We start from the raw sequence: 72,089 nt of genomic DNA, 5'->3' as shown, positions 1-72,089 counted from the left end.
TTCAATGAGAAGTGCACTGTCTATTATGCTAGCAAATGTAAATTTGCCCATGAACATTCCACTACGGAACAGGGGCAAACATCTCATATATCAATGACGGCTGTCCGATTCAAGCTTTAAGCTCAATGATAAGGGACCTCCTTTTTATTGCCGAGTCCGAACGGTGTGCCGCAGTACGACACCTCTTTGGACAGAAGTTTTTACATGGCATAGTATCCCACAAATGTTGCCAGCATTAGGTGGGGGAAAACCACCGCTGAAAAATGTTTTTTCTGATGGTCTCGCCAGGATTCGAACCCGGGTATTCAGCGTCATAGGCGGACATGCTAACCCCTGCGTTACGGTGGCCTCCAATTGTGACTTCTATTACTTATGACAAGAACTGTACCTCCTATATATTTGAAAAAGCAATTAAAGGAACATGTGAAATGGGATGCATGGTGGAGTGTATATAAGATTCCACCTGACCGAACTTAACGCACTTTTACTTGTTTTAAAAAATGTCTGTCATATAAGCATTACCAATGGACAAAAAATGCCATTTTTTTAGAGTCCTCTTTAATTTTCTCAATTAATTAGTATGTTTGAGTCATATGTTGCTAAAGTTAACGGCTGCAACAAAATAACAAGTAAAATCGTGCTAAATTCGGCCGGGCCGAATCTTATCAAAAAAAGATTTCTTGCATTTTTCTGAATTTTATGTGCTTTTTTTTAACATTAAAAACTCTGTACCCTGAAGAAATAGAATAGAAAGATCAGTCTATATGGGAAGAAAAGGTGGCATACGATTTGTGAACGCTTTTAGCCTCCGCTTTTTTTTGAGTCGGTCAAAAAACGATCTGCAAGGTGCACGAATATAATTAGCCGATATTTTAACCCATTCTCATACAATAGTTTTGTTCAGCATTTTTTTATACCCACCACCGAAGGATGTGAGTATATTCATTTTGTCATTCCATTTGCAACACATTGAAATATCCATTTCCGATCCTATAAAGTATATATATTCTTTATCAGCGTAAAAATCTAAGACGATCTAGACATGTCCGTCCGTCTGTCTGTTGAAATCACGCTACAGTCTTTAAAAATTGAGATATTGAGCTAAAATTTTGCACAGATTTTTTTTTTGTTCATAAGCAGGTTAAGTTCGAAGATGAGCTATATCGGACTATATCTTGATATAGCCCCAATATATACCGATCTGCCGATTTAGGGTCTTAGGCCCATAAAAGATACATTTATTATCCGATTTTGCTGAAATTTTGGGACAGTGAGTTGTGTTAGGCAATTCCACATCTTTTGTCAATTTGGCTCTGATCGGTCCAGATTTGGATATAGCTGCCATATAGACCGATCCTCCGATTTAGGGTTTTGGGCCCATAAAAGCCACATTTATTATCCGATTTGCTCTGAAATTTGGGACAGTGAGTTGTGGTTGGCACTTCGACTTCCTTCGTTAATTTGGTCCAGATCGGTTCAGATTTGGATATAGCTGCCATACAGACCGATCCTCCGATTTAGGGTTTTAGGCCCACAAAAGCCATATTTATTATCCGATTTTGATGAAATTCGGGACAGTAAATTGTGTTAGGCCCATCGACATCTTTCGTCAATTTGGCCCAGATCGGTACAGATTTGGATATAGCTGCCATATAGACCGATCCTCCGATTTAGGGTCTTAGGCCCATAAAAGCCTCATTTATTATCCGACTTTGGTGAAGTTTGGGACAGTTTTTTAAGGTTTTGGGCCCATAAAATGCTTATTTATTGTCCGATGTCGCCGAAATTTTGGACAGTGAGTTAAGTTAAGCTCCTTGACATTCTTGTGCAATATCGCACAGATCGGTTCAGATTTGGATATAGATGCCATATAGACTGATATCTAGGTTTTAGGTTTTTGGGCCATAAAAGACGCATTTATTGTCCGATGCCGCTGAAATTTGAGAGAGTAAGTTTAGTTAGGCTCTTCGATGTCCTTCTTAAATTTTGCCCAGATCGGTCCAGATTTGAATATAGCTGACATATAGACCGATCTCTCGATTTAAGGTTTTGGGCCAATAAAAGAGGCATTTATTGTCCGATTTCGCCGAAATTTGGGACAGCGCTTTGTGTTAGCTACTGTACTTATTGGTATTTGGTCCAAATCGGAACATATATTGATATAACTGACATGGGACATAAGGTATAAAATTTTCACCGATATTTGATGAAAGGTGGTTTACATATATACCCGAGGTGGCGGGTATCCAAAGATCGGCCCGGCCGAACTTAACGCCTCTTTACTTGTTTAGTCCTTACCTTGTTCTTTAAAGTGGCCCAAATAGAAATTATGTACATTGATTTGGCAACCGGCGAAGTGGACAGCCACTCTGCAACGAAATGAACATGCTTTTCAAGCCATTCTTGCCTAGAAAAGTATGTCTTGTTTGCGTGCCCTGGCATCCATAACAGTTTCCAAAATGTGTTCCCTATAAGTATATAGTCGCTATGGGACTTTTTTTCTCATAGGAGAACCCGACTTTCGGAAATTCACCACATTCGTGTAAGCGCAGCAACTACATTGCATTTTCGAATCTAACTTTTTTGCTTTGGTGTAAGATCGTGTAATATTTTTACTTGGTGTAAAGTAAAGTCTTGCAAGACTTTACATTGAGCTCGTTTTTCGTTATATATCATGGGAGCTTTTTAGAATTTTAGCCAATTGATTGTCACTACGGCGTGGATTTCGCTCAATTCGAGCCTTCACTCACCGAACCATTTCAGCTGTTGTTGCATTTTTTTGGACCACCACAATGGTGTTTGGTCTGATACACAAACATTTTGTATACTTTGGAGTATTTGAATTCGTCAACAATGTCCGGTTGTAATTTTGCAGTCAGACTGTTACGCTATTATAAATACAGAAGTAAATTCGTCATTCGAAACCACTATCACTTAAAAGTATCTGTGAAGTTACTATTTTTGTTTGAGGTAAATAAAAACATATGTTTTCTTGTGTTAATTATTTTCCCATTTCCCCTATTCCAAAGATATTAAATAATTCATATATAACAAAAGATATTTTTATTAATTAATATTAATCTAAAGCTATGTATGTGTATGTTGAAATCTATGAACTTAACAACAAAATAAGGGCTACGTAATGTCGATGATTTCTTCTAAAATGAAGAATAATCCAAGGTACGAATGAGTCGAAATGAAAGTTTCCGTAGATTTACCAACCATGGCCACCGGCCACCTTTATCACTTTGATGACTTTAACATTGCCGCCGGAATGGCCACCATAGCCATCAGCAAAGCCGCCGCCATAGCCACCAGAATAACCACCTCCATAGCCTCCGGAGAAGCCAATATCATTGTTGATGACTTTGACCACCTTCACATGTCCATCCGAGTGGGAACCTGAGAAACCTCCATAACCACCGGAGAAACCTCCATAGCCGCCAGCGAGAGCACCGTTACCACCAGCGAAGCCGCCATAGCCACCATCAGAAACCTGAGAGATGACTTTGACAACTTTAACAGCCGGAGCAGCACCAAAGCCGCCAGCATAACCACCGCCATAGCCCCCATCAAAGCCATTTCCAAAACCGCCGTTATAGCCATCGTAATGATCGTGAATACCACCTTCATTGATAACTTTCACAATGCTACCACTTCCACTGCCATAACCATCGCTGTAGCCACCACCGTACCCAGAACCGTATCCACCGGCATGGCCACCGACACTAGCACCGCCGATAAATCCAGCTTGAGCTACGGCTAAGGCAGAGATCAGACTAACGAAAACCTACAAGCAAACCAGAAAACAAAATAAAAAACGACAAAGACGAATAAATTAATATTTACGTCTCAACACAATTGTATCAACAGTATTCATATTCAAGGTTAGGTCAATGTCAGCGCTTACCTTCATAATGCTGTTAGTTTGGCTTGAATTTCAATCACAAAAAATGTTTGTGGAGAGTTTGTTGAACTGCTGTGCAGAACTGAGTTCCGTTGATTAGTGATTGATTCCCCAGCATCCCAAACTTTTATATATAGGTGCCCGAAGAACAGATGCCCAATGCACACTTGTCATAAATGATCAATTCCCAGAGTGGGCCATTATTATGCAAATGCTCCAAAATAGATTGATACGCCCATTGGGATAAATGAATGCACTAAACTGTTTTATTATCAAAACCATTCACAAATAAAACTTTATTTCCAGCATAGCATAAATTATCAAAATAATCTTTCGAAAACCATATCAACTTAACAAAAGATTTCGTTTGCTAAACTAAGCATGTTTGCGTATTAAAATATAAATATCTTCTCAAATTCGAGCAGCAGATACAGATTACCGTAGTTTTGATTTACCTTCCTATCGTTTAAGGTCGAATTTGTTATTTCTGCCAAAAATTAAAAAACAAGTGCATTTCTCTCCAATATTCTAAAAAAAATACTCCTTTAACGGCCAATCGTTTAAATGCGAATTTCATTTTTCGACCAAAAATATTTCAAAGATATGGCCATTTCCACAATTTTACTAGCCAAAAGCCAATAAGAACCAAAAAAGTCTTGCTTCAGCTGTCCAACACACATATACGTTGAACTTTTTATGCGGAATAAATGTAAACTGGTTTTTTAACTCATATTTTCTCATAAAAAGTAAGGTCATAGTTCCGTGAAAAATGCATCATTTATGAACACATAGCAGCTATATCGAAATATAGTCCGATTTGGACCAAACTGTTCAAGGCAACAGAATATTGGTCTATATGTCAGCTCTAATCAATATAGTCCGATCTCCATCATAATCAGGTGTAAGGGTCTTATGTAAAATGAGTTGTACCAAATTTCAGCGAAATCTGTTAATAAATGCGGGTCTCATGGACCCATAAACTTAAATTAGGAGATAAGTAAATATGACAGCTATACCAAATATATTTATTGGCCGTACTCTGTACGACTGCCGAGAGCCTAATACAACTCATTGTGCCAAATTTCAGCGAAATCAGATATTAATTCGTCGTTCATGCGCCCAAGAATTTACATCGGGAGATCGGTCTATATGACAGCTCAGGGATTCAGCAAGGATTTCGAATTGTTTGTGTTATAAACATTGAATTTTACTCGTCAAATTTCATTAACCTGTTTCGTATAAAGTATTTAAGGAAATCAATATGCGCAAAATCTTTACACAGTAAAATGATTTTCTTGAAAGAATATCAAAAATTCAAAAGTAAAATTTTTAAAAAAATATTTCACTGTGCCCATATCTATGACCAAAGCATACAGAACTTACAAATTTTTACGACAATCATTGCTATTTGCTATTCACTGATAGATTTCGACCTATAATCACTATGAGCTCCGCATCAATTGCCTTAAATACTGTGTGAATTATGTAATTCCAAACGTACACACTGGCGGTATGCATTTACACCGAGGGGGCTTTTAACAATATGCGGACCGATACACTGATCCAATCCTTAGACCAGTACCGGGTAGACCCGGTCCTTAGAGACTGGATAAACCATATGCTAAGGAACAGGTGGATAAATTGTGTGTCCCATGGCATAAATATAAGGGAGAAAGTGGCACAGTGCACGCCACAGGGGGCATTTTATCGCCACTTCTATGGGTGACCATAAATGACCTATTACGGATACTGACTGAGGAGGGATTTGAATTCGTGTGCTACGCAGACGATGTTATAATACTTCTAAGGGGTAAGGATCCGAACGAGCTATGCAGAAGGCCCGAAAGGGTCTAGCATATGGCATATGACTGGGCTAGACCCAGAGGTCTCAATGTTAACCCAGAGAAGACTGAAATATGTCTGTTCACGAGGAAGACGAAGGTGGGCGAATTTAATGCACCACGTTTCCTCAACAAGACGATTTCGATATCTGACAAGGTCAAATACTTAGGTGTGATCTTGGACAGGAAACTGAATTTGAAGTGTCACATTCAGGAGCGTACTGAGAAGGCACTATGTAGACGGGCCTGGATAGTCCATTGGCTATACAGGAGCGTGATTAGACCAATACTTACTTACGCTTCAGTAGTTTTGTGGAATGCTATGGAGAAAAAGTGCAACATAAGGACCATACAACAGGTTCAGAGAACATGTTGTCTTGGCATAGGCGGAGCGATGAGGACCACGCCCACTAGGGCACTGGAGACTATTCCAGATATCCGATCCATTAACATACAGATTAAGTGTGGGGCATCCACTGCGGCTATGAGACTTAAGGCGATGGGAGAATGAATTGAGGAATGGAGCAGCTCATACCATCGCGGTATAATCGAGGCGACGATAGGAAACCTTGAAGGAAGGGAAGAGGTTTCCGACCGGATACTTGAGATGAAAATTGAAATCGAGTGCGAGGCACTGCTGCCATCGGCACAGTTTTGGATTTACGGAACCATAGTATTGTCATCTGGAAGATCATGTTACACAATACCAGGCATGAACCAACTTAGGGGAGTGGTATTGAAAACAATTAAGGATTTTGTAAGTAGCAAGGAATTCCAAACTTAAAATTTTGTTTTTATAGGCTACTTTATAGTTTTTAGAGCGCAAAACAAGCCGATTACTGGCTTAGGTGTATGTTCATAGTGGCATGGGGCGGATTAATATCTGCACCCTCTTTTCAACCTAACCTATGAAATTCGAAACAAAAAGGAAAGGTTTCATGTAATATAATTATTTTAATGTGTAAACTAATCATGATGACTGATCACCCTCACTTCGGGGTTTTAAAATTGTGTTTCCGAGTTCTTAAAATTGTTCGTCATTGCTGATGTAATTTAAATAATGTATAGTTACATCCCTACGAGAAATGTGTGGTCAATTGCACCAAATATACCGGTCCTATACTGGAGAATTAGTTACCGGTCAGAGGACATATCCTATAGGGAATAACAAGTTTCAATTGTCATAACTTAATTATTTTTCAAAAATACGATTAATTATTGTTAAAAATTGCTTATCCGTTAAATATATTTGCTAACTAATGTTATCTTCCTTAAAAACACTAGCAAAGTATACTCATTCTTTTCGAACTGTCCCAGGACCTATCCTACGCTATTAGAATGATGGCAATTCGTCACCTCGAGCTACAAACCATTATAAAAGTGATAGGCTTTTTCCATGTATGGGGACGAGAACTGGGACCGGTCCCTATCGCCAGAGGATCTATCCCGTGACAGGTTTGAGACCTGTCCCATTTCACGTGGGGATATTACTTACTGTTATTTAAAACTAAAGTTTTTCAGACTAACAAGCTAAATGTTTTATTTAAAGACAATTATTGAATACTATTTTTTTTGCAGAAAAAATTAAATTAAACTAATAAAACTAAAATTTAGATACAATTCATAATCATGTTAAATGATTATATTTCAGAAAAATTTGTATTAAAATTGTTTTTTGGAAAAATTTCATAAAGTTTTCTACTTAAATAAAATTTTTATTAATTTTTTGTTAAACAATCTTAAAAGTTTTATCTTTTGAAAAAATTACATTGCATCGGTCCTGAAAGGAAATGTCATTAAAATGTCTTGAAATAGTTATTGAAAATTGTCTTTAGAAAAATGTAGTCGTTTGAAAAAATTTTTGCTGCAATTTACTGAAATCTTTCTATTAGAAGAAATAGTTTCGAGAATAGACAAGACTTTAAAAAGTTTCAGGCAAAATGTAGTGTCATTTATCAGGCTCATAAGCATTTATCGAAATTTTGGCTTTAAGAAATAATTCTAAAGGCGAGCCCAAAACTGGGCAAAAGATTGTCTTTAGAGAATTTTTCACCAAATATAGTCTATAGAAAAAAATATTCATTACAGTTAAGTCGTTACAATAAGTTCCATTAAAATTGTGTCTTTAGAAAAAAATTGTAAAAATATTGTCTTTATCTTAATTCTAATAAAATTTTGTCTTTGAAAAAGTAGTTTTGAGGTGAGTAAAGTTTTGCAGTTAGAGAAAAAAATTTAATTTAATTAATAAATTGGTTAAAAAAATTAATTAAAATTTGTTCAGAAAAAATTTCTTAAAACTTTGTTTTTGGTAGGAATTAGTAAATGTACGTTCAGATTAGTCAAGTATTTGACCCAGCTTGCTTTATAATTTTCCCAAAATATGTCAAATTTGTACATTCGTATTCACTTTGGACACATTTATTTGACACATTTTGTTTGTCCCACAACAAATCAATAATCAAATAAATGTATCTAATGTGAATAAGAATGTACGAAAGTGACATATTTTGGTAAAAATGATAAAACAAGCTGGGTCAAATATTTAGCAAATCTGAACGTACCTTAAGGTCTTCGAAAGGGGAACGTACCTTAAGGTCTTCGAAAGAAGGAAGGAACACTCCTTGTCATGGGAATCGATCAAGTCTCCGTGACAAGTTTGGGTAGGACTATAGGCATGTTGCACTACGGGATCAAGGATGTCTTTTTCAAAATTGGGAAGACTAGGATAGGCAAAGATTCACAAAATTGAGACATCTGGCAGTGCAGTGGCATATAACTCAATACCGCCTAAAAAACAGGGGACTGACGACGACTAGGTAAGCAAAGATCCTAATATTAAAACAACAGGCAGTTCAGGGGCGAGAGACTCAACACCGAAAAACGGACAGGGAACCATCACGACATTCTCATGATTCGGAAGACCAGGATATAAAAAGATCCAATATTGAAACATCAGGCAGTGCAGCGACGGTTAACTCAATGCCGCCAAGAGAACAGGGAGCGGACAATGACACCATCACCCACTCAAATTCCTTCTATTATTAGGAGGAATTTGAACTCATCTGCTACTTACCACTTCTTAGTGGTAAGGATTCGAACCAACTTCGCAGAAGGGCCGAAAGGGTCTTGCAGATGGCATACGACAAGGCTTATGCTAAGTGTCTCAATATTAACCCAGAAAAGACTGAATCTGCCTCAGTAGTTTGGTGGAATGCGATGGAAAAATGATGTTGCACATAATACCACGGGTTCGGAGAACATGTTGTCTTGATATAGGCGGAGCGATAAGGACCACGCCCTCTATGGCATTAGAGACTATTTTAGATATTCGATCTATAGACATACTGGGAAGGAAGGAATAGAAGAGCTTTCCGATCGGATATCCGAGACGAAACTTGAGGTCGAATGCGAGACAGAGGCACATTCTTGGATTAAATGCTATACAGATGGATCAAAGGTAGAGGACAGAATGGGCCTGGGGTCCACATTGAGAATCTAGGGACTGAGATCTGTTTTAGACTGCTTGACCCTAATGCGGAGCTACAGGTGGAGGAATGCGTGAGGTGGTTTGGTGGTAACGCGGGGATGTCGAGTGCGAACATCTTTACGGACAGTAAACTGGCCATCAGGGCAATAACAACCAATGCGGTAAAGCAAGGAACAGTCTTGGAGTGCAAGAAGGAGATAAACGCCTTCTTTGAGTATAACACGATCCGCATTGTTTGGGTGCCGGGGCACAGCGGAGAAAATGAAAAAGCAGACGATTTGGCAGTGAAGGCCAGAGCCGTCAATAAACTTAGTCAATTTGAAACCTTTCCGGTCGACAAAGTCCAAGTAAAGGGTGGGCTTCGAACGCGCATTTAACACTGTGGAACGGCGATACGGTCGGAATGACGATAATAATCCTATGGTGAAATTCAGACTGTGTGGAGATGCTATTACTGTAAGGAAGTAAGCAGGAGGTCAGTATAGCTTTCGATACCATAGCAGGCATTAGCGAAGCCTTTTGAATGGAATACAATCAGCAAGTTTGCAAGTTTGCATTGCTGTGAAATTTTTTCTTAGAGAATATTTTATCGAAATATTGTTTTAATTTTTTTAAAAAAACTTTTATTGAAGTTTCGTCTCTAGAAAAATTACAGAAAATTTCCTTGAAATTTTGTCTTTATACAAAAATTTAATTAAAATTTTTCTTGAGAAAAATGTCATTGACATTTTGTATGTGTTTTAAGAAAAATCTTTTATGAAATTTTCGTTGAAATTTAGTCTTTAGAAAAAATTTGGCTGAAATTTAGTTTTTAAAGAAAATTTCATTATATTGTGTGTTAAGTATGAATTCCATTGCAATTTTGTTTTTTTAAAAAATTTCATTGATTTTTTTAGATAAAATTTCCTCGAAATTTTTGATTTTAGAAAAATGTCATTGAAATTTTGTATTTAGAGAAAATTTGATTGAAATTTTGTCTTTAGATAAAGTTTGACTAAAATTGTGTCTTTCTTCAGTTTAGGAGAAAGTTGGTCCATTTATAACCTAAGACATGTAGTATGAAACAATTTTTAAGTGCATAGTTTAAATTTTCTTAGTACACGGTTACGTTGGCTAGCTTATGTTGTCAGAATATGTAAGGAAGCTCCAGCAAAGAATTCTTTTGAAGACGAATATAAAAGAAGCCTGCGTACATAATTTTTAAAAATCACGCGATTAGTTTGAAACATTTTTCCTTTTAATTTGAATCTTTTTTTGGGTATTCATAATCTACTCTTGCACAACTTTTATATGATACCCATACTGCCTAAGGTGAGGATAGGTTACAATTCTCAAGACCTCGTAGGTCCTTCCCGGGTCTAATTTTTAAGACATGCTTGTATATTTCATATCTACTCTACAGTACCTTTCATTTGACCGCTTCCATAGATTTGGACCACGAGTCGGAGACGGAGGCGAGTCAAAATTGCTCGACTCCACAGTTCTGGATAGACCTCAATTCATTCACCATCTTTGGCTGAAATTAAACACAAAGACTTCTGTTCTCACTTTCACCTGTGGCAAGTACGACCCGAATTGGTCTATATAAGGGTATAGCCCCAATACAACCGATTCCAAAATTTTAGTTCTTGAGCACCTAGACGCTTCAAGTTTCACCTAATTTGGCTGAAAGTTGGCACAACGAACTTTTTCAAGTATGATTCGAATCGGTTTATATTGTGGTATAGCACCCATACCCATGTGGTATAGCAACACTGTTCATATTCATGGACGCATTTGTAGTTGTAATTAAGTATTTCATTGAAATGAATTATCAGCATACTATAAGCAAAATAATTCGTAAACAAATGTTCTGCTTGCCAGAACTCGAAATGTGAATAGCGTACAAAGACACACCCCTCATACAAAGACACAGCAAAATCTTGTCCAGCCTGATATTAACATAATCAGCTAAGCGAGTTGTTTTCCATTACTTTCACAAAGGATGATGGTAGCACAATACCTTTTCATTTGATTTGAAAACAAAAATTTACATATTTTTTTGACCTTGGTTTTTTTGATCTTTTGTCATGGGAATCGTCTCAATTCAATCATTCAATTGAACAAAAACCAATTCATATATCATTTACTAACTGATTTCATAGTTACGAGTATGTCCGGCTGTGAGCATTAAAATGCTAATTTACAAATTATGGACAACGCCCCACGGTGCAATACTCTGTGTGAATGAAGACTTTGCAGATGACTCGATGCTGACATATTCCAGCCATGCTCCCGCCAATTTCAATGCTGGCAAAGACTTTCGTTTTCTTTGCAGTCACCTTCACTTTGAGAGTAGGCAGCAGCTCTGGCAATGTTTGCCTTATCTGTTTCGCAGTCGGTGCGGTGATGAGATCTTTACCTACATTTTGGCTTGATTTGTGGTCTGTTGCTGATGGTAACGTTTTACAATGTGTGGCTGACTGGTCATCTATCCATCTCTCCTGTTAGCCCCCTTTTTACAAGCATTGATTGTGGTTGCCCCATTTTTTTGGGAGTATAAAAGTTGAGCTTATTTAGCTTGGGGTAGTTAGTTACCTCGACACAGTTCATAGTTACAGAGGTTAGTTGGTTGACTTCGTCTGCATTTTGCCCGTTTTGGAATTTACGTTGGACTTGCAACAAAATGAAGGTTAGTAGTGTGTTGTGTAAAATATCGAAAAATGCAGTGCTGGATTGGATTTCATACTCCTTCATTCTAGGTTTTCATTTGCGTCTTGGCAATGGTGTCTGCAGCCAAAGCTGGAATCTTGGGCATCGCTGCTGGATCCGGTGGCTACGGTGGTGGTCATAGTAGTGGAGGAGGCGGCTATATTTATAACAATGGGGGCTACAGTTCCGGTGGCAGTGGCTATTCTTCCGGTAGCAGTGCCGCTAGTGTTGTAAAAGTGATCCATGAAGGTGGCGGTGATCATGGTGGATTCTCCTCTGGCAGTCTGAGTGGTGGCTATGGAAGCAGCCATGGTGCCAGTTTCCACGATAGTGGTTTTAGTGGTGGTTTTGATGCTGGACACACTGGAGCCTTTGGTGGAAGTGGTGGCCATGCCATCTCTGGTGATGTGAAAATCATAAAAGTGATATCCCATGCATCAGGTTCGGGCTCGGGATACGGAGGCGGCAGTTATGGCGGAATTTCTGGTGGTCATGGCGGTTTCTCCGGCGGCCATGGAGGCATTGTGAAAATCCTAAAAGTTATCCACGAAGATGGTGGTTTCTCCGGCGGCCATTCAGGAGGATTTTCCGATTATCATTCCGGCGGTTTCTCATCTGGTGGTCATTTGGATAGCTACTCCTCTGGCCATGCCGGTGGTTATTCAGGAGGCCATTCTGGTGGCGATGTAAAGATTTTAAAGATTATAAGCCAAGGTGGAAGTGGAGGTACTAGTCATGGTGTTGTGTCAGCTGGTTATGGAGGTGGTGCAAGCGGTTGGTCCTCTGTAGGCAGTGGTGGTTGGTAAATGTTGTACTTGCAAGTAGATATTTTTTAGTATTACTTCTCTCATCTCAGCTATTTATCTTCATTCTTTTGTAAATTATTTTCTTCCCAACTAATCACCTCTTCCACTTGTCACCTCTCCATTTGCCAATCACAAGAAGTGATAAACCATTTTGTTGTTTAGTTTTAAGAATTCGAATGTAGACGATAGTAATGTTTCGAATTGTTGACCAAAAATAAAAAAAAAATATTAAAATCAATCTTAAAGTTAAAGTTCGGCTGAGCTGAATCTTATATACCAACCACCATGGAATGCAATGGTCATGCTATTTGCAAGATTTCTCTTTATAAGCAGAAATAATAAAATCGGTATATACTTGGTTTAGATATTGGAGGTCAAATCATCAAGCAAAATTTCAACCAAATCATACAATAATTGTACTCTCTATAGGCACAAGAATTAAGATAGGCAGATAGTTCTATATATGAAAACTGATACAGATAATGTTTTGAGGATATGAAAAAAACATTTTACCCAGCTGCTAGTGTCCGATGATAGCGCCGAAGATTACAATGACCCAAGTGGCAATAACCCGACTGAAGAACAACAAGGCAGCAGGTGCCGATGGGTTTCCCATTGAATTATTTAAGACCGTAGGCGACACGCTGATACGACGTAAGCATCAGTTTGTCTGCCCGATCTGGCTAGAAGATTGCATACAAGATACTTTCGAGCGTACTGTGTGAAAGATTACAATCTAAAATAAATGACATAATTGGTTCCTATTAATGCGACTTTAGGCCTTGTAAATCCAAGATAAAATAGATATTCACACTGCGCCAAATCCTGGAATAGACCCAAGAAGGATAAGGCAACTCTTACAATCTCTTTTTTGATTACAAAGCCGCTTTCGACATCCCTGTACGTTCAAAGGTATTTCATGCCATGTCTGAGTTTGGTATCCCTGCAAAATTAACAAGACTCTGCATGATGCCACTTGCTGATGCACGTCCCTCAGTAAGAATAGGAAAGAATCTCTCCAAAACATTCAATACCAAACGAGGTATTGACACGAGACATGGAGACATCATACCATGTAATCTCTGTAATAACTAACGGGAGAAGATTACACGAAACGCAGACGTGAATAGATATGGCATACTACTCACAAGAGAACACATGTAGTTCGCCTATGTTTGCGACATCGACATCATGCACTCAAAGGAAAAATTCTGCTGAAGATAGCAAACACTGTCCGCTGACTGCTAGTAGTTAAATTTGCTGCTATTACAGCAGTAGTTTTGTTATTACAGCAGTAATTCTGAAATTTCAGAACAGCAGGCATAAAAATCTGTTTGCTGAAAATTACTGCTGCTTAACGAATGATGGCTTTGTTAGAAGAAATAAAGGGTGATTTTTTTGAGGTTAGGATTTTCATGCATTAGTATTTGACAGATCACGTGGGATTTCAGACATGGTGTCAAAGAGAAAGATGCTCAGTATGCTTTGACATTTCATCATGAATAGACTTACTAACGAGCAACGCTTGCAAATCATTGAATTTTATTACCAAAATCAGTGTTCGGTTCGAAATGTGTTCATTCACCGTAACGTTGCGTCCAACAGCATCTTTGAAAAAATACGGTCCAATGATTCCACCAGCGTACAAACCACACCAAACAGTGCATTTTTCGGGATGCATGGGCAGTTCTTGAACGGCTTCTGGTTGCTCTTCACTCCAAATGCGGCAATTTTGCTTATTTACGTAGCCATTCAACCAGAAATGAGCCTCATCGCTGAACAAAATTTGTCGATAAAAAAGAGGATTTTCTGCCAACTTTTCTAGGGCCCATTCACTGAAAATGATTTGCAAGCGTTGCTCGTTAGTAAGTCTATTCATGATGAAATGTCAAAGCATACTGAGCATCTTTCTCTTTGACACCATGTCTGAAATCCCACGTGATCTGTCAAACACTAATGCATGAAAATCCTAACCTCAAAAAAATCACCCTTTATAATTAAAGAGAATATGTTTTGAAATAAAAAGAGAACAAGTAAAAAGGCGTTAAGTTCGGCCGGGCCGAACTTTGGATACCCACCACCTCGGGTATATATGTAAACCACTTTCATGTGCATACCTTATGTCCCATAGCAGTTGTATAGAAATATGTTCCGATTTGGACCAAATACTAATAATTACAAGTCATTGTTCAATTATGTATAACAAAATATTGGTATTTTTAGTAACTATATCTAAAAATAAACCGATCTAAACCATATAAATCGAAAAGCCTAACATAAGTCTCTTGGTTAAATTTAAGTTAAATCGGATTATAAATGCGCATTTTTTGGGGCCAAGACTTTAAATCGAGACAAATGCAAATCTAAATCGATCAAGACCAAATTGCAGAAATATGTGGAGGCGCTCAACTTAACTCTCTGTCCCAAATTTCGGCAACATCGGAAAATAAATGCGCCTTTTATGGGCCTATGACCCTAAATCTAAGGATCGGTCTATATGGCAGCCATATCCCAATCTGGACCGATCTGAGCCAAATTGACGGAGGATGTTGGAAGGCTTAACACAACTCACTGCCCCAAATTTCAGCAAAATCGGATAATAAATGTGGTTTTTATGGGCCCAAGACCCTAAATCGGCGGATCGGTCTATATGGGGGCTATATCAAGATATGGTCCGATTTAGCCCATCTTCGAACTTAACCTGCTTATAGACAAAAAAAGAATCTGTGCAAAGTTTCAGCTCAATATCTCTATTTTGAAAGACTGTAGCGTGATTTCAACAGACAGACGGACGGACATGTCTAGATCGTCTTAGATTTTTACGCTGATCAAGAATATATACATATACTTTATAGGGTCGGAAATGGATATTTCGATGTGTTGCAAACGGAACGACAAAATGAATGTATATACCCCCATCCTTCGGTGGTGGGTATAAAAAAAACAGGTTCTGGTCACACACCCACACTGCTGTTTATTGCACACGCTTCTTGTAAAATATTATATATAACAAGTAAAAGCGTGCTAAGTTCGGTCGGGCCGAATCTTATATACCCTCCACCATGGATCGCATTTGTCGAGTTCTTTTCCCGGCATCTCTTCTGAGGAAAAACAATTAAAAGCGTGCTAAGTTCGGCCGGGCCGAATCTTATATACCCTCCACCATGGATCGCATTTGTCGAGTTCTTTTCCCGGCATCTCTTCTTAGGCAAAACAGGATATAAGAAAAAATTTGCTCTGCTGTTAGAGCGATATCAAGATATGCTCCGGTTTGGACCACAATTAAATTATATGTTGGAGACCTGTGTAAAATGTCAGCCAATTCGAATAAGAATTGCGCTCTTTGTGAGCTCAAAAAGCAAAATAGAGAGATCGATTTATATGGGAGCTGTATCGGGCTATGGACCGATTCAGACCATAATAAACACATATGTTGATGGTCATGAAAGAATCCGTCGTACAAAATTTCAGGCAAATCGGATAATAATTGCGACCTCTAGAGGCTCAAGGAGTCAAGATCCCAGATTGATTTATAGGGCAGCTATATCAAATCGGATAGGAATTGCGCCCTCTAGAAGCTCAAGAAGTCAAGTCCCCAGATCTGTTTATATGACAGCTATATCAGGTTATGAACCGATTTGAACCATAATTTGCACAGTTGTTGGATATCATAACAAAATACTACGTGTCAAAATTCATTCATATCGGATAGGAATTGCGACCTCTAGAGGCTCAAGAAGTCAAGACACAAGATCGGTTTATATGACAGCTATATAAAGTTATGCGCCGATTTGAACCATACTTAGCACAGTTGTTGGATATAATAACGAAACACGTCGTGCAAAATTTCATTCTGATCGCATAAGAATTGCGCACTCTAGAGGCGCAAGAAGTAAAGACCCCAGATCGGTTTATATGGCAGCTATATCAGGTTATGAAACGATTTGAACCATACTTGGCACAGTAGTTGGATATCATAACAAAACACGTCGTGCAAAATTTCATCCTAATCGGATAAGAAATGCGCACTCTAGAGGCTCAAGAAGTCAAGATCCCAGATCGGTTTATATGGCAGCTATATCAGGTTATGAACCGATTTGAACCATACTTAGCACAGTTGTTGGATATAATAACAAAACACGTCGTGCAAAATTTCATTACAATCGGATAAGAATTGCGCACTCTAGAGGCTCAAGAAGTCAAGACCCAAGATCGGTTTATATGGCAGCTATATCAAAACATGGAGCGATATGGCCCATTTACAATAAAATTTCACGACGATCAAGAATATATATACTTTATGGGGTCTCAGACGAATATTTCAAGTAGTTACAATCAGAATGACGAAATTAGTATACCCCCCATCTTATGGTGGAGGGTATAAAAAGGATATGAGAAAAGATTTGCTCTGCTATTAGAGTGATAATAATATATGGTCCGGTTTGGACCACAATTAAATTACATGTTGGAGACCTGTGTGAAATGTCAGTCATTTCGAATAAGAATTGCGCCCTTGGGGCTCAAGAAATAAAATAGAGCGATCGATTTATATGGGAGCTGTATCGGGCTATAGACCGATTCAGACCATAATAAACACGTATGTTTATGGTCATGAGAGAATCCGTCGTACAAAATTTCAGGCAAATGGGATAATAATTGCGACCTCTACAGGCTCAAGAAGTCAAGATCCCAGATCGGTTTATATGGCAGCTATATCAGGTTATGAACCGATTTGAACCTTATTTGATACAGTTGTTGAAAGTAAGAATAAAATACGTCTTGCAAAATTGCGCACTCTAGAGGCTCAAGAAATCAAGACCCAAGATCGGTTGATATGGCAGCTATAGCAAAACATGGACCGTTATGGCCCATTTACTATACTAACCGACCTGCACTAATAAGAAGTATTTGTGCAAAATTTCAAGCGCGTAGCTTTACTCCTTCGTAAGTTAGCGTGCTTTCGACAGACAGACGGACGGACGGACATGGCTAGATCGACATAAAATGTCGCGACGATCAAAAATATATATATTTATGGGGTCTCAGACGAATATTTCGAGTAGTTACAAACAGAATGACGAAATTAGTATACCCCCATCCTATGGTGGAGGGTATAAAAATCAATTTGTTTGTTGTAGGTTTGTTTGTTTGTTTGTATGTTTGTGTGCCTTATAGACTCATAAACGGCTGAACCGATTTTCTTGAAATTTTCACAGATGGTGCATAATGATCCCGTGGTGGATAGGATACTAAATTTTTTGATATCTGAAGGGGGGGCGGACCCTCCCCTTACCCTAATTTTCAGAAACGCCAGATCTCGGAGATGGTGCGAAATTTTGTGTGCTCTTTATAATACCCTAAAAATAAAATTTTGGTATCCAAATTTCGGATGGGGTACCTAGGGGGGCTGCCCCACCCTAAAATCCACCAAACATATATTTAGAACAATCGCGACAATATGGGACTCAAATGAAAGGTATTTAGGATAAGAAAACGTATCTGATATTCAATTGTCGGACCAAGTACTAGGGGGACCACCCCAAGACTCAAAATACCCCTAAATCGGAGACATTTACCGACCACGGCAATATGGAACTCAAATGAAAGGTATTTGCCAATATAATACGAATCTGATATCTAAATGTGAGACCACGTTGCTGGGGGTCCACCCCTTCCCCAAAACAGCCCCCAAACAGGACTTATTTACTGACCATGGGAATATGGGGCTTAAATAAAAGGTATTCGAATGTGGAATACGATTCCGATATCAAAATATGGGACCAAGTGCTCAAATGAGTGGTCTTTGGGAGTAAAGCACGGATTTGATATGAATATTCGGGAAAAGTGTCTATGGGGCCACTCCACCCCCACAACACCACCCAAATAGTAAGTATTTTCTGACTATTGCAATATGAGGCTCAAATAAGAGAATTTTTAAAGTGGAACATGAATCCGATATATGTTTCCAAGGCCAACTCACTGAGTGGCCGCCCATCCCCCAAAACACCCCCCAAGCCAGTCACGTTTGCCGACTATGGAAGTATGGGGCTCAAATTAAAGGTATGTGGGAGTAGACCATGTATCTGATATCAACATTAGGGGCCAATTGTCTACCGGACGTCCCATCACCATAATAACCCCCAAATAGGACGTATTTGCTCACCAAGACAATTTGGGTCTTAAAGAAAGTGGAACTAAATATTCATAGGTTTCAGGGCCAATACCCCAAACCGGACATATTTGCTGACTTTTGCAATAAGGAGTTTAAATGAGATTTGAAAACGAATTTGATATCCAATTTTGAGGGCACTGGCAATAAGGGGTTCAAATAAATGATATATAGATATATGTGGAGGTTAAATAAAAGGTATTTGGGGGTAGAGCAAGAATTGATACCCATTTTCGGGACCAATTTTCTGGGGGTCTACCCCTTTCCCAAAATACCCCACAAACAGCAATTTTTTAGTGACCATTGCAATATGGGACTCAAATAAAGGTATTTGGGAGTAGAATACGAATTTGATATCCAAATGTAGGGCCATGTATTTAGGGCATCACCCCTTTGCCAAAACACCCCCAAAGGGAAATATTTTTTCGACCATGCCAATTTGTGGCTCAAATGAATGGTATTTGAGATGAGAAAACGAATATGGTAACCTATTTTGGGGCCATGTGGTTGGGGGACGCCTCATCCTGTAAACTCCTCTTAAGCCAATGGCAATATGGGGTTTAACATATGTAATTTGAGAGAAGAGCACGATGCTGATATTTTTTTAGGGCCAAGTATCTGGAGGACCACCTCTCCTTCGCAAAGACCACTTAATCAGGCATCATAAGAATATCGGGATGAAATGAAGAATTTTAAGAATGGAGTACACCTTACATCCAAACTTAAATTCGTAGACCAATAAAGATTATATGGGATTCAGATAAAGGCACTTATATTGTTAAACTGTTAGTCTAGCGATATACTATTTTCGTAGCATGGTATTTAACTAAAAGATCTTTAATTGTCGAAAATAAATATTTCAAGGAAACTTTTGTTCTATATAAAGTGAAACAAGTAAAAAGGCGTTAAGTTCGGCCGGGCCGAACTTTGGATACCCACCACCTCGGGTATATATGTAAACCACCTTTCATCAAAATTCGGTGAAAATGTCATACCTTATACTCATATACCTCATAACGATCTGAACTATATACGACACGGATGTCGAAAAGCCGAACATAAGTCACTGTGTCAAATTTCAGTGAAATCGGATTATAAATGCGCCTTTTATGGGGTCAAGACTTTAAATCGAGATATCGGTCTACATGGCAGCTATATCCAAATCTGGACCGATTTGGGCCAAGTTGCATAAACATGTCGAATAGCCTAACACAAAGCACTGTCCCAAATTTCGGCGAAATCAGACAATAAATGCCTCTTTTATGGGCCCAAAACCTTAAATCCAGAGATCGGTCTATATGGGAGCTATATTCAAATCTGTACCGATCTGGGCAAAATTTAAGAAGGACGTCGAAGAGCCTAACCAAACTCACTGTTCCAAATTTCGGGGACATCGGACAATAAATGAGCATTTTATGGGCCCAAAACCATAAATCAAGAATTCGGTCTATATGGCAGCTATATCCAAATCTGAACCGATCGTGACCAAATTGAAGAAATATGTCAAAGGGCCTAACACAACTCAATGTCCCAAATTTCAGCAAAATCGGATAATGAATGTGGCTTTTATGGGCCTTACACCATAAATCGAAGGATCGATCTATATGGCAGCTATATACAAATCTGAACTGATCTGCGCCAAATTAACGAACGATGTCGATGGGTTTTACACAATTCACTGTCCCGAATTTCATCAAAATCGGATAATAAATGTGGCTTTTGTGGGCGTAAGACCCTAAATCGGAGGATCGGTCTATATGGCAGCTATATCCAAATCTGAACCGATCTGGGCCAAATTAACGAAGGAAGTCGAAGTGCCAACCACAACTCACTGTCCCAAATTTCAGCGAAATCGGATAATAAATGTGGCTTTTATGGGCCTTAGACCCTAAATCGGAGGATCGGTCTATATGGCAGCTATATCCAAATCCGGACCGATCTGAGCCAAATTGACGAAGGATGTCGAAAGGCCTAACACAACTTACTGCCCCAAATTTCAACAAAATCGGATAATAAATGTGGCTTTTATGGGCCTAAGACCCTAAATCGGCGGATTGGTCTATATGTTGGCTATATCAATATATGATCCGATATAGCCCATCTTCGAACTTAACCTGCTTATGAACAAAGAAAGAATCTGTGCAAAATTTCAGCTCAATATCTCTATTTTTAAAGACTGTAGCGTGATTTCAACAGACAGACGGACAGACGGACGGACATGTCTAGATCGTCTTAGATTTTTACGCTGATCAAGAATATATATACTTTATAGGGTCGCAAATGGATATTTCGATGTGTTGCAAACGGAATGACAAAATGAATGAATATACCCCCATCCTTCGGTGGTGGGTATAAAAAGGCGCAGCGAAGCGAGTCAGCTAGTAGAAAATAGTTGTGAGTACAGGCGCATGTGAGCTGCGTTTTATGATATAGTAACAAGTAAAAAGGCCTTAAGTAATTGGATTTTTTGAGAGAATGATATTGGGTTGCCCAAAAAGTAATTGCGGATTTTTTAAAAGAAAGTAAATGCATTTTTAATAAAACTTAGAATGAACTTTAATCAAATATACTTTTTTTACACTTTTTTTCTAAAGCAAGCTAAAAGTAACAGCTGATAACTGACAGAAGAAAGAATGCAATTAAGAGTCACAAGCTGTGAAAAAATTTGTCAACGCCGTCTATATGAAAAACCCAATAGATAAATGGGTTAATAAAGGCCTTAAAAATAACAAGTAAGAGCGTGCTAAGTTCGGCCGGGCCGAATCTTATAAACCTTTCACAGTGGATCGCATTTGTCAGGTTCTTTGAATGACTTTTTCCAATAGTAAAACACCAGTCATAGAAAAACGCCACCTCCAAAATTTCAGGCAAATCGAGTAATAATAACGCCCTCCAGAGGCGCAAAAAGTCAAACTGAAAGATCTGTTTCAATGGCACCTATATCAGGTTATATACCGATTTAGACCATGCATAGAACAGTTGTTGGAAGTCATATCAAAACGTCATATGCAAATTTTCAACCATATTGATTAAAAATTTCAAATCGGATAAGAACTGCGCCCTCTAGAAGCTAAGAAATAAAGACCCAAGATCGGCTTATATGGCAGTTAAATCAGATTATAGACCGATTTGAACCATTGTTGCAAGTCATAACGAAACACATCCTGCAAAATTTTAGCCAAATCGGATAAGATTTCTCTAGACCTCTAGAAGCTCTAGAAGTCAAGACCCAAGGTAGGTTTATATAGCGGCTATATCAGGTTATGAACCGATTTAGACCACACTATCTAGCACAGATATCGGCTGTGATACCAAAACACCACGTGTCAAATCGGATAAGAATTGAGCCCTCTAGAAGCTCAAGAAGTCAAGATCGGTTTATATGGCAGCTATATCAAAACATGGACCGATATGGCCCATTTACGATCCGAGCCGACCTACACTAATAAGAAGTACTTGTGCAAGATTACAAGCGCCTAGCTTTACTCCTTCAAAAGTTAGCGTGCTTTCGACAGATGGTCGGACGGACATGGCTAGAACGACTTAAAATGTCATGACGATCAAGAATTAATATACTTTATGGAGTCTGCAGCATTTCATGAGAATCGGTTTACAAATGACGATATAATTGCAATTTCAGTCCAAATCGGACGAACATATATATGGGGCTTTATCCAAATCTGAACCGATTTTTTCCCATTTCAATAAGCTTCGTCTCTGGGCCCAAGAAAATGCTTGTGCCAAATTTGAAGATGATAGGATGTGTATTGCAACCTGCACTTTGTACACAAATTCACATGGACAGACAGACAGACGGATGTAGATAAATCGAATCAGAATATGATTCTGAGTCAATCGGTATACTTAATGGGCCTATCTCTATTCCTTCTGTGTGTGACACACAAATTCACTAAGTTATAATATTCTGTACCACAGTAGTTATGCAGGGTATAACACAACTAGGCATTTAGCTACTTTGAGATGTATATTTCTTAATGTATGTGCCTTAGGTATGCTTATTGTGTTTTCTTGTACCCAGCTGTCAATTGCTCGTTGTTCTAATGACTTTTGCCATTGGACGTACCAGCATTTTTGTTCCTGAGGCCTAACATTAAAATTTTTCGTTTCTCGAGTTTACCATCCGCACTTGATCGAGCTGCCAAACATACTGCTCTTTGGTCTGCCAAAAAAAGGAAAAAATGTTTTGAGTGGGAAGTCGTCAATACCAGGCACCAGCACCCAATTACAATTACTTGCAAGAGCATGGGCTTGCTTGGGATGATTTTTTTTTTGTGTACGTACACAGTAATGTGCAATAGTGTGAGTAAATGTGTTCACCACTGATCTATACGCACAAATATTCACCCTTTGTCCCTAGTAGGAGAGATACAAGAGAATAATTATTGGTCCAGTACAGGATAATCGTTTTCGGTTATCGAAGCAATTTTGCAATAAAAGAGTTTTTGATTTTACAACAAATGGAAGGTCCTTTTACAGTAGACGAAGCTGCTAAATAAATAAAGTTAGGTTACAATAAACAAAGTTAGTTACGTTCAATAATACTACGTTTATGGCTAACGTTTGATATGTTAAAGCGAAATGTTACACGGCTACAATTAAAGTAAAACTTCCGGATAAAAGTATTTCGTTTGTTGTTAACATTTTCCAAACATTTTTTTTTTAATCGTGTATGCATATGCGTATTCTTTTTATACCCTCCACCATAGGATGGGGGGTATACTAATTTCGTCATTCTGTTTGTAACTACTCGATATATTCGTCTGATACCCCATAAAGTATATATATTCTTGATCGTCGCGACATTTTATGTCGATCTAGCCATGTCCGTCCGTCTGTCTGTCGAAAGCACGCTAACTTCCGAAGGAGTAAAGCTAGCCGCTTGAAATTTTGCACAAATACTTCTTATTAGTGAAGGTCGGTTGGAATTGTAAATGGGCCACATCGGTCCATGTTTTGATATAGCTGCCATATAAACCGATCTTTGGTCTTGACTTCTTGAGCCTCTAGTGGGCGCAATTCTTATCCGATTTGGCTGAAATTTTGCAACTGCGCCAAGTATGGTTCAAATCGGTTCAAAACCTGATATAGTATGGTTCAAATCGGTTCAAAACCTGATATAGCTGTCATATAAACAGATCTGGGGACTTGACCTTTTGAGCTTCTAGAGGGCGCAATTCCTATCCGATTTGGCTGAAATATATAGCCCCATACAGCTCCCATATAAATCGATCTCTCTATTTTACTTCTTGAGCTCCCAAAGGGCACAATCCTTATTCGAATTGGCTGACATTTTACACAGGTCTCCAACATATAATTTAATTTTGGTCCAAACCGGACCATATCTTGATATCGCTCTAATAGTAGAGTAAATCTTTTTTTATATCCTTTTCTGACTAAGAAGAGATGCCGGGAAAAGAACTCGACAAATGCGATCCATTGTGGAGGGTATATAAGATTCGGCCCGGCCGAACTTAGCACGCTTTTACTTGTTAGTTTTAAAATTGATTGTGCCTATTGAAAAGGATGCCAAGTTAAATTTAATGTTGTAACAAAATGAAACTAAAATTTTATCAAATTTAAATGGATTTCGGTTGACAATTCAAACTTTTTCAGAGTTTATTTCGGCTTATTTCGATGTTATGGTACGCAATTATATTACAAGTCTTCCATTTTCGCACAACTCCTTTCTGGTGTTGTTCTATCATCTACTGTTTTCGTTATGCTATAAATAAAAAATAATATTACTAATATTACTGCTGTCGCACAGTTAGTATCTGGGGCCTAAATCTCGCATCCGTTATCGAGCAAGTTTTTGCTCAAAATTTTATTCAATTCCATATTTGGATGATGGCTTGCTTACGAACGTAATTTGTCAAAAAGTTTTCGATTTCGGTGAAGAAAAAAATAACAAAATAAATCAAAACACGTTTCAAACAATATGCCACTGTTTTTAACGATATTTTACTGTTTTTACACAATTATGTTGCATTATGTGAAAGACGACTAACAAATATGTGACTTACGTCGCACAGTGGGAGAAAATCAAAAAAAAAAAAACTGTTAAAAAAATATGCCATGTGGGCATTGAGATATCTCTTTGGTCACCTCGGTATTTCCAAAATTTGTTGGGGCTGCCAAATATTCGTCTGTCGAAATCTCGATAGAGGACGAACGCGTAAAGCTACCCGATTGAAATTTTGCACAGATACTTAGTATTGATGTAGGGCCAAATGGCCCATATCCCTCCCATATAAACCGATCTCCCGATTTGACTTCTTAAGCCCTTGGAAGCCACCATTTTTGTCCGATTTGGCTGATATAGCTTCCATGTAAACTGGTCTCTCGATCATCCTTGTTTGGTTTTTAGAAGCTTTAATTTTTGCTGGTTTGACAGAAGTTTGGTATGTAGAGTAACATTGAAAATAAATAAAAGAGCTTGCATATTATATCTTACTTTTTATACCCACCACCGAAAGATGGGGGTATATTCATTTTGTCATTCCGTTTGCAATACATCGAAATATCCATTTCCGACCCTATAAAGTATATATATTCTTGATCAGCGTAAAAATCTAAGACGATCTAGCCATGTCCGTCCGTTTGTCCGTCTATCTGTTGAAATCACGCTACAGTCATTAAAAATAGAGATATTTAGCTGAAATTTTGCACAGATTCTTTTTTTTGTCCATAAGCAGGTTAAGTTCGAAGATGGGCTATATCGGACTATATCTTGATATAGCCCCCATATAGACCGATCCGCCGATTTAGGGTCTTAGGCCCATAAAAGCCACATTTATTATCCGATTTTGTTGAAATTTGGGACAGTGAGTTGTCTTAGGCCCTTTGGCATGTTTCTTTAATTTGGTTCAGATCGGTTCAGATTTGGATATAGCTGCCATATAGACCGATCCTCCGGTTTAGGATCTTAGGCCCACAAAAGCCACATTTATTATCCGATTTTGATGAAATTCGGGGCAGTGAATTGTGTAAAACCCATCGACATCCTTCGTTAATTTGGCTCAGATCGGTCCAGATTTGGATATAGCTGCCATATAGATCGATCCTCCGATTTAGGGTCTTAGGCCCATAAAAGCCACATTTATGGTCCGATTTCGCTGAAATTTGGGACAGTGAGTTGTCTTAGGCCCTTTGGCATGTTTCTTTAATTTGGTTCAGATCGGTTCAGATTTGGATATAGCTGCCATATAGACCGATCCTCCGGTTTAGGATCTTAGGCCCACAAAAGCCACATTTATTATCCGATTTTGATGAAATTCGGGGCAGTGAATTGTGTAAAACCCATCGACATCCTTCGTTAATTTGGCTCAGATCGGTACAGATTTGGATATAGCTGCCATATAGATCGATCCTCCGATTTATGGTGTAAGGCCCATAATAGCCACATTCATTATCCGATTTTGCTGAAATTTGGGACAGTGAGATGTGTTAGGCCCTTTGACATATTTCTTCAATTTGATCCAGATCGGTTCGAATTTGGATATAGCTGCCATATAGACCGATTTCTTGATTTATGGTTTTGGGCCCATAAAATGCTCATTTATTGCCCGATGTCCCCGAAATTTGGAACAGTGAGTTAAGTTAAGCCCCTTGACATACTTCTGCAATATCGCAGAGATCGGTCCAGATTTGGATATAGCTGCCATATAGACCGATATCTAGGTTTTAGGTTTTGGGGCCATAAAAGACGCATTTATTGTCCGATGTCGCTGAAATTTGAGACAGTGAGTTTGGTTAGGCTCTTCGAAATGTTTATGCAACTTGGCCCAAATCGGCAACTTGGCTCTTCGACGTCCTTCTTCAATTTTGCCCAGATCGGTCCAGATTTGAATATAGCTGTCATATAGACCGATCTCTGGATTTAAGGTTTAGGGCCCATAAAAGAGGCATTTATTGTCCGATTTCGCCGAAATTTGGGACAGTGCTTAGTGTTAGGCTCTTCCACATGTTTATGCAACTTGGCCCAAATCGGTCCAGATTTGGATATAGCTGCCATGTAGACCGATGTCTCGATTTAAAGTCTTGGCCCCATAAAAGGCGCATTTATAATCCGATTTCACTGAAACTTGACACAGTGACCTATGTTCGGCTTTTCGACATTCGTGTCGTATATAGTTCAGATCGGTATGAGGTATATGAGTATAAGGTATGAAATTTTCACCGAATTTTGATGAAAGGTGGTTTACATATATACTTGAGGTGGTGGGTATCTAAAGTTCGGCCCGGCCGAACTTAACGCCTTTTTACTTGTTTATTTTAAAGGCTTTCAGAGTACAATTTTATAAAATTTAATCATTTTTTATGATTTCAAAGAACAGCAGTCAGAATATCTACTGAAATCAAACAATCATAGAGAAAAGACTGCTAAAAATAGGATACATTGTCTGCTGACTGTTAGTAGTTAATTTTGCTGCTATTACAGCAGTAGTTCTGCTATTACAGCAGTAGCTCTGTAATTTCAGAACAATAGGCCTACTGCTGAAAATCTGTTGTTTGCTGAAAATGACTGCTGCTTAATTTATGGTGGGTTTCTTCGAAGAAATAAAACAAATAAGTAAAAGCTTGCTTAGTTCGGCCGGGCCGAATCTTATATACCCTCCACCATGGATCACATTTGTCGAGCTCTTGCCACGGTATATCTTGTTAGGCAAACAAAGGATAAAAGAAAAGAATTGCTATGTTATTGGAACAATTGCAAGTACTTGTTCATTTCGGGCCATAATTGAATTGAATATTGGAGACCATAGTAGAAGTCATTGTGTAAAATTTCAGCCAAATCTAGTAAGAATTACGCACTTTAGGAGCTGAAGAAGTAAAATAGGGAAATCGGTTTATATGGGAGCTGTATTATGCTATAAACGGATTCTTACCATACGACATTCGACACGCATGTTAAAGGTTATGGGAAAAGCTGTTGTACATTTCAGTCAAATCGGATAATACTTGCGTTCTTTAGAGGCTCAAGAAGTCAAGATGCTATATCGGTTTACATGGCAGCCTTATTAGGTTATGGACCGATTTGAACTATTCTTAACATAGTTGTTGGAAGTCATAACAAAACACCTCATGCAAAATTTCAGCTACATCGGATAATAATTGCGCGCTCTAATGGCTCTAGAAGTCAAGACCCCAGATCGGTTTATATGGCATCTATATCAGGTTATGGACCGATTTTGAACCATTTTTATACCCACCACCGAAGGATGGGGGTATATTCATTTTGTCATTCCGTTTGCAACACATCGAAATATCCATTTCCGACCCTATAAAGTAAAGGGTGATTAGTATTTGACAGATCACGTGGGATTTCAGACATGGAGTCAAAGAGAAAGATGCTCAGTATGCTTTGACATTTCATTATGAATAGACTTACTAACGAGCAAGGCTTGCAAATCATTGAATTTTATTACCAAAATCAGTGTTCGGTTCGAAATGTGTTCATTCACCGTAACGTTGCGTCCAACAGCATCTTTGAAAAAATACGGTCCAATGATTCCACCAGCGTACAAACCACACCAAACAGTGCATTTTTCGGGATGCATGGGCAGTTCTTGAACGGCTTCTGGTTGCTCTTCACTCCAAATGCGGCAATTTTGCTTATTTACGTAGCCATTCAACCAGAAATGAGCCTCATCGCTGAACAAAATTTGTCAAAATTTGAACACATTTCGAACCGAACACTGATTTTGGTAATAAAATTCAATGATTTGCAAGCGTTGCTCGTTAGTAAGTCTATTCATGATGAAATGTCAAAGCATACTGAGCATCTTTCTCTTTGACACCATGTCTGAAATCCCACGTGATCTGTCAAATACTAATGCATGAAAATCCTAACCTCAAAAAAATCACCCTTTATATATATTATTGATCAGCGTAAAAATCTAAGACGATCTAGCCATGTCCGTCTGTCTGTTGAAATCACGCTACAGTCTTTAAAAATAGAGATATTGAGCTGAAATTTTGCACAGATTCTTTTTTTTGTCCATAAGCAGGTTAAGTTCGAAGATGGGCTATATCGGACTATATCTTGATATAGCCCCCATATAGACCGATCCGCCGATTTAGGTTCTTAGGCCCATAAAAGCCACATTTATAAACCGATTTTGTTGAAATTTGGGACAGTGAGTTGTGTTAGGCCCTTCGACATCCTTTGTCAATTTGGCTCAGATCGGTCCAGATTTGGATATAGCTGTCATATAGATCGATCCTCCGATTTATGGTGTAAGGCCCATAATAGGCACATACATTATCCGATTTTGCTGAAATTTGGGACAGTGAGATGTGTTAGGCCCTTTAACATATTTCTTCAATTTGTCCAGATCGGTTCGAATTTGGATATAGCTGCCATATAGACCGATTTCTTGATTTATGGTTTTGGGCCCATAAAATGCTCATTTATTATCCGATTTTGATGAAATTCGGGGCAGTGAATTGTGTAAGGCCCATCGACATCCTTCGTTAATTTGGCTCAGATCGGTCCAGATTTGGATATAGCTGTCATATAGATCGATCCTCCGATTTATGGTGTAAGGCCCATAATAGGCACATTCATTATCCGATTTTGCTGAAATTTGGGACAGTGAGATGTGTTAGGCCCTTTGACATATTTCTTCAATTTGGTCCAAATCGGTTCAGATTTGGATATAGCTGCCATATAGACCGATTTCTTGATTTATGGTTTTGGGCCCATAAAATGCTCATTTATTGTCCGATGTCCCCGAAATTTAGAACAGTGAGTTAAGTTAAGCCCCTTGACATACTTCTGCAATATCGCAGAGATCGGTCCAGATTTGGATATAGCTGCCATATAGACCGATATCTAGGTTTTAGGTTTTGGGGCCATAAAAGACGCATTTATTGTCCGATGTCGCTGAAATTAGAGACAGTGAGTTTGGTTAGGCTCTTCGACGTCCTTCTTCAATTTTGCCCAGATCGGTCCAGATTTGAATATAGCTGCCATATAGACCGATCTCTGGATTTAAGGTTTAGGGCCCATAAAAGAGGCATTTATTGTCCGATTTCGCCGAAATTTGGGACAGTGCTTAGTGTTAGGCTCTTCCACATGTTTATGCAACTTGGCCCAAATCGGTCCAGATTTGGATATAGCTGCCATGTAGACCGATAACTCGATTTAAAGTCTTGGCCCCATAAAAGGCGCATTTATAATACGATTTCACTGAAATTTGACACAGTGACCTATGTTCGGCTTTTCGACATCCGTGTCGTATATAGTTCAGATCGGTATGAGGTATATGAGTATAAGGTATGAAATGTTCACCGAATTTTGATGAAAGGTGGTTTACATATTTACCCGAGGTGGTATCCAAAGTTCGGCCCGGCCGAACTTAACGCCTTTTTACTTGTTAATATAGTTGTTGGAAGTCATGCAAAATTTCAGCAAAATCGAATAAGAATTGCTCCCTGAAGAGGCTCAAGAAATCAAGGCCCAGAACGGTTTATATGGCAGCTATACCAGGATATGGACCGATTTGAACCATACTTCGCACATCTGTTGAAAACATTACAAAACACCTCGAGCCAAATATCACCTAAATCGGATAATAATTGTGCCCTCTAGTGGCTCAAGAAGTCAAGACGCCAGATCGGTTTATATGGCAGCTATATCAAGTTATGAATCGATTTGAACTATTCTTAGCACAGTTGATGGAAGTCATAACAAAAAACGTCGTGCAAAATTTCAGCCAAATCGGATAGGTATTGCGCACCCTAAACGCTTAAGAAGTCAAGATATATCTGGTTATGGACCGATTTCAACCAATCTCAGCACAGTCATGCAAAATTTCAACCAAATCGGATAAGAATTGTGCCCTCTAGCGACTCAAGAAGTCAAACTTTTTTCAATATTTAGTCAATATATTAGCAGATTTTTTTATTTGTACAGACGGACATAGCTAAACCGAATCAGAAAGTGATTCTCAGTCGATCGGTCTGTCTCTCTTCCTTTTAGGTGTTACAAACAAATGCACTAAATTATAATACCCTGTACCACAGTGTTGGTGTAGGGTATAATCAGCAGACAGTATTTGCTGATATCAGCAATTTTATTTTCTGGGTGTTAATATAACCAAACAATGTATGCGCCTAAGTAGTTCTTGTTGTATTTTCTTATAAATATTTGGTAGCCACTTGTCGGGTGCTCCAATGAAATACCAGAATTTTTGTAACTTGGGCTAATATCCGTCCTCGACGGAGCTGCCCGACATACGTTCAAAAAGATAAAAAAAAAATTTAAAGTGTCTAAACCAGTGACGGGCACATAATTGCAATTATGTGCAAGTCCTTGGGCTTACTTGGGATTATTTTTTTGTGTACGTACACAGTAATGTGCAATGGTGTGAGTGTTTATATACTGGGCTTTACCCTTAAATATTCATCCTTTCTCTCTAGTTGGAGAGACACAAGAGAATATTTATTGATGCTGTAAATGAATAATAAGAGTTCACAATAAACAATGTTAGTTACGTACAAAAATTCTACTTTTATAGGTAACGTCACAACAAAAGAAATACTTCGTAATAAAAGCATTTTTCGTCCCAATCGTCCCAAACCTTTTATTTTTTGTGCACGAACATCCCACTAAGAAACAGGTGCAAACTGCTCACATATCATTGAGTGCTGTCCTGTTCAAATTTAAGCTCAATAATAAGGGACCTTCATTTTTTAGCCGATTCCGAACAGCATATCGCAGTGCGACACCTGTTTGGGGAGAAAATTTTACATGCCATGGTACCTCATAAATGTCGCCAGCACTAAGAGGGGATAACCACCGCTGAAAATCTTTTCTGATATGATCGCTAGGATTCAAATAGAGGCGTTCAGCTTCATAGACGGACATGCTGACCTCTGTCCTAGGGTTGCCTTCAATAGTAAAGTGGGCCGCCCCAGAATGAAATCCTGGTTACTTCGGCGATGGTAGCTTTATCTAAACGTGAATTAATTTGGCCCATTTGCAACACAACGGACCCTTGATGAGAAGAAATTGTGCAAAATTTTAAGCGCATTGCTTTATTCGCTTGGACCTTATAGTGATTTCTAATGGCGTATTGACAGAGGAACGGACGGACATGATTGGATCAACTGATAGCGTCTAAATGTTTAGGAATATGTTTATTTTATAAGGTCTTAGATCAATAGTTCAAGGTGTTACAAACGAAACAGTTTCCCCCATCTACGGACTGCGTCGATCTGGAAGGCTTCGGATTAACCAAGTTTATTGACGGCAGTCGTCTGGCCTTCAACGCCAAATCGTCTGTCCTTTCTTTCCCATAACGGAGTAAGTGGGAATGAAAGGGTAGACGATGAAGAACTTCCTTAAATTTAATTGTGTCAACCTTTGTTTGGACTACCTAAGTATTGTCTCTTCTTATTCTCCGTTTCTGCGAGGAAGCCGAATTGTTTGCTTTTCGAAATTTTGCCTTTTAACACAAGAACAACAATCCATCTCGCGTGTTCAGTAAAGTAGTATAACAGTAGTGTAAAGTTATTTTAAAGAGGGAAATGCCGCATAAGTTCTTCATACCTCCTTGATGCTTATGACGCATGTGCGCTGTGTATTATTTACAATAAAGATGACCCTTATTTACTATGTCTTAAAACGCATGTGCGCCGTCTATTTGTACTCAAAGTTATTTCAAAAACAGCGTGTGCAATATATAACAACAACTTTTGTGTGGAAAGTGGTTGTACGACCGCAATCTTGTTTTCCAAATTTTCTTTCTAAAAATATTCTCTTTCATTTTATTCTTCTAACAAACCCACCATATATATTAAGTAACAGTCATTTTCAGCAAACAACAGACTTTTCAGCAGCAAGCCTGCTATCCTGAAATTGCAGAACTTCTGCTGTAATAGCAGAACTACTGATGTAATAGCAGCTATATTAACAGCGTGTGCAATAAATAACAACAACTTTTGTGTGGAAAGTGGTTGTACGACCGCAATCTTGTTTTCCAAATTTTCTTTCCAAAAATATTCTCTTTCATTTTATTCTTCTAACAAACCCACCATATATATTAAGTAACAGTCATTTTCAGCAAACAACAGACTTTTCAGCAGCAAGCCTGCTATCGTGAAATTGCAGAACTTCTGCTGTAATAGCAGCATTACTGATGTAATAGCAGCTATATTAACTACTAACAATCGGCAGACAGCAGAAAATCTGTAGTTATGGGGAAGCAGAGGTTCACAAATATATATATGTTGGCACAGATAAGTCTACATATCTTTTCGTAAATGGCAGATTTGTTAACTAACTGCGTTACATAATGAGGATATAATATAACCCAATAAATTTTAAATAGTTTTAGCACAGGTGACTATGGCGAGCAATTTTATTATCATTCGATATTTAGCTAAAATTTTTTCGAATAAAAATTTCGTTTGCAAAACTCGTTTTTGAGTGGAGTATGTAGACTTTTCTGTGTCGCTGTAAGCATGTAACAAATGCTTTGATCCTTGTTAGCAGTTTTTTTTTTTCACAAAAAACTCATCATAGTCGGGTTGCAGTCGAGGCTTGTAGTGTTTCAAGAAGTAAAATAGTGGGATGGGCTTATGTGGGGGCTATATCTATTTAAAGGTCAATCAATGTTTTGAAAGAGCATAATTTTACTTAATATACCGAAATTCAACCCAAACGAATAAAAAATGGGTAGTCTATAGCCTCAAGAAGCCATAGGGGGGCTCAGTTTATATGGGACTTTATGAATTTATAGACATGTAAATTCATATATGTCCTCGCCAGGATTCAAACCCGTTCAGCGTCAAAGGCGGACATGGTAACCTCTGTGCTACGACGGCCTCCTATTAATTGACATATCTGAGCTAAAATTAATATGAAGGTTATATTTATTGACGGACTATTCTGGGCGGCATTTAGTGTGAGCTTTTCAGGGCCAAAGTATTTTAGCCAAATTGTTAACAAGTAAAAAGGCGTTAAGTTCGGCCGGGCCGAACTTTGGATACCCACCACGTCGGGTCTATATGTTAACCACCTTTCATCAAAAACCAGTGAAAATTACATACCTTATGTCCCATATCAGTTATATATATAATTGATGAAGGATGTCGAAGGGCCTAACACAACTCACTGTCCCAAATTTCGGCGACATCGGACAATAAATGGGCCTTTCATCGTCCCAAAACCTAAAACCGAGAGATCAGTCTATATGACAGCTATATACAAACTTGGACCGATCTGTGCCATATTTCCGGATTATATCAAGGGGCTTAACTTAACTCACTATCCCAAATTTAGGCGATATCGGACAATAAATGCGGCTTTTATTGCCCAAAACCATAAATCGGAGGATTGGTCTATATGGCAGCTATAACCAAATGTGAACCGATCCGGGCCAAATTAACGAAGGATATCGAAGGGCCTAACACAACTCACTGTCCCAAATTTCAGCAAAATCGGATAATAAATGTGGATTTTATTGGCCTAAGACCCTAAATCGGCGGATAGGACTATATGGGGGCTATATCAATATATAGTCCGATATAGCCCATCTTCGAACTTAACCTGCTTATGGACAAAAAAAGAATCTGTGCAAAGTTTCAGCTCAATATCTTTATTTTTAAGGACTGTAGCGTGATTTCAACAGACAGACGGACGGACATGTCTAGATCGTCTTAGATTTTTACGCTGATCAAGAATATATATACTTTATATGGTCGGAAATGGATATTTCGATGTGTTGCAAACGGAATGACAAAATGAATAGACCCCCATCCTTCGGTGGTGGGTATAAAAATATTTGAAGCTTCAAGAGGTTCAAAATGTTGAGAATACAGGCATATTGGTTGTTGTTGTTATATCAACATGTCTACATGTGGTAGCGATCCTCGTCAAGTTCCATAGGTGAGCAAGATTGCTCCAGTCTTTTGGACCGATCGCCGAGAGAACGTTATGGCCATTGGTTATTAAAAGGTACCAATAACTCACCTTGTCATATCGAGTCAAGCATTATTTAAGCAAGAGCCGGTTCCATCCGGTCTCTTACTGAGACTGTCCCCTCAATACCGCTGAATGTCCGCTATTGCAGTTGCAGCTACTCCGTGCACGTGCCTGGTAGATCTTAGCTGAGGTTCTCGTGATGACGATTAACACCACTTAAATGTGAGCTGGTAGTCATTCTGTACTGGCATACTGGTCGAATACTTCAGTGATCTTCAGGTTCGATTTTATGTCACGGACATTCAAAGTTTGAATTTCAAACGTTCATTTCAGAGCACAATAGTACTCAATAACTAAAACAATTATTTATTTATTGTTAAGATTTTTGATAGTAGTATTAGTAGAGATGGGTTTCTACCCGGTAAATACCCAACGCTGGGGTATTTATTGGGCAAATACAGCAATAGGTAGGGGTCTACCGAAGCTCACTGTGCCAAATGCCAATGAATTCGGGTAATAAATGGATCTTTTATGGCCTCAATACCATATATCGGGAGGTCAGTCGTCTATAGGGCAGCTATATCCAAATACAGTTCGATCTGAACAGCACTTCACAGAGATGGGAAGGGGTCTACCAGAACTCACTTTGCCAAATTTCATCGAAATTGGATGAAAAATTTACTGCCTCAAGACTTTAAGTCTGGAGATAGGTCTATATAGCGGCTATATATAACTAAAATCCGATTTTAGGAAATCAGAAGATCAGGTTTATATACAAGAAATACGAAACCGTCAAAAATTGTTTCCAAAATGTTTTTATACCCAAGATATCTGCAAAATTATTTATACCCAGATTTTGGATATAAATGGGAAAATACCCGGGTATTTACCCAATTTACCGGGTGAATACCTTTTGGGTATTTCCCCATCGCCCATCTCTAAATATTAGCTAACGATTATTGTATAAAAGCCAACAAAAGTAAACTATTTTTTAGAATTTATGAAGACTTAAGTTTATCGCAACATGAATTGCTATCTTTAATACAATAGCATAACCAATTTGGGAGTTGCCATTTTATGCAAACGCCTACTCTTTATTTTTCAATAGGGAAAAATTCGTCTTAGAATTGAATCTTAACTCAACTCAGTATCCTAAAAGTATGCTACGTTTAGAAACAAAATTATTAAATTTTGAAGCGAGCTTTCTAAACATAAATTATGGTTTATAAAACGACAGTTAGAATTTGAATGGGAATATTAACCTATTAGCCACATATGAGGCTAGAAAACTTCAAATCTCTTTAAGATCCTACAAATATTAATTTTATTTTAATATTTGAATATTCCCTATGGCTTTTGTTTAATTGGGAACACCCAATTCGGTCTTAGCCAAAAACAAAATTTAAAAATTTGTTGGGGCATGTTTTCAAATTAAAATATTCCCTTATTATAAGACTGCTTAAACAAGTTCTAGCCGATTCTTCCAATACACCTGTAGCAGTCTACAAGTCTCCGTGGTTGCTGTCGAGCAAAGAGACTGACAAGCTGCAAAAAAATTCACCCTCTGGTGATTTAACAAATTTTGAAGATTGTATATAAAGAGCTGAACTAACAAAGAACTCACTAATTTCGAAATACGATTTCATCCATTTCGGAAGTCAGATAATGAAAGTAAGTTCTAAAAGAATCGTTGCTTTTGTATGTTTTTGCCAATTATTAACCTGTTCTGTTCTTTTCTATTTTTGTAGGGATATGTAGCAGGCTTGGCGTTGGCCGCTTTTGTGGTGACGGCCCAAGCAGGATTTTTGTTCGGCGGTCATGGTGGAGCTGGCGGAGGAGGCGCCGGTGGTGGTGGAGGCTATGGCGGCGGTGGAGGCTATAGTGGCGGAGGAGGTGGAGGCTATGGAGGCGGCGGTGGGGGCTATGGAGGAGGCGGTGGAGGTGGTCACGCGCAAACCTACCAAGTCATTATATCCGGTGGTGGTGGAGGTGGTTATGGTGGCGGTGGAGGAGGTGGTTATGGTGGCGGTAGTGCGGGAGCGTCAGCTTATGCTAGCGGCGGAGGCGGTGGCCACGGTGGTGGATATGGTGCTGGCGGCGGTCACGGTGGTGGATATGGTGCTGGCGGTGGTGGTGGTGGCGGATATGGTGGTGGCGGCGGTGTCCACGTTCAAACGTATAAAATCATTACTTCCGGAGGTGGTGGCGGTTATGGTGGTGGCGGCGGTCATGGCGGTGGTGGTGGCGGCGGTTATGGCGGTGGTGCTGGCGGAGGCGGTTATGGAGGTGGACATGTTCAAACCTATAAAATCATTACATCCGGAGGCGGTGGCGGCTACGGTGGTGGCGGCTACAGTGGTGGCGCAGCTGCTAGCGCTGGAGGAGGCTATATTGGTGGTGGCGGGTATGGTGGAGGAGGCGGCGGCGGTGGTGGTGGTGGTCACGTCCAAACCTATAAAATCATTTCTTCGGGCGGAGGTGGTGGCGGTTATGGCGGCGGAGGAGGTGGTGGTTATGGCGGCGGAGGTGGTGGTGGCTATGGCGGCGGAGGAGGCGGTGGCTATGGCGGCGGTGTCGGTGCCGCTGTTGCTGCTGCTAGTGCTGTTGCTGGATCCAGTGCTGGAGGCGGCGGTGGAGGTTGGTCCACCGGTGGCGGTTGGTAATTCCCCCACTTATCACTTAAATCCATTGACTAGTTAATTTAGAAACAATAAGGCATTAAAAATAAAAAGAAAAGACAATCCTCGAAATATTTGATTAACATAAATGACGTGTTTTCTTTGTGGTTTTTATTTAATACCTATGACATAATTAGCCAGAAAAAAACAAGATAATGGAATCTTAAAGATAGAATCTGGCTGTTTTCGATGACTGTCAAACTGGTCGTATATATAAAACGACCAATATTAAGTGGCTATTTATCGACATATTAAATTAAAGAAGAGCAATTTTATTTTGAACAAAATTACTGATACTTTTGAGAAAAATTCTCGGAAGGTTGTAGCGATTTATTTAAAATTTCCTTTCAAAAGGTTTGTGTCAATAAATTAAAACGCTAAAGACTAGACAAAAAAGCTAAACAGTCGATAACGAGTTGAGGACCGGAAGAAAGCAACTCACCTTATTTAAGATGCATTTTTTATATATGATAGGAACCTTCAAATAAAAATAACTCGATATTTTTGAGATACCATCGGGCTAAATCAGTAACAAGCAAATAACGAAAACAAATTCAAAAGTATGAAAAAATTCCGCTATAACAATAACTTCTTTAAAAATGAGCATGAAGATATGTGCATGGCAGACGTTTCAATTTACTAATTATATTTTTTTTTGTTATTAAATATCTCACTTTGGGGGAGAATTAAAAAAAAAAAATTAAAATACATATATGCAAAATATCTGCTCATCCGTGAGCGGTCATTAAAAACTAGTCACAAATATGAAACAAAAAGCTTTGAGTTATACATTAAACAATCAAGTCAAATCGTGCTAATTTCGGCGAGGCCGAATCTTGGGTACTCACCACCATGGATTCTGCTAAAATATTTTTTATTAACCCAGTGTGTATTAGAATTAATTAAAAACTAAATCGGGAATTGGTTGCTGCTATTATGGTCTTATGTAGTCATATCAGGCAATCAGTATTTAAGGGGCCTATATATGTTTATAGACCGATTCGGATCATACTTGGCACGGACGCTGGAAGTTCAGTGGAAGTCGAAGATATATTGATGGAATAAAACAATATTCCGCGAAGGAAATCTTCTTCGATTTATAAAATGTGAATTAAGTTATATGATGCTTAACTATTGTATGAAAGAAATACAAATTGGTTTCAATCACGACATTTAGTGATTCAATTATAAGACCTTACACCACTACTGTGGTACTGGTTATTATAACTTAGTGCATTTGTTTAAAATACCCGGAAGGAAGATAGCTAGACCCATTGATAAGTATATCTATCGACTCAGAATCACATTCTGATTCAATTTAGCTATGCACGTCTGTCCATGTTAATTTGTGAACAAAGTACAGGTCGCAATTTTCTTCCAATCATCTTCAAATTTGGCACAGACATTTTTTTTTGGCCAAGAGACAAAACCTAATGAATTGGAAAAAATCGGTTCAGATTTGGATATAGCTCCCATATGTGTTCTTCCCATTTGAATTAATATTGCAATAACGTAGTCATTTGTTAATCGAAATCATAGAAAAAAGTTTGCTGAAAACAGCAAACACTGTCTGCTGAATATTGGTAGTTAATTTTGCTGCTATTATAGCAGTAGTTCTGCTATTACAGCAGTAGTTCGGCAATTTCACAGCACCAGGGTTACGGCTGAAAAGTCTGATGTTCGTTGAAAATGACTGCTGCTCAATTATGAAGATAAACAAGTATGAGCGTGCTAAGTTCGGCCGGGCCGAATCTTATATACCCTCCACCATGGATCGACTACTATACGCGGTATCTCTTTTTAGGCAAACAAAGAATATTGAATACGAACTGTTATGCTATTGGAGCTATATCAAGTTATAGTCCGATTCGGACCATAAATGAATGCTGAACATTGTATAAGTCATTGTGTTTTATTTCAGTTCATTCGGACAAGAGTTGCGTCTTGTAGGGGCTCAAGAAGCAAAATTGGGAGATAGGTTTATATGGGAGCTGTATCAAGTTATTGATAGATTCAGACCATATTAGACACGTATGTTGAAGGTCATGAGAGAAACCGTTTCTGCAAGCTCGGATGAGAATTGCGCCCTCTAGAGGCTCAAGAAGTCAAGATATCAGATCGGTTAATATGTCAGCTATATCAGGTACCGATTTGCGCCATACTTAACACAGTTATTAGAAGTCATAACAAAACAATTCATGCAAAATTTCAGACAAATTGGAGGAGAATCGCGCGCTCCACTGCCTCAAGAAGTCAAGATCCGAGATCGATTTATATGGCAGCTATATCAAAACATTGACCGATTTGAACCATACTTAGCGCAGTTATAGGAAGTGATACCAAAACAACATATGCAAAATTTCAGTCAAATCGAATTACGAATCAAGACCCAAGATCGATTTATATGGCAGCTATATCAAAACATTGACCGATTTAAACCATACTTAGCGCAGTTATAGAAAGCAATACCAAAACAACATATGCAAAATTTCAGTCAAATCGGACGAGAATTGCGTCCTCTATAGGCTCAAGAAGTTGAGATCTAAGATCGGTTTATATGACAGCTATACCAGATTATGAACTGATTTGAATCATAATTTATGAACTGATTTGAGTTATAATTTAAGGCATACCAATACACTACTTGCAAAATTTTAGTCAAATCGGACGAGAATTAGGCCCTCTAGAGGCTCAAGAAGTCAAGATCCCAGATCCATTTATATGGCAGCTGTATCAAAACATGGACCGATTTGAACCATTCTTAGTGTAAATATTGAAAGTGATACCAAAACGCCATGAGCAAAATTTCAGTGAAATCGGACGAAAATTGCGCCCTCTAGAGGCTCAAGAAGTAAAACCCAAGATCGGTTTATATGGCAGCTATATCAAAACATGGACCGATTTGGCCGATTTGGTGCTTTCCACAGACAGACGGACGGATATGGCTAGATACACATAAAATTACATGACGATCAAGAATATATATATACTTTGCGGGGTCTCGGACGCATATTTCGAGGTGTTACAAACACAAGGGCGAAATTAGTATACCACCATCCTATGGTGGAAGTTATAATAAAATACAAATGCAAATATGTATCTCAGTGGATGTTTATAATCACGACTGAATGCAAACATCCCATAATCTTTCTTTTCTTTAAATTAAGAAACAGAAGACCATGCCAGTCACGTACACATTAGTAGAGCAATAACAACAAATGCGAGCAATCTCAGCCACATTTCGAAATGTATACCAATGGAAGGACCAGGTAGCTTCTTTACAGTAATATTGCACAAATTTAAATCATATATTCCAACAAATTTCTAAAAAAAATCTAAAAATTGCCTAAGGTAATCAAAACAAGTAAATAGCAGCACACAATTTGTTTTTCAGCAGACTTGTGTACTCAAAACAGCAGATTTTGTTAGTTGAAATAGCAGTATGAAATGTTTGCTAATACCGCAGACCTATATTTGTTGAAACAGCAGTAGTGTCTGCTTTCCCATTTTCGGCAGACAATACATGCTGTTTTAGCAAGCATTGTTACTGTTTTGAATAACAAATTTGGTTGAGTGTAGTAAATATCATAGAAACGGTTCAGATTTGGATATAGCTCCATTAAATATATCAACCGATTTTCACTTCTAGAGCCACTGCAAGCGATTTTATTTACAAACCTTCACAAAATTTTTGAAGAACGCTTTCGCCTACAGCTACCACAATATTGATATTGAGGTCGAGATTTAGATATAGCTCTCAGATATATGTTCGTCCGATTTTGAGCAATATTGCAATATTATGGTCATTTGTTAACCGATTCTCCCAAAATTTGGCAGGAAAAATTTTTTCATGACTCTAGACATTGTTGTTGAATTTCATAGAAATCGGTTCAGATTTGAATAAAGATTCCATATATATATATATGCAAGCGCTTTTATTGGCCAATCTTGCCAAAATTTTGCACAGCGCTTTTCTGGACGACTACTACAACATCTAAGAAGTTTGGTCGAAATTGGTTCAGATTAAGATATATATGCTCATACGATTTTGAGTAACTTTCAATAATGTTGTCTTTTGTCAACCGATTGTCATGAAAATATGCATATATACTCGCAATTCTCTTATAACTGTTGACATGTTTGTTAAATTTTATAAGAATAGGTTTAGAATGCATTTTAACTTCCTTATACATATACATCGCCATATTTACACTTTTAGAGCAGTATTTATTACAACTAAGTAGTTATTACATATTTGCTCGAAATTTGGTACGGATGCTATATCCCATCTGTAAACCTTGGCCGAGGTCCATCCGAATTAGATAAAGATTCCAATTGGTACTTATAGGGATGGTGTAGGGTATTATATAGTCGGTAGCCTCAAGTTGTTGTCTTACCTTGCTGGTTTTTAATCGAAACTGCTTCAATCACGAAAATGATAATATCAATCATTGTTTTTAAAAAAGGTGATTAACAAATTTTTTAATTGGTTCAATAAAAAAAAATATTGAAATAGCCTATGTATTTATATATTGAAATATTTCGTAGAGCTGGCAAAATATCGATGGCACTATCAATATCTATTTTTTTGACTGAAGATTTACTTACTATACTTCAATTGGCTATGACATAATATTTGTTCCACTAGCCGAAAGTAGAATAGCGTTCCAAACGCCTCGATCTAATGCGCTCATTCTAAAATCTCTGACACCAAGTTTCGAGGTGTCTCCCACCACTTGATCTTTCCATCGGGCTTTTGGTCTTCCTGGTTTGCGTGTACCACCGTGTTTGCCTTCAAAAGACTTCTTTGCTGGAGCTTCTTTATCCATTCTGACAACATGACCTAGCCAAAGCAGCCGTTGTATTTTGATGCGTGTTACTATGCTATCGCCTTCATACAGCTCATACAGCTCGTGGTTCATACGTTGCCTATATTCTCCATTAACGCAAACTGGTCCATATATTTTTCGAAGAATCATTCTCTCAAACACTCCAAGCACTGCCTCATCTGCTTGCACAAGTACCCATGCTTCAGAACCATATAACAGCACGGGTAGTATCAGTGTATTGTAAAGTGTAGTCTTCGTCTGTCAAGAGGTGACCTTGTTTCTAAACTGCTTACTTAGTCCAAAGTAGCATCTGTTTGCCAGTATTATTCTTCGCTTTATCTCAAAACTGGTGTCATTCGTTTCGGTTACGGCGGTGCCGAGGTAGATAAAGTTACTGACTATCTCAAAGTTGTGGTTTCCAACTTTTCTTTTCTTTATCTGCTCGATTGTGCGAGGCTTTTTGGGAGTAGAAACCATCCATTTCGTCTTATATCCATTTACTACCAGACCCATTTTCACTGACTCTCTTTCGATTCTTTCAAAGGCTGCAGTTTCTTCTTCCGGTGACCGACTATAGAGCATCGATATCATAGATGTCATCGGCATAGGAGAGTAGCATGTGATCTCTTGTGATTAGTGTGCCATATCTATTCACATCTGCATCTCGTATAATCTTCTCCAGCAGGATATTAAAGAGATCACTTGTCTCCTGTCTCCTTGTCTGAAACCTCGTTTGGTATTAAATGGTTCGGAGAAATTCTTTCCTATTATTACTGAGGAACGCGTATCAGCAATTGTCATCCTGCAGAATCTTATTAATTTTGCAGGGATACCTAACTTAGACATGGCTTGAAATACCTTTGAACGTAAAGGAGTATCAAAGGCGGCTTTGTAGTCAACAAAGAAATGGTAGGTGTTGATTTGTCCTTCTCGGGTCTTTTCCAGGATTTGTCACAGTGTGAATATCTGGTCAAGGGTGGATTTACCAGGTCTAAAGCCGCATTGATAGGGCCCAATTATCTCATTGACTTTAGGTTTTAATCGTTCAAACAGTACGCTCGAGAGTATCTTGTATGCAATGGGGAGGAGACTTATTCCTATGTAGTTGGCACATTCCGTCTTGTCTTCTTTCTTGTGTACGGGACATAGGTTCCAATCATCGGGTATGCGTTCTTTTGGCCAGATTGCGCTGATAAGCTGATGCATACTCCTTATCAGCGTATCGCCTCCGGTTTTAAATAGGTCGGCGGGTAACCCGTCGGCTCCTGCTGCCTTGTTGTTCTTCAGTCGGGTCACTGCTACGTGCACCTCATTCTGACTAGGAGGTAAACATTCTATACCATCATCAGGGATTGGTTCTGCGGTATCCTCTTCGCCGCCAACATCGGACACTAGCAATTGCGTAAAATGTTCATTCCATATCCCCAGCATGTTATCAGTGTCAGTTACCAGATTTCCTTCTTTGTCTCTGCAGGAGGATGTGCTTGCACCAAAGCCATCGGTTTGATGTTTAATTCTTTGGTAGAATTTCTGGACTTCATTCTGACTCCTGTACATCTCAATTCGCTCACATCCACGTCTTTCCATTTCTTTTTTCTTTCTGCGGAATAGACGTTTCTCCTCTCTCCTTTTCTCCCGATACCATCCTTCATCTGGCGCGTTGCTACTGATTGCAGGGATGCTCTATATGCCGCATTCTTGGCTTCAGTAGCATTTCGACACACTAGGTCGTACCATGGGCTTCTTGGAGGAGGCTTCCGGTACCCAAGTACAGATTTTGCGGCATTTTCCATGGAGTGGGCAATAGTTTGCCACTGCGCCATTATATGATCGGAACAAGGAGTGCTTTCATCAAGCAGTTGGGTCAATCGAGTGGAGTATGCCGATGCCATTTGTTGTGTTTGCAGCTTTTCAATGTCCAGCTTCCGTGCAGTGTCAGATCATATTTTCCTCGCCATGTTCAAACGGGTGCGAACCTTTGCTGCAACAAGGTAACGATCCGAATCAAAATTCGCTCCACGAATCGATCGTACATCTAACACGCTGCGTTGTTGCTTGCTAGTTTCAACCTAGAAGACATACCTTTTTGACAACTCCTACTGACGAGTTTGGGTGGTACCAAACTAAATCGCGATCTAGGAAACCATCCAAGTGCTTTTACAAACCAAAAACACATTTTCTGCCTAACCTAAAAAGCTTATGTACTTTGTTTTCTATTTGTAATAGAAACATATTACCCTCTGCAGCCGGACAATATTCGATGAAACAACATCCAACTTTATGGCATTCAATTACATAAATAATGGGTGATTTTTTTAAGAGCTATAGGAAAGTTAAAAAAAAACACGTAAGAAAAAAGTATGAAACCGTTATTTGAATCTATAGAACGGCCCATATAATTTAATGTTGAAAGATTATTCAATGCAATTATTGAACGTGACTGCGTCTCAAATGGCCCATCCATGGTCCAAAATTTCAGCCGGTATCTGACGAATAAATGCTTTAATGTTGTCTTCCAATGCATTAATAGAAGTGGGCTTGTCTGTATAGACATGAGCTTTAACATAGCCCCACAAGTCTAAGTCTAAAGTCTAAAGGCGTTAAGTCGCACGATCGTGAAATAAAGGGTTCACCGAACTCGCCTCTCAATAACTCCATTGTTACGCGAGCTGTTTGGCATATGGCCCCGTCTTGTTGAAACAACATGTCATGTAAGTCAAGCTCTTGCATTTTGGGCAAGAAAAAGTTGAATATAATCTCACAGCTCACCATTCACAGTCTCGTTCCGATTCGCATCATCTTTGAAGAAGTACAGTCCAAAGATGCCACCAGCCCATAAACTGCACCAAACTGTGTTTTTTTTTTTGATGCATTGGTAGCCTTTGCAATGCTTCTGCCTGATCTTCACTCCAAAATCGACATTTCTGCTTGAGCCAAAAATGGACTTTGTCGTAAAATGGAAGAAGCGCGGGATGAACTTTCTTAATAGAGCACGCATTTTGATAATAAAATTCAATAATTTACAAGCGTTGTTTGTTTGTAAGACGATTCATGGTTTAATTATAGACACAACTAAAGATGTTTGACAGTGAAACAAAACACGACACATGCGTGAGCTGTTTAAACCAGTGTTCCCAAAAAGATAATAGCTAAAATATCAGCCTTTATTAAAAACTTGCATCCATATTTTGAACAAGCTCAGTTTTCGAACAATTTGATAGCCCGTACTCAGATACGTAGTTCGAAACAATTTTTAAGTATTTTAAGATTTAGTAGTATAAACTAAAATAAATCTGCACTAAATGACTAATATGCAGCGGCCGACGTTTATGGGTCCCAGGCTTTTGATCGCCAGATCGGTATACATTACAGCTATGTCCAAATCTAGACCTATCTGAAACAAATTGAAAAAAGATGTCAAAGGGCCTAACAGAACTCCCCGTCTAAAATGTCGGCAAAATCGAAGAATGAATTCGCCTTTTGTGTGCCCAATACCTTAAATCGAGAGATCGGTCTTTATGACAGCTATATCCAAATCTGAACCGATCTGAGCAAAACTGAAGAAGGATGACGGGATGCCTAACGCAATTCACTATCTCAAATGTAAGCAAAATTTGATAATAAATTTAGCTTTTATGGTGCTTAGACCATAAATCGGCAAATCGGTATACACGGGTATGATATAGTCCGATATAGCCCTTCTTCAAACTTAACCTGCCTGGACAAAAAAGAATCTGTGCAAAGTTTTAGCACAATAGCACTATTTTTAAAGACTGTAGCGTGATTTCAACAGACAGACGGATGGACATGTCTAGATCGTCTTAGACTTTTACTACTATTAAAAAAATATATAGGTTTTGTTGTCGGAAATGGATATTTCGACGTGTTGCAAACGGAATGACAAAATGAATACACCCCCATCCTTCGGTATTGGGTATAAAAATATAAATAAATAAAGATAGGCTTACTACTTGTGACAGCAGGTGCAATTTTATGTGAACCTCATTAAAATCCACTATTCTTCGCTAAATGGTCATAGAATATTAAGAAAATTATTTGTTTTTTAAAAATATATAAAAAGTTTTTATACCCTCCACCATAAGATGGGGGGTATACTAATTTCGTCATTCTGTTTGTAACTACTCGAAATATTCGTCTGAGACCCCATAAAGTATATATATTCTTGATCGTCGCGACATTTTATGTCGATCTAGCCATGTCCGTCCGTCTGTCCGTCCGTCCGTCCGTCCGTCCGTCCGTCCGTCCGTCCGTCCGTCCGTCCGTCCGTCTGTCTGTCGAAAGCACGCTAACTTCCGAAGGAGTAAAGCTAGCCGCTTGAAATTTTGCACAAATACTTCTTATTAGTGTAGGTCGGTTGGTATTGTAAATGGGCCATATCGGTCCATGTTTTGATATAGCTGCCATATAAACCGATCTTGGGTCTTGACTTCTTGAGCCTGTAGAGTGCGCAATTCTTATCCGATTGGAATGAAATTTTGCATGACGTGTTTTGCTATGATATCCAACAACTGTGCCAAGTATGGTTCAAATCGGTCCATAACATGATATAGCTAGCATATAAACCGATCTTGGGTCTTGACTTCTTGACCCTCTAGAGGGCGCAATTCTTATCCGATTGGAATGGAATTTCGCACGACGTGTTTTGTTATGATACCCAACAACTGTGCCAAGTATGGTTCAAATCGGTCCATAACCTGATATAGCTACCATATAAACCGATCTTGGGTCTTGACTTCTTGACCCTCTAGAGGGCACAATTCTTATCCGATTTGAATGAATTTTTGCACGAAGTATTTCGTTATGATATCCAACAACTGTGCCAAGTATGGTTCAAATCGGTTCATAACCTGATATAGCTGTCATATAAACAGATCTGGGGATTTGACTTCTTGAGCTTCTAGAGGGCGCAATTCCTATCCGATTTGGCTGAAATTTTGCATGACGTATTTTATTTTTACTTTCAACAACTGTGTCAAATAAGGTTCAAATCGGTTCATAACCTGATATAGCTGCCATATAAACCGATCTGGGATCTTGACTTCTTGACCCCTAGAGGTCGCAATTATTATCCGATATGCCTGAAATTTTGTACGATGGATACTCTCATGACCATCAACAAACGTTTTTATTATGGTCTGAATCGGTCTATAGCCCGATACAGATTCCATATAAATCGTTCTCTCTATTTTACTTCGTAAGCCCCAATTCTTATACGAATTAGCTAAAATTTTACACAGGTCTCCAACATATAATTTAATTGTGGTCCGAACCGGACCATATCTTGATATCGTTTTAATAGCAGAGCAACTCTTTTCTTATATCCTTTTTTGCCTAAGAAGAGATGCCAGGAAAAGAACTCGACAAATGCGATCCATGGTGGAGGGTATATAAGATTCGGCCCGGCCGAACTTAGCACGCTTTTACTTGTTTTTATTTAATTTTTTTTTTAATGTAAAACTGTATTGATAAAATTTAAGTGGTCGGGGTTGACTCCGCAGCCCTAGTTTAGACACATCATAACGCCCCATGCCACTATGGACATACACCTAAGCCAGTTACCTCAAAAAAGAAAAATTAAGTTAGGAATTCTGAGCCTCTTACAAAATCCTTAAATGTGTTTCATGGCACTCCCCTAATTTAGTTCAGGTCTGGTAAAGTGTCCCCACCTAAGTGCCGGTATAACTTAGACGCGAAAGCCGGGCAATGATAAAGGAACTGCTCCAACGTCTCATCATCATCCCCACATGCCCAACATATGATATCACTTGCCGCACCGATTTTACATAAGTGAGATCGTAGTCCTAAGTGTCCCGTCATGATACCAATTGCTATACCGACCTCCTTCTGACTTCCTTTCAGTAATAGCCTCGTCCTCTCACGATTCGAATCACCCCATAGGATTTTCGCCGTTTTACTGACCGTTTCTCTGCAACCACATGGTTGCATGCGCATTCGCCACCCACACCCTTAACTCGGACAAGAAAGGCTTTGGGTTAACTAAGTTTATTAACGGAAATTCTCTGACCTTCAACGCCAAATCCTCTGCACTTTCATTCACCCTTATTCCGTTATGCCCCGGCAACCAAACGATGATCTTCCAGATGGCAATACTAAAGTTCCCTCAATCCAAGACTGTGCCGCTAGCAGCAGTGCCATGCACTCGACCTCAAGGTTCACCTCAGGTATACACTCGGAAACCTCTTCCCTTCCTTCCAGGTTCCCTATAGTCCCTTTGATTATACCGCGATGGTATGAGCTGCTGCCATCCTCAATCCATTCTCTCATAGCCTTAGGTTTCAAAGCCGCAGTGGCTGTCTCACACTTAATCTATATGGCAATGGGTCGGATATCTAGAATAGTTTCCAGTGCACTACTGGGCGTGGTCCTCATTGTTCCGCCTGTACCAAGACAATATGTTCTCTGAACCTATTGTATTGTCCTTATGTCGCACTTTTCTCCAATACACCAAACTACTGAGGCATAAGTAAGTATAGGTTTTATCACGCGTCTGTAGAGCCAGTGGACTATCCTCGGATTCAGGCCCCATTTCGAGCATACGGCCCGACTACATCGTGTCCAACATCTGTGAACCTGTTCAGTTTCCTTATCCCTTAGAGGTATTATAACATCGGGCTCAAATCTCTCTATAGTCAGCATCCGTAATAGATCATTTATGGTGGTCACCCACGGGAGTGGCTATAAAATGCCCCCCTGTGGCGTGCCTTGTGCCACTTTCTCCCTTATATTTATGTCATGGGACGCACAATTTATCCATCTGTTCCTTAGCATGTGGTTTATCCAGTCTCTAGGGACCGGGTTCATCCGGCACTGGTCTAAGGATTGGATCAGTGTGTCGGTTTGCAAATTGTTAAAAGCCCCCTCGATGTCAATGCATACCGCCAGTGTGTACGTTTTGGTATCGAAGGATTCTTCTATTTTATCCACCGACCTTCCCTTGACAAAGTCATGCTGTTTGTATTTAATCAGCTGCTGGATGTCCAACTCTTTATCATGGTGTCCACAATGCGCTCCTTGGTTTTGAGTACAAAGTACGTAAGGCTTACAGGTCTGTAGCCCTTTGGTGTAGTATAACTTACCTTGCCGGGCTTGGGTATAATACCACCCTTGCCTCCTGCCAGGCTTTCAGAGACTGTCCAAGTCCCAGGCACGTTGTGAAAATATTAGCCAGGTGGGACGCCAGATAGTTTGCCTCCTTCTGTAATAATGCCGGAAATATTCCATCAGGTCCGGGTGACTTAAATAGTTTGAAGCTCCTCAAGGGTTCATTCACCATAAACTTCGTAATTATATACTTTCGATCAACATCATTGTTCCAAGATTCTAGTGTATCAGTGAGTCCCCTCGTATCCTGTGGAAAATGGGTTTTCATCAAAAGACCGGTCATCCAGAGGTTTTCTTGGGCTGATTTCCTTTCCCGAAGAGCACAGCTTTCTTTGAAGTACCCCCCCACTACTAAATTGCCTGATTGCAAACTTAAATATCTTAAATTATCAAACAAAACGGTAGTAACAGGTAAACATTAATGATAGATCAACATTCCACAGATCACGTGTGGTGTGCGAAACAAAATAATATTCAAGTGATGAAAAATAGCAATGTAATGGGTTTCAGATCAGAGTACTAAGCGGAGCAGATTTCATCTATTCTTTCATACTATTTCTTCTTCACTCGGGCTGCCGCCATTTTCATCGGCTGGTGGGGCTTAAATTGAGCCGCTGAAGTAACAGAAAGAATTGTATTATTTTAATTTTTTGCGTGTTTTAAATTAATCAAAATATGTTTCTCACTTATCAAAGTTTATGGTAAAACATTCTAAGTTATATTCATTATCGTTTTTTATGTGATAATTAATAAGTTTTTAATCGCTCACTCTTCTGTTTTCTCTTCATAAATCAGCTGATTGAGCTGTTAATCAGATTTTAATGACCAGTTTAAATAGTTTCCAGTTTTAAATGGAGTTTCCACATATTAAGGTGTATGTTACTAACACATTTAAAATAAATATAGCCAAAATAGATAAATATTTTACAATTCTGGATAAAGCTTTTGTCCCACGATTTGTACTATCTTATGTATTTTCAAATATAGCAACTCTGAAAGTTGTATACATCGTGTGATGCGTATGAAAAAATTTAATATGCATAATAGATTATCGAGTTCATATATGTAGACACATGTCTACACATGTAGACACATGTCTACACATGTAGACACATGTCTACACATGTAGACACATGTCTACCCATGTCTATACATGTAGACAAATGTCTATACATGTCAGGCATGTATAGACATCTTTCGAAAAAATTTTCAAAGAGATGAGCAACCGCAATTATACATGGTCAACGCACTCTGTATATTATGGAGGAGAAAGCCAAATACCTGTAATCCTTGCAGCCGAACCCCTAATCACAAGTGGAAAAGATGGATGTGGGAGTAGATTAAAATATGGAAGCTTAACTACGCTGTTAATCAACCCCACCCCGAAGTAATGCGAGAGCAGTCCCGGGTTGGTGGTTCCTGTGTAAGACCACTATTGCTAGTGCGCTATCATTTGGCCCAAGAACTTTCCGTTAAGGTAAAAAATTCTAACATATATACAATTATATCTGATGTCATTCTGATCATTGTCTGATCATTACGTCCATTAAAAAAAAAATATGTCAATACACGTAGACATATGTCCATAAAAAATACAATAAATATGAGAATATATTCGGATTGGGCCGTGTTTTCCGGCCAGAAAGTGACAGCACATAAGTTACGGCAGTGATTGCAGCCTAAGTAAGCCCGGCAGATAAATTGACTTAAAACTGTTTTACTTTCGTTATCAATCCCGGAAATTAAATGCTCCCAGCTAATTCAATACAAAATAATCGAAGCTCTTCTGCAAATATGAAAAAAAAACTTTGAATCAAAGCAGAGATGTTGTTAAGTTGGTGTTTTCTGTTATAAACTTTAAAAAATGCAGGTTTTGGTACCAAATTTCCGTTTCACATTGAAAGCCTAATTAAGGATGAAAGAGAAATTAAAATCAAGTTTTCGTCATCGCTTCATTCGTTTATCGAACTTTGGATGCCCACCACCTCGGGTATATATGTAAAGCACCTTTCATCAAAATCCTATAAAAAATGCATACCTTATGCCCCATAGCAACCATATCGAAATATGTACCGATTTGGACCAAATACTAATAAGTACAAGTCATTGTTCAATTAAGTATAACAAAATATTGGTCTATTTTGAAGCTATATCTAAAAATAAACCGGATGTTGAAAAGACTAACATAAGTCACAGTGTCAAATTTCTGTGAAACAGGATTATACATGCGCCTTTTATGGGACCAAGACTTTAAATCAAGATATCGGTATATATGGCAGCTATATCCAAATCTGGACCAATTTTTGCCAAGTTGCAGAAAAATGTCGAAGAGCCTAACACAACTCACTATCGACCTTAAATCAAGAGATCGGATGTTGAAAAGACTAACATAAGTCACAGTGTCAAATTTCAGTGAATCGGATTATAAATGCTCCTTTTTATGGGAGCAAGACTCTTAATCAGGATATCGGTCTATGTGGCAGCTATATTCAAATCTGGACCGATTTTTGCCATGTTGCAGAAAAATGTCAAAGAGCCTAACACAACTCACTATCCCAAATTTCGGCGAAATCGGACAAAAAATTCGCCATTTATGCCCCCAAAACCTTAAATCGAGAGATCGGTCTATATGGCAGCTATATCCAAATCTGAAAAAAAACCGATCGGAGTCATATTGAAGAAGGATGTTGAAGGGCCTAACACACCTCTCTGTCCCAAATTTCGGCGACATCGGACAATACATGAGCCTTTTATGGGCGCAAGACCTTAAATCGAGAGATCGTCGATATGGAAGCTATATCCAAATCTGGACCTATCTGGGTCAAATTGAAGAAATATGTCGAAGGGCCTAACACAACTCACTTTCCCAAATTTGAGCAAATTTGGATAATAAATGTGGATTTTATGGTCCTAAGACCTTAAATCAAGAGATCTGTCCATATGGCAGCTTTATCCAAATCTGGACCGATCTTGGCCAGTTTGAAGAAGGATGTCGAAGGGCCTAACAACCCACTGTCTCAAATTTCAGCAAAATCGGATAATAAATGTGTCTTTTATGGACCTAAGACACTAATTCGGCGGATCGGTCTATATCAAGATATTGATCGATATAGCCCATCTTGGAACTTATGGACGAAAAAAGAAACTGTGCAGAGTTTGAGCTCAATATCTCTATTTTTAAAGACTGTAGCATGACTTCAACATACGGACGGACAGATGGACGGACATGGCTAGATCGTCTTAGATTTTTACGCTGATCAAGAATATATATACTTTATAGGGTCGGAAATGGATATTTCGATGTGTTGTAAACGGAATGACAAAATGAATATAGCCCTATCCTTCGGTGGTGGGTATAAAAAGAGGTTTCAAATAACAAACAACAAACATTAGGAAATAGAAAGCAATGGACAAAACATTGTTGTTGCATTGCATTCAAGTTCTGTTGTTATAAAGGGTGATTTTTTTGAGGTTAGGATTTTCATGCATTAGTATTTGACAGATCACGTGGGATTTCAGACATGGTGTCAAAGAGAAAGATGCTCAGTATGCTTTGACATTTCATCATGAATAGACTTACTAACGAGCAACGCTTGCAAATCATTGAATTTTATTCCCAAAATCAGTGTTCGGTTCGAAATGTGTTCAAATTTTGACAAATTTTGTTCAGCGATGAGGCTCATTTCTGGTTGAATGGCTACGTAAATAAGCAAAATTGCCGCATTTGGAGTGAAGAGCAACCAGAAGCCGTTCAAGAACTGCCCATGCATCCCGAAAAATGCTCTGTTTGGTGTGGTTTGTACGCTGGTGGAATCATTGGACCGTATTTTTTCAAAGATGCTGTTGGACGCAACGTTACGGTGAATGAACACATTTCGAACCGAACACTGATTTTGGTAATAAAATTCAATGATTTGCAAGCGTTGCTCGTTAGTAAGTCTATTCATGATGAAATGTCAAAGCATACTGAGCATCTTTCTCTTTGACACCATGTCTGAAATCCCACGTGATCTGTCAAATACTAATGCATGAAAATCCTAACCTCAAAAAAATCACCCTTTACTTTCTACCTGTGTGGGATCTAACGCGAACAAATTTTTTTGACGGTCAAAGTCCATTAATCATTGAATGTATGCTGGTCCCACTAATGCCTAAGGTTGTCTCTATCTCACGATAGGTCACTGACGATCTTACAATATCAGTTGGTGCACACTATCAATGGTTTTTGCAATAACAACAGATTTCGGGCGACCTTCACGAAATTCGTCTTAGAGTGAACAACGACCTCGATTGAATTCACCATACCATCGATAAACGCTCCTTAAAGGAGCTCCATCGCCAAAAGTTGAATAAAGTTTATCAATGCACTGTTGTTGAGTTAATCCACGTCGAAAGGTGTAAAAAATAATGGCACGAAAATGTTCACGATTCATTAAATTTTTGAGTCCCTATTGACTCAAAAACGGCTGAACCGATAAACAAATGGTTCTACATTTTTCGATATCCGAAGGGGGGCAGACCCTCCCCCTTACCACCATTTTCAAAAACGCCAGATCTCGGAGATGGGTGCACCTATTAAAGTGAAATTTTGTATGCCACCTCATGGTACCCCAACAACACGAAAATGAAAGATATTTAAGAGTAGAGTACGAACTTTTCATGAAAATATCACCGTTAGTGTCGGGGGTCCCCCACCCCCAAAACCACTATACAACAGAACACTTTACTGCTTTGGGCAAAATGGGTATCAAATGAAATGTATTTAAAAGAAGAGTACAAATCTGACATAAAAATGTATTCCTTGGTGTGTGAGGGCCTCCTCAGCCCTCTGCAGGACATATTTACCTATTGGGACAATATGGATATCAAATTAATGGTTTTTAAGAGCAGAGTATGAACTTGGGTATAAAAATTTCACTCATAGAGTCGAAAGGTCCCCCACCCCCAGAAACACCACCTAACAGGAAACTTTTACCGCTTTGGACAATATGCGTATCCAATGAGAGGTATTTAAGGGTAAAGTCTGTACTTGGCATACAAATGGCATGTGTTTGGAAGTTGAGTACACAACTGTTATAAGAATTTGGACTAGGAGTCTACGGGGCATTTCAAACCCGGACGGACGGATGGACATGACTAGATCGACTCAGAACATCGAGACGATCAAGAATGGAATGGAATGGTATTAACATTTTAGGTGGGGCGCTTAGGTGGGTGGACCCATAACACACCAAATATATGTATATAGACCAATCATGACAATATGGGATTCAAATGAAAGGTACGAGGGTTGCTTTTTATATTTCGTGATTGGACATTCTTTGTATTGCAATCTGCCAACTGACAACTCTATCGTAAAGGTTGACATTTTTATACCCTCCACCATAAGATGGGGGGTATACTAATTTCGTCATTCTGTTTGTAACTACTCGAAATATTCGTCTGAGACCCCATAAAGTATATATATTCTTGATCGTCGCGACATTTTATGTCGATCTAGCCATGTCCGTCCGTCTGTCCGTCCGTCCGTCCGTCCGTCCGTCCGTCTGTCTGTCGAAAGCACGCTAACTTCCGAAGGAGTAAAGCTAGCCGCTTGAAATTTTGCACAAATACTTCTTATTAGTGTAGGTCGGTTGGTATTGTAAATGGGCCATATCGGTCCATGTTTTGATATAGCTGCCATATAAACCGATCTTGGGTCTTGACTTCTTGAGCCTGTAGAGTGCGCAATTCTTATCCGATTGGAATGAAATTTTGCATGACGTGTTTTGCTATGATATCCAACAACTGTGCCAAGTATGGTTGAAATCGGTTCATAACCTGATATAGCTGCCATATATACCGATCTTGGGTCTTGACTTCTTGAGCCTCTAGCGTGCGCAATTCTTATCCGATCAGAATGAAATTTTGCACGACGTGTTTTGTTATGATATCCAACAAGTGTGCCAAGTATGGTTCAAATCGGTCCATAACCTGATATAGCTGCCATATAACCCGATCTTGGGTCTTGACTTCTTGAGCCTGTAGAGTGCGCAATTCTTATCCGATTGGAATGAAATTTTGCATGACGTGTTTTGCTATGATATCCAACAACAGCGCCAAGTATGGTTCAAATCGGTCCATAACATGATATAGCTAGCATATAAACCGATCTTGGGTCTTGACTTCTTGACCCTCTAGAGGGCGCAATTCTTATCCGATTGGAATGGAATTTCGCACGACGTGTTTTGTTATGATACCCAACAACTGTGCCAAGTATGGTTCAAATCGGTCCATAACCTGATATAGCTACCATATAAACCGATCTTGGGTCTTGACTTCTTGACCCTCTAGAGGGCACAATTTTTATCCGATTTGAATGAATTTTTGCACGAAGTATTTCGTTATGATATCCAACAACTGTGCCAAGTATGGTTCAAATCGGTTCATAACCTGATATAGCTGTCATATAAACAGATCTGGGGATTTGACTTCTTGAGCTTCTAGAGGGCGCAATTCCTATCCGATTTGGCTGAAATTTTGAATGACGTATTTTATTTTTACTTTCAACAACTGTGTCAAATAAGGTTCAAATCGGTTCATAACCTGATATAGCTGCCATATAAACCGATCTGGGATCTTGACTTCTTGACCCCTAGAGGTCGCAATTATTATCCGATATGCCTGAAATTTTGTACGATGGATACTCTCATGACCATCAACAAACGTTTTTATTATGGTCTGAATCGGTCTATAGCCCGATACAGATTCCATATAAATCGTTCTCTCTATTTTACTTCGTAAGCCCCAATTCTTATACGAATTAGCTAAAATTTTACACAGGTCTCCAATATATAATTTAATTGTGGTCCGAACCGGACCATATCTTGATATCGTTTTAATAGCAGAGCAACTCTTTTCTTATATCCTTTTTTGCCTAAGAAGAGATGCCAGGAAAAGAACTCGACAAATGCGATCCATGGTGGAGGGTATATAAGATTCGGCCCGGCCGAACTTAGCACGCTTTTACTTGTTTAGGTTATATGTACTCAGAACATTTTGTCATACGAGTGCTATTTCTGTTGTTTACAATAACTTAAAAGATTTATCTCGCCAAAAAATTGAATTAAATAGTGAACATTTTCGTGCGATTATTTTTTACAACTTTCGACTTGGATTAACTTAACAACTGTGCATCGATGAACTTAATTCAATTTTCGACGAATTCAACCGAGGTCGTAGTTGACTCCAAAACGAATTTGGAGAACGTCGTCCGAAATCAGTTGTTGTTCCAAAAACCATTGATGCTGTGCGCCACTGATATTGCAAGATCGTCATGGGACCTATCGTGAGATTGAGACAACCTTAGGCGTGATTGGGACCAGCATACATTCAATATTGCATGTTAATTTGAACGTCAAGAAAATTTGTTCGCAATGGATCCAACGCAATTTGTCAATCGCTCCAAAAATTCCAAAAAACTGAATTTTTGAGCACCGAATGACATTTTTTTATTCCTGTACGTAACAAATAAAATGAGAGGTGTACGTTTTTCGACACCTGAAGAAGCTGTTGATGCGTTCAGAATGCATGTTTAGGAGATACCTCAATCAGAGTGGCAAAAGTGCTTCGACAAATTGGTTCAAGTTGAAGTTTGTACACAAATTAACATGGACAGAGGGACAGAAAGACAGACAGAAGGACATATATAAATCAGAAAAATAAATCGAATCTGAGTCGACCGGTATACTTATCAATGGGTCCATTTCAGGCTCTATAAAGTATATATGTATATTCTTGATCGTCGTATAAATATAAGACCTTCTAGCCATGTCCGTCCGTCTGTCTGTTGAAATCACGCTATAGTCTTTAAAAAAAGAGATATTGAGCCGATACTTTGCATAGATTCGATCTGCCGATTTAGGCCAATTTAAGCCACATTTATAACCCGATTACGCTGAAATTTGGTACCGCGCATTTTATTAGGCCTCTCGACATCCTTGTGCAATATCGCAGATCGGTCCGGATTTAGATACAGCTGCCAAATGGACCGATCTCTCGATATAGGGTCTTGCGCCCAATAAAGCCAAAATTGTGTTGTGAGTTGTGTTAAACCTCTTGACATCCATGTTCAATACGGACTAGATCTGTCCATATTTAGATATAGCTTCCATATAGACCGATCTCCCGATTTAAGGTCTTGGGCCCATTAAGGGCGCATTTTTTTACTGTAAGTAACGTAACGTTGTGTAGGTTGGTCTGGACCCTCTACCGTTACTTCAAAAACACCACCCAAAATTTAAAGTGGACCGATAAGGACAATATGGGTATCAAATGAAAAGTATGCGGTAGTAGATAACGAATCTGGCATACAAATTGATGACGATGTATAGGGGGTCACCCCACCCCCATAAAAATTACCAAAATTGGGAACATTAGCCAATTACGGATATATGTGACTCGGATGGTTTGTTTCGCATAGAACCGATTTTCTCAAAATTTTCGCGTATTGTGTAGGTTGGTCTGGAAGGAAATATAGGCTATAAAAATGTTCGATATCGGAAGGGGAACGGTATGCGAAAAACACAACCCAAAATCTGGAAGGCAACATAGGCTATATCATTTTTAGACGAACCCTCCCCCTTACCCTAAAAATACTACCCAATAAGTGGTCCGATGAGCACAATAAGGGTATCATATAAAATCTATTGGAGATCAGAAAACGAATATGGTAATAAAATTTTGGTCCAAGTATCCAGTGGGCCCCCTCAACCCCAAAACTCTTCTAAACAGATATGTTCGAAGTTCATGTCAATATGGGACTCAAATGAAAAGTATTAGGCAGTAGATTTCAAACCATGGCTATATGGGACTCAAATGAAAGGTATTTAGGAGTAGATTACGAATATGACATTAAAATTTGTGTTAAAGTCTAGATGGCGTTTTTCTTCCTAAAGATACATTAAATGGGTTATTTGACCCATTATGACAATATGGGACTCAAATAAAAAGTATTTGAGAGTAGAAAACGAACTTGATATCCAATTTTGGAGCCAAGTGATTTGGGGAGTTGGGAGTAAATGACGAATTTGATGTCCATATTTGAGTCGAAATGTTTGAGTTGCCATCCCTCCTCCAATGAGAACATTACCCTGAGGAAGAACATTACCACCAGGAATCGAGAAAGGGCAAATTCTCACACATCAATTCATGCTTTCCGATTCAAGTTTAAAATCAATGATAAGGGACCTTTTTTATAGCCGAGTCCGAACGGCGTCCCGCAGTGCGACACCTCTTTGGGGAAAGTTTTTTAAATGACCTTGCATGGCATTGTACCTCGCAAATGTCGCCAACATTAAGAGGAAATTAACACCGCTTTGTCCGATGTTCTCGCCAGAATTCGAACGTGTACAGCGTCATAGGCTACAATGGCACGAATTCGACATTCACATTCAGAGCGATGTGTCTCCACTCTAAAAAGTTATTAGAGAGTTAAAGAAGGCGCAGTGGAGCGGGCCCGGTTCGGCTAGTATTTGTATATAGCTGCCTTTAGATCCATAAAGGGTGCATTTTTAACCGACGAATTTGGTACAATAGTTTGTGTTAAACCCTTACATAGCCTTCCCGAACATGGTGGAGATTGGACTATATTCAGACATAGCTGCTATGGGTTCAAAAGTAATGAATTTTTCACAGTATTATAAAAAAATGTGTTTAAAATATATATCCAAAGTGGTGGGTATCTCAAGTTCGGCCCGGCCGAACTTAATGCCTTTCTACATGTTTTAATTTAAATGAATTTATTTGAACAGAGGCTATCCTCGAGCATGTTTAAAAATACAATTACAAAATTAAAAAACGTATATCGTTTCTTAAAAACATGGCTAGTTGCAATAAATGAAAAACTCGCACACATTCTGCATCAATATGGACCATAATAAAGTACAATAGACACCACAAATTGTTGTAATTGTTTTTTTTTTAAGCTCTTTGCAGTACCATAAAAATCGTAAAAAAACCTTAATTACAAAATACGGATAAAGGTTTTATGTTGCCTTCACCCATTTTGTCAAATCTTCGTTAGACGCCATCATATAACAGGCAAACAAATTTTTTTGGGTTCTTTCTTTTCTCATATGTTTTCAAAATTGACACTGTTGTCTGATGCAGTGTTGCTGTCTTAACAGTCAATGACATTGTGGCTGCTTCGGCATTGCTGCATATGACAAAGAGTTATCGTGCAGCCCTCATGGCATGATGTAGGGTTGATGATCGTATATCGACAGATGGCAATAGTAGAGAAATATGTGGCCTTTAGTATATATGGCAGCTATTTCAAAACAAAGACCGATTTGGCCCGTTTACGATCCTAACTGACTTACACTAATAAGAATGTTTTGAGCAAATTTCAAGAGCCCAGCTTTACTGCTTATAAAGTTAGCGTATTTTCGACAGACAGATGTAAAAACAAAGTTTGATCGACTTATAATATCATGACGATCAGGTATATGTATATATACTTTGTTTGGTCTCAGATCACTATTTCGATGTATTATAAACCCAATGACGAACTTAGTATACCACCATCCTAGGTGGAGGGTATAAAAATATATATGATCAGACCCAATTTTAGATGGCATCATTTAAAATGTGATCAAATTATATCTAATTAGATACAATTGATAAATTTTTATATCAAACTAGCTGACCCGGGCCCGCTCCGCTGCGCCTTCTTTTACTTTATATGGGACAAAAGTTTCCTTGGAATATTTTTTTTCGACAATTAAAGAACTTTTAGTGAAATACCATGTTACGAAAATAGTATATCGCTTGACTAATAGTTTAACAATATAAGTGCCTTTGTCCGAATCCCATATGACCTTTATTGGTCTACGAATTTAAGTTTGGACGTAAGGTGTACTCCATTCTTAAAATACTTTATTTCAGCCCGCTACTCTCATGATGTCTGATTTAGAGGGGTTTTCGGGGGTGAGGTGGTCCTCCAGGCACTTGACCCTGAAAAAATGTGAGCATCGTGCTCTACTTTCAAATACCATTTATTTAAACCCCATATTGCCATTGGTTTAGGGGAGTTTACACGATGAGGCGTCCCCCAAACACATGGCCCAAAATAGATTATCAAATTCGTTTTCTAATCTTAAATACCACATATTGGCAAGGTCGAAAAATGTTTAACCTTTGCGGGGTGTTTTGGGGAAGGGGTGATGCCCTTAATTCATGGTCCTAATTTTGGATACCAAATTCGTATTCTACTCCGCAATACCTTTATTTGAGGCCCATTTTGCGATGGTCACTAAAAAATTGCTGCTTGTGGGGTATTTTGGGAAAGGGGTAGACCCCAGAAAATTGGTCCCGAAAGTGGGTATTAATTCTTGCTCTACCCCCCAATACCTTGCATTTAATCTCCACATTGACATGGTCGGTAAATATGGCCGTTTTAGGGGTATTTTGGGGATTGGGGTGGTCCCCCAAACACTAAGCCCGGAAAATATATCAGCAACGTGCTCTATTCTCATATATCTATAAATCATTTATTTGAACCCCATATTGCCATTTTCCTCAAATTGGATATCAAATTCGTTTTCAAATCTCATTTAAACTCCTTATTGCAAAAGTCAGCAAATATGTCTCGTTTGGGGTATTGTCCCTAAAAACTATAAATATGTAGTTCCACTCTCCTTACGACCCAAATTGTCTTGGTGAGCAAATTCGTCCTACTTGGGGGTTGTTATGGTGGTGGGACGTCCCCAAGACAGTTGGTCCCTAATGTTGATATCAGAGACGTGGTCTACTCCCAAATACCTTTAATTTCAGCCCCATATTTCCTTAGTCGGCAAACATGACCGATTTGGGTGGTGTTTTGGGGGATGGGCGGCCACTCAATGAGTTGGCCTTGAAAATATATATGAGATTCGTGTTCCACTCTAAAACCCCTCTTATTTGCGCCTCATATTGCAAAAGTCAGCAAATACTTACTATTAGGGTGGTGTTGTGGGGGTGGGGTGGCCCCATAAACACTTTTCCCCAATATTGATATCAGATTCGTGCTTTACTCCCAAAGACCTTTCATTTGAGCCCAATATTGCTATGGTCGTAAATTTGTCTCCTTTGGACGATGTTTTTGGGGAGAGGCGGCCCACAAACACTTGGTATCATATTTGGATATCAGATTCTAATTCTACACTCAAATAACTTTTATTTAAGCCCCATATTCCCATGGGCAGTAAATAAGTCCTGTTTGGGGGGTGTTTTGGGGAAGGGGTGGACCCCCAGAAACGTGGTCCCAAATTTGGATATTAGATTCGTATTCTACTCGCAAATACCTTTCATTTGAGTCCCATATTGCCATGGTCGGTAAATATGTCGGATTTAGGGGTGTTTTGGGAGTTGGGGTGGTCCCCCTAGCACTTGGTCCGACAATTGGATATCAGATACGTTTTCTTATCCTAAATGCCCCTCATTTGAGTCCCATATTGTCGTGATTGGTCTAAATATATGTTTGATAGGTTTTAGGGTGGGGCGGCCCCCCTAGGTACCCCATCCGAAATTTGGATGCCAAATTTTTATTTTTAGGGTACTATATGAGAGCACACAAAATTTCGCTTAAATCGCAACACCCATCTCCGAGATCTGGTGTTTCTGAAAATAAGGGTAAGGGGGAGGGTCCGCCCACCCCTTAAGATATAAAAAAATTTAGTACCCTATTTTCACCACGGGATCATTATGCACCATCTGTGATAATTTCAAGAAAATCGGTTCAGCCGTTTCTGAGTCTATAAGGAACACACAAACATACAAACAAACAATCAAACACAAATTGATTTTTATATATAAGATTTGCTTGGAATTTTTAATTTTTTTCCTAGGGAATCTAAATACTGATTAATTTTAACATTTTTGAAACAAAATTTATACTGCACTTAAAACCTCAACTTATCACCTTCGAGTGCATATAAGAAAGCTTTTATACAATTCTACCATCGAGATCTTATTATGTATTTTTTAACATTTCTGAAGAACTCGTTCAGCAGCAAAAGAAGTTATGATGATAACATATCTCTCACTCGTAGTGTTGATAGGAACACACTTTATTTCTAATCAAATATATTTCTTAATTGTTAACTGCGAGACGGAATCTTGGCAGAAATTTTGACAGAATCAAACTTGAATTTTAATATCGAATGATTTATCCACTGTGAGTTAACAATTATACAAATAAGGTAATATGCATTATGCATAGTTGATAGATTATTACTCTTAAGAGTAAGACAATACTGAAAATTTAGTTAAAGCTTTATTGCACAATCGTTTGTACAAAACCGTCACAATACCCAGAGTATTAAAACAAAAACAAAACATTTGTTTCCAATGCAAAAAAAAAACTTCAACACATCTGCTTGGAAGACCATCATAGCCTTAGTCATTTCAGCATAAAACATGCATAAAATCTAATATTTAACTAAAAAGATAACAAGACAAAATACTTAACACCAAATATGTTAGACAATGGGCTTTAAAACAAGAAACTTGAATAACCATTAGGTCTTTTATAGTTAAGATTAATTTGTGTATGCCTCGTCGGTAATTAAAGCCGTTACATACTTTGCATTAGGCCTAATAAACCGCCTCATAGTTGTGTAAAATATGGGCATCCGCCGGATATACCGAGACTAGGGTTGAGTAAGCCTCATTCACGAAATTTGTGATCCACTGTGTTGTATGAACAAATGGTGTTGGCCTTTTAACCTAATCGTTGTTGGCTTGAAATGCAAATACTTCAAAACAAGTAAAAGCGTGCTAAGTTTGGCCGGGCCGAATCTTGGGAACCCACCACCATGGATTCTGCTAAAATATATGAGCTATATCTGGTTACAGACCGATTTGGACCGTATTTGGCACAGTTGTTGGAAGTCTTAACAGATCATTATTTGCAAAATTTTAGCCAAATCGGACAAAAATTGCGACTTTGAAGCGCTTAAGAAGTCTAATCGGAAGATCGGTTTATATGGGAGCTATAACAGGTTATACACCGATTCAGACCGTACTTAGCACAATTGTTGGAAGTCATAACAGTACACCATATACAAAATTTCAACCAAATCGGACGAAAATTGAGGCTTGTAAGGACCCAATAAGTCAAATCAGGATATCGGTTTACATGGGAGCTATATCAGGTTATGGACCGTTCTGGGCAGTTGTTCAAAGTCTTAACAGACAACAAGTAAAAGCGTGCTAATTTCGGGCGGGCCGAATCTTATATACCCCCCACCATGGATCGCATTTGTCGAGTTCTCTTCCCGGCAACTCTTCTTTGGCAAAAGGGGATATAAGAAAAGATTTGCTCTGCTGTTAGAGCGATATCAAGATATAATCTGGTTTGGACCACAATTAAATTATATGTTGGAGACCTGTGTAAAATGTCAGAGATCGATTTATATGAGAGGTGTATCGGGCTATAGACCGATTCAGACCATAATAAACACGTATATTGATGGTCATGAGAGGATCCGTCGTACAAAATTTCAGGCAAATCGGATAATAATTGCGACCTCTAGAGGCTCAAGAAGTCAAGTCCCCAGATCGGTTTATATGGCAGCTATATCAGCTTATGGACCGATTTGAACCATACTTGGCTCAGTTGTTGGATATCATAACAAAACTCGTCGTGCAAAATTTCATTCCAATCGGATAAGAATTGCGCCCTCTAGAGGCTCAAGAAGTCAAGACCCAAGATCGGTTTGTGTGGCAGCTATATCAAAACATGGACCGATATGGCCCATTTACAATATCAACTGACCTACACTAATAAGAAGTATTTTTGCAAAATTTCAAGAGGCTAGCTTTACTCCTTCGGAAGTTAGCGTGCTTTCGACAGACAGACGGACGGACATTGCTAGATCGACGTAAAATGTCGCGACGATCAAGAATATTTATACTTTATAGGGTCTCAGACAAATATTTCGAGTAGTTACAAACAGAATGACGAAAATAGTATACCCCCATCCTATGGTGGAGGGTATAAAACTGCTAAATTTCAGACAAATCAGACAAAATTGCGTCTTCCAGAGACTCAAGAATTCTAACTCATTTCATTTAAAATTATTGTATTATCACTATTTCGCGTGAAAAATACATAAAAGTTGTAAGCTGTGGTAAAGTGTTTCCCCATTCGATATATTGGGTTACCCAAAAAGTAATTGCGGATTTTTTTCAAGAAAGTAAATGCATTTTTAATAAAACTTAGAACGAACTTTAATCAAATATACTTGTTTACACTTTTTTCTAAAGCAAGCTAAAAGTAACAGCTGATAACCGACAGAAGAAAGAATGCAATTACAGAGTCACAATCTGTGGAAAAATTTGTCAACGCCGACTATATGAAAAATCCGCAACTACTTTTTTGGCAACCCAATAGCTTCCATATAAATCCATCTCCCGATTAGGGTTAAATTGTATACTAAGACTTTTGTCATGACCTCCATTATCTTTACAAAGTCTCAATTGGTCGCAGGTCGTATCAGCTTTGGCCTTAGTTTTGTGCTAAGCTAACTGTTTTGACTTCTAATATTCTTGCAAAGTATAGTTCAAATCGTTCCATAACCAAATATAGCTTCCTTAAAACCTGATTTTTAAGTTTTACTTCTACACGCAAAAACATAAAACGTTTGAATATCTATGATAATAACAATTCTGTTTTATTGGGGAAGTACAATAATATTTTCATTGCAACTGTATAACCTTTCCCTGCAGTGTTGAAGAAATATTCAAAAATTAAGCCAAATAGTTTCGTTTACAGCAAAATTAGCTTTTTTACACAAATATATGATTCATTTCCTTTTTTTATCTCTTGTGTATAGAGTGTTAGCGTGTGACCGAAGAGAGACGAATGCTCCTTTTTTACAAACCATTAAAGGATGGGGGTATATTGATTTTGTCATTCCGTTTGCAGCACATCGAAATATTCATTTCCGATCTTATAAAGTATGTATGTATATTCTTTATCGTCGTAAACATCTAAGACGACCTTGCCATGTCCATCCATCCGTCTGTCTGTTGAAATCATGCTACAATCTTTAAAAATAGTTATATTGAGCTAAAACCTTGCAACCTATGGACTAGGACAGTGATTGTGTTAGAACCCTCGACGTCCCCGCGCGAGTTTGGTCCAGATCGGATAATATTTCGATTTAGGTGCTAAGGTTTCATAAATGGTGTATTTTTCAGCGGACTTGACGTAATGAAGTTATCATGTATATCATTGGGGGTGGTTACTAATGTTCGGCCCGGCCGAACTTAATACCTTTTTTTCTTGTTATAAATTCATACAAGGGTTTGTGACTAATACAAAGCTTGCCCATATATTACCATACCATAATATGATTTTTGATTTCGTGCAGTTCAGGACGGATCTCTTTTTCAAATTTCAGCGAAATCGAGTAACAAATGCGATGGTTATGGCACTAAGACCCAATATCAATATATCGGTCTACACTCATAGAAAAAAGAATTGCAGCAGTAGTACTGCAATTTCAGAGTAGCAGGCTTACAGCTAAAATAATGTCTGTTGTTTGCTGAAAATGACTGCTGCTTAATTATGAACGGGATGTTAGAAGAAATAAATAAAAGCGTGATAAGTTCGGCCGGGCCGAATCTTGGAAACCCACCACCAAAAAATTTGTACAAAATAAATTTAGTTGAAGGGCGTAATTTTACTCTACATACCAAACTTCTTTCAAACCAGCAAAAATTCAAGCTTCTAGGAACCGATTTAGGATGATCAAGAGACCGCTTTACATGAGTGCTATATCAGGTTATAGACTGAACCATATTTGGCACATGCAAAATTTCAGGCAAATCGGACAAAAAGTGCGGCTTGTATGGGGTCAAGAAGTCAAATCGGGAGATCGGTTTGTATGGGATCTATATCAGGTTATAGACCGATTTGAACCGTACTAGGTATAGTTGTGGGGCTCATGAAGTCAAATCGGGATATCGGTTTATATGGGATCTATATCAGCTTCCAGACCCATTTGGATCGTACTTGACACAGTTGTTGGAATTCATAACAGAACACTTTGTGCAAAATTTCGGTTAAATCTGACAAAAATTGCGGCTTCTAGGGTCTCAAGAATACAAATCGGGAGATCGGTTTATATAGGAGCTATATCTAAATCTGAACCGATATGATCTGTGCAAAATTTTAAGCTGCTAGCTTTACGCGTTCGACCGCTATTGTGATTTCGACAGACGGACGGACATAGCTTGATCGACTCAGAATGTCGAAACGATCAAGAATATATATACTTCATGGGGTCCTAGATCAATATTTCGAGGTATTAAAAACGGAATGACTATGTTAGTCTACCTTTATCCTAAGGTGGTGGGTACAAAAATGCCTAAAATAATCAAAACAAGCAACAGGCAACCATAAAAAGCAGCATTCAAATTTTTTTCAGCAGACTTGTGTACTCAATACAGCTGATTTTGTTAGTTGAAATAGCAATAAGAAATGTTTGCTATTACAGTAGCTTTATGTTTGCTGAAACAGCAGTTATGTCTGCTTTTACATTTTCAGCTGACAAAAACTGCTGTGTTTGCAAACATTTTTGCTGTTTTTAATAACAAATTTGGTTGAGTGTATTAGGCAGCTATATTTAAATAAATTTGTCAATCGCCTAAAAAAGGCTCGTGTCGATTGCTCGAAAGAAATGCTCCTAAAAAACGTTTGCGGTGCTTCGAAACACGTCTATGACATCGTGGATTTACGCGTATGAGCCCGAAATGAAACAGCAGTCGGCTATATGTGTGTTTCGAGATGAGCCAAATCCAATAAAAATTTGCTCGCGTACGAAGCACTTCTTGTTTTTTGAAAAAAAAAAAAAACTGTACATGTCGCAATCGTACCACGAGAACAACGCAGAACAGTCAATTCGGAGTGGTACACAACTATTTATATGCTAGTTGTCTTCCAAGAAATCAGTAAAACCCACCGCCGAAGACGGATGACTTTTCCCCACAACATGCGAGCTTTTACACATCGACTCAAGCAACTGTATTTTTGAGCACTCAAAACATCGATTTGATTTGTCGTCCGCCGTATAGTCCTGACTTGGCACCGAATGACATCTTTTCATTCCCGTACGTAAAAAATAAAAGGAGAGGTCAACGTTTTTCGTTACCTAAAGAAGCGGGTGATGAGTTCAGAATGCATGTTTTGGAGATACCTCAATTAGAGTGGCAAAAGTGCTTCGACAATTGGTTCAAACGCACGCAAAAGTGTACAGATCTTAATGAGGAATATTTTGAAAAGCAATAAAGCGATTTTCGATGATTAATATTTGGTTTTGTTCTCTAATCCCTTGTATAGACCGGGTCCCTATTTGATACGGATGCCGAAAAGCCTGGTTCACATCTGGAATTGTGTCTCCACCTAAGTACCGGTCTCTTTTCGCCGCGAAAGCCAGGCAATGCTTTAGCGACTAAAATTTATGTTATAAGCTGCTGTGGCAGCTGTACGGAGACATGGTTCGATCTGGATATATAGGACTTTGGAAAGCTTAGACCAACTGACTGTTCCAAATTCCAGCGTAACCAGGCTACAAATTCATCTGCTATGGCCTTGCCAACGCCTGGAAGTCGGTCTATATGGCAACTATACCTAAATATTGTACTATACCTAAATATTGGCAGAAATGGCAAGGAACTTAGGAAAACTAACCGTTTCAAATTTCAGCAAAATAGGATTGGGTTTTTTTGGGCTCAAGATCCTATATCTGTAAATAGATTTATATGACATCTATATCTAAATAGGGTCGGGCCATATCAGAACTAAATCAACATATTTAAGAAATACGGATCTATGCAAAATTTCAGCACAATATCTAACTTTTTGACTGACAACTAACTGACGGCCAGACGGACGTCGTTTAATCATCTTTGAATTTTGGGAGGATCTCAAATATATATATTCACTATCTCCGCTGCCCCTTCTTTTACTTTATATGGAACACAATTTTCCTTGGAATATTTATTTTCGACAATTAAAAAGCTTTTTGTGAAACACCATGCTACGAAAATAGTGTATCGCTTGACGCTTGTCTTGGTGCGTAAATACTTCCTATTTGGGAGTTGTTATGGTGGTGGGACGTCCCCTAGACACTTGGTCCCTAATGTTGATATCAGATACGTGGTCTACTCCCAAATACCTTTAATTTGGCCCCATTATTCTATAGTCGGCAAACATGACCGGCTTGGGGGTGTTTTTGGGGAAGGCCGGCCACTCAGTGAGTTGACCTTGAAAATATATATCGGCTTCGTATTCTACTCTATAAACCTTCAGCAAATACTTACTATTTGGGTGGTGTTGTGGGGGTGGGGTGGCCCCATAGACACTTTTCCCGAATATTTATATCAGATTCGCTCTTACTCCCAAAGACCTTTCATTTGAGCTCATATTTATATGGTCGCAAATTTGTCCCCTGTTTGGGGGGTGTTTCGGGGAAGGGGTGGACCCCCAGAAACGTAGTCCCACATTTGGATATTAAATTCGTATTCTACTCCCAAATACCTTTCATTTGAATCGAATTGTCGTGATTGGTGTAAATATATGTTTGGTACCCCATCCGAAATTTGGATACCAAATTTTTATTTTTAGGCTACTATATGAGAGCATATAAAATTTCGCTTAAATCGCACCACTCATCACCGAGATCTGGCGTTTCTGAAAATTAAGGTAATGGGCAGGGTCCGCCCCCCTTCAGATATCAAAAAATGTAGTACCCTATTTTCAACACGGGAGCATTATGTACCATCTGTGAAAATTTTAAGAAAATCGGTTCAGCCGTTTCTGAGTCTATAAGGAACACTCAAACAATCAAATAAACAAACCTACAAACAAACACAAATTGATTTTTATACCCACCACCGACGGATGGGGGTATATTCATTTTGTCATTCTGTTTGCAACACATCGAAATATCCATTTCCGACCCTATAAAGTATATATATTCTTGATCAGCGTAAAAATCTAAGACGATCTAGACATGTCCGTTCGTCTGTCCGTCTGTCTGTTGAAATCACGCTACAGTCTTCAAAAATAGAGATATTGAGCTAAAACTTTGCACAGATTCTTTTTTTGTCCATAAGCAGGTTAGTTCGAAGATGGGCTATATAGGACTATATCTTAATATAGCCCCTATATAGACCGATCCGCCGATTTAGGGTCTTAGGCCAAATAATTTATTATCCGATTTTGCTGAAATTTAGGACGGAGAGTTGTGTTATAGCTGCCATATAGACCGATCCTCCGATTTCAGGTCTTAGGCCAATAAAAGCCACATTTATTATCCAATTTTGCTGAAATTTGGGACAGTGAGTTGTCTTGAGCCCTTCGATATCCTCCATCAATATGGCTTAAATCGGTTCAGATTTGGATATAGCTGCCATATAGACCGATCCTCAAATTTAGGGTCTTAGGCCCATAAAAGCCACATTTATTATCCGATTTTGCTAAATTTTGAGACAGTGAGTTGTGTTAGACCCCTCGACATCCTCCGTCAATATGGGTCAGATCGGTTTAGATTTGGATATAGCTGCCATATAGACCGATCCTCCGATTTAGGGTTATAGGCCCATAAAAGCTGCATTTATTATCCGATTTTGCTGAAATTTGGGACAGTGCGCTGTCTTAGGCCCTCCGACGTCCTCTGTCAATTCGGCTCAGATCGGTCCAGATTTGGATATAGCTGCCATATAGACCGATCCTCCGATTTAGGGTCTTAGGCCTATAAAAGCCACATTTATTATTCAATTTTGCTGAAATTTGGGACAGTGAGTTGTCTTGGACCCTTCGACATCCTCCGTCAGTATGGCTTATATCGGTCCAGATTTGGATATAGCTGCCATATAGACCGATCTCTTGGCTTTAGATTTTGGGGCCATAAAAAGCGCATTTATTGTCCGATGATGCCGAAATTTGGGACAGTGAGTTATGTTAAGTCCCTTGACATACTTCTGCATTGTCGCACAGATCGGTCCAGATTTGGATATAGCTGCCATATAGACCGATCTCTCGGTTTTAGGTTTTGGGCCCATAAAAAGCGAATTTATTGTCCGATGTTGCCGAAATTGTGGACAAAGAGTTAAGTTAAGCCCCTCCACATATTTCTGCTATGGGACATAAGGTATGAGTTTTGCACCGGATTTTGACGAAAGGTGGTTTACATATATACCCGAGGTGGTGGGTATCCAAAGTTCGGCCCGGCCGAACTTAACGTCTTTTTACTTGTTATATATATTATATATAAGATTGTAGGGTTGGAATTGAAATGTTGATGTGTTCTAAATGGAATGACTAAATTAATATACACCTTTGGTGGTGAGTATACGATTTTCACAACATAAGTTTACTTGTCCAAATTTTCATTTATGACTAATGATTTTTTTTCTTTTAGAACCTCTACAGGGCGGAATTAATATCGGCAAAACTCAATTGATCCACTGTGCGACATAAAGTCGTATATCCATATGAATATTTTGAGCATGGTATTATAATAAAGATTTTGATGGTACGCAGTGGAAAGACGTGAGGCGTTTTAATGTTAGTTTAAGTTAAAATTATTTCACGGATGATAAAACTTCAAACCAACGGTTTCCAAGCATACGTCATGCGTTAAAATCTAATTTATGAATCTTATTAATTTCTTAGTGATTATCATTTAATTTGATTTTATTTTTCACTTCCAACTGAAGGCTATCATCTTTTGTCGTACTTTAAGCGACGGCCTAAACTATGACCTCTACACCATGAGACAGCTGCCACCACATATGGTGCTGGATGAATATTTCGGCCGATGAAATCTTGAAAACAAAAACCAACAAAACTGATGACCCCAAAACGTGAAATCAACAACAACGGACGTCCCTAATTTTGAATAATTTTAATATCGCATAAATATTATTATTATTTTGTTCAACTTTAATACAATCTATACATGTGCCCATTCCAGTTTCAAATTTTTTACTAAAAACGAATAAGGGCGGATGTTTTCCCTTGCACGCCATAATGACCATAGTAAATTACTTGGATATAAGATATTGCCAAACGCAGTGTGATTTTAAGCCATTATAATAACAATTGATTTTGTATTTCCTTTATGTCTACATTGATTGATTACTAACCTTTATTGCCAATGACACAATGTTAAATACAATTTGGGAAAATGAAGAAAAATACAACACCATTGAAAATTTGAGTTATTAATATTCTTCGCCAGTACGACATCATGCACAGTGCAACCTGGATGAACTCAACGGCTGTTGTTGCAAACGTATCTTTTAAAGTATGTATTACAGTGGCGCGGACAGAGTACAGGTGGCAAAACTCAATATTATCATGTGCGCCTACGAAATTTTGAAATCACGAAATAGAAATGTCCGATTTTTAGTTGAGAAGATATTGCCGATCAAAGTTGACCTATCTTAGATTTTCAAAAAACACACAATTTTACTCTGATTTCAAGTGTAATATCTCATTTTTGATTTTTTCTGTTGATGGATGTAAAGGGCGATTTTTAAGAGCTATA

General features: G+C 38.6%; 2 protein-coding genes across 2 annotated transcripts; both read left to right on the top strand.

The window, feature by feature from the left end:
- Positions 1 to 11,900: 11,900 nt before the first annotated feature.
- LOC106093493 (keratin, type I cytoskeletal 9) lies at positions 11,901 to 12,806 on the top strand. Its single transcript, XM_013260556.2, has 2 exons — positions 11,901 to 11,906; positions 11,977 to 12,806. The coding sequence occupies exons 1-2, from the start codon at positions 11,901 to 11,903 to the stop codon at positions 12,730 to 12,732; spliced, it is 762 nt and encodes a 253-aa protein (XP_013116010.2). The 3' UTR covers positions 12,733 to 12,806.
- Positions 12,807 to 36,716: 23,910 nt separating this feature from the next.
- On the top strand, positions 36,717 to 59,743 carry LOC131996963 (uncharacterized). Its single transcript, XM_059367173.1, has 3 exons — positions 36,717 to 36,820; positions 36,889 to 37,515; positions 59,656 to 59,743. Exons 1-3 carry the CDS (start codon positions 36,717 to 36,719, stop codon positions 59,741 to 59,743), a joined length of 819 nt encoding a protein of 272 aa, XP_059223156.1.
- Positions 59,744 to 72,089: the final 12,346 nt, after the last annotated feature.

The sequence above is a fragment of the Stomoxys calcitrans genome, chromosome 4 (genome assembly GCF_963082655.1).
Source record: "Stomoxys calcitrans chromosome 4, idStoCalc2.1, whole genome shotgun sequence".
Lineage (NCBI taxonomy): Eukaryota > Metazoa > Arthropoda > Insecta > Diptera > Muscidae > Stomoxys > Stomoxys calcitrans.
Note: the sequence above shows the minus strand (reverse complement) of the source record. Positions and strands in the feature narration are given on the sequence as shown.

Bases quoted from the DNA above. Each gene is read 5' to 3' on its own strand.
- LOC131996963 (XM_059367173.1), top strand. From the start codon at position 36,717: ATGGCGGCGGTGGAGGCTATAGTGGCGGAGGAGGTGGAGGCTATGGAG. The intron at 36,821-36,888 runs GTCATTATATCC...TGGTGGCGGTAG, and splicing joins GTCACGCGCAAACCTACCAA to TGCGGGAGCGTCAGCTTATG. The intron at 37,516-59,655 runs GTAATTCCCCCA...TGTCTGATGCAG, and splicing joins TGGTCCACCGGTGGCGGTTG to TGTTGCTGTCTTAACAGTCA.